The sequence below is a fragment of the Panicum virgatum genome, chromosome 4N, assembly GCF_016808335.1.
Source record: "Panicum virgatum strain AP13 chromosome 4N, P.virgatum_v5, whole genome shotgun sequence".
NCBI lineage: Eukaryota > Viridiplantae > Streptophyta > Magnoliopsida > Poales > Poaceae > Panicum > Panicum virgatum.
The window spans coordinates 16823926-16894846 of NC_053148.1; the positions used below are offsets into that span (position 1 = coordinate 16823926).

The window sequence follows — 70921 nt, forward strand, 5'->3', positions numbered from 1 at the left end:
CGAGAGCGCTGCCTGACTTCTTGTCTATCAAGAAACTTCTTATACCTCCTAAATAGTCAATAAGAGTTCTTCCCCCATTTGGACAACAAAGTCCGCATTAGCTGTGTGCTAATTGAAAATTTTCCTCCAAAAAGGAAATCTATTCTCAGCTACGGCTTCTTTCATCTTCTAGTGCTATTCCCACTTGGTTAATCCCGAGGGATTCAATCCTAACCGGTCAACACCATGGTTTCAGAACCATACAAACTCGATTCTAATCGAGAAAGGCCTTGCCTATTAAGGCACTTACGTATACAATTTCCTGTATCTGCTTTTATGACTGAGTGGGCCCGATGCTGCCTACACTCAGGATCCTCGAGTACAACTACTCGACACATCAAAGGATTTCATAATCCAAATATTAAACGAGTACTTAACATTACACCAAATATCCAGTATTTGTTTCACAGTACTACCGGCCCACACGCCATTTCAATTACAAGAAAAGATCAAGGAGACTCAGCCTTGCTCAAGGACTCTACTATCTGATCAGCCACCCTGGAAGTTTCCGCCAAATACTGATGGAACTGATTCTCCGTACAGTCAGCTTTGGGTCTATGTCCAAGGGCGTCCAGACGAGTGGTTGGCCAATAAGACTTCACCAACCCAAGTACGTGACCTACGTACTGGCGGGTAATGTGGGAGACAAACCTCTCGAAGGCTCCAAGCACCCTGTGAAGCCTTCCAGTCAGCATGAGCGGCTCATCTCCATCCTTTTGTGGGATTTCCATGGCCTCGGTCACCTCCAGGGCGGCATCCCTGACATCTCTAAGCTCCACGAGTTCTTGGTACATCGAGTCTCGTGACTCCGACAAGCACTTGAGCTGTTGGAGAGTCGACGCTGCCGCTCGATCAGAGTCCTCCTTGATCTTCTTGAGCTTCTCTATTTCATCTGCGTTGCGGTACATAAGAATCTTTAGATCCAGTACAAGGCTTTCTTGAATCTTTAAAGATTCTGCACAAGCTGTGTACTCGATAAAAAGAAAATCTTATAAACACTAAGCAGATCTACTAGTCAAGTGCATATCAAATGCTAAAGACTAACCTTTCTTAGATTGGGAAAGCTTCCTCAGCTTCCCCTCAAGAGCAGTCTTCTCAGACGAAAGCGTCTTAACCCTCTCCTTGAGTGCATTCAGCTCTGTCTCATCTGGAGACCGGACACCCTTTCGTCCCAGTGCCTCATGCAAAAAAAAAAGATCAGTATACTACTCGATCTATTCTAAAAGTACTTGAAGTATTCGACTACTTACCTCCAGCAGCTTGACAGCTAGCTCCACCTTCTCTCTTGGCAAGTCACTTCCCGATATGACTTGGGAAGTACTCGCCACAACAACAACCCTCTTGGGCACTTCTTCAATTTTTCCTATAGTATTCCCTGTGATTTGGGAATCTATAGGAAGAACATGCTACTTAATCACAGTAAGGGCAAATAAAATGATACCTTTCTACAAGGTACTACAAGCTTACCTGCAGGGGTCTCCGCAGGCTGTTTATCATCGCCTCCCTCAGAAAGCTTCTCGCCTTCTCCTTCTCCTAGAAGCTTGCTGCTTCCACCATCCTCCGGGATCTCCTCATTGGCCCTCTCAAGATCAAGCAATGGAGAGTCCAGAAGCATAGCATTGGCCATCACCTCTGCATCATGAGCACTCATTTCAGGAGTACTCGGGGGCTTCTCCAGCCCCAGCTGAGAAGCTGAGTGGCTCTCAGCCCCCACGTGCTCTCCCAGGACTGCATCTCTGCAAAGATAAAGTAGTTACAAACTACTATATTCAAAAATAGATCCTACACATACAAGTTCTAAAGAACTTACGCAGGAGCTCTTATTAGGGCAAACCCCTTGATGCCAAATTTGCGGGCAGGCTTTGCGATCACAACCAGCTTACCCGCATTGATGGTCTTATCCACATCGGAACTACTCGCGGAAGGAGTAGCTCCGATCCCACTTGACGGGTCCACTGTGGTGGAGGGGACAGTTTGTCCCACTGCAGTATCATCCCCAGATGATGAGGTCCGTGACATCTTAGCCGTCGGACTTGGAAAAGCAAAAACACAAATCAAAACTTGCAAATCGACAACTAGAAAGTACTCGATTGCAAAATAACTAGCTACTTACCTATCGCTAGTAGTGTGGGAGGAGCTGCTATGCTTCCTCGCCACTGACCAAGTACTCCTTGGGCGCTCGGTCTGGATATCAGCACTCGGAGTAGGGCGGTGCTCCCCATCACTCCTTTCCCCAGACGCTGCCTCATCTGCACAACCAAGTCTGGACATCAGTCCTGTTTATATGAAACCTCATATGAGCATACTAATATTTGATTAATAGATCGAGAAAATTGTAAGAACAAAAGGGCGAATAAATGCCTGGTAGCGAAGGACTACTCTTAAAACGATCCACGTCCTCCTACAGAAAGCAAATCCTATCAAATTTACACTATGGTAAAGTACTCAATTTCTACGTATCGACTACTCTTATCAAGTACCTGCTTCGGCGGATTCGCAGCAGAAAATGTACTAGGAACAACAACTGGGATTTTCTTTAAATTCTTTACAAGTCGTTGTACTCGACTAAAAACTACATCATCTGAGATCTCTTCCTTCGAGTATCTTGACGGATCAGTTGTTCCCTGATACTGGAATCCAAGCGATTCCCGAGCCCGCAATGGCTGGATTCTTCTCTTCATCCAGTCAAATACGACCGCCTCTCCAGTTAACAAGTTTTGTCTCAAGATGGCAATCCGCTCGAGTAGTTCAGAGATCTGACTCTCGTCGGCTGGTTTTTTATTCCACTCGGACCATTGGATTGGAGGGCTGGGAGTAATGGATGGAAAACTTCTCGACTGGTTCTCAACATAGAACCACTTGAGTTTCCATTCGATTACTTTATTACTAAGGTCATAAGGGATATACACTCTATCCTTTCTTTGCCTAAGTTGGAGACCCGCGCCCCCTACTACATCTAAGACGAATCTGTTGGGCTGCGGTTTCAAATGAAAAAGAAAGCGAAAGAGTTCGAAATGGGGCTCGATGCCCAGAAAAGCTTCACATAAATGCACGAAGATGGAAATATGAACAAAGAAATTTGGGGTCAGATGATGCAATTGGATCCTGTAATAGCGCAGGAGTCCAGAAGAGAAAGAAGAGCAAGGAAACCCCAATCCTCGTTCCAAGTATGAAGTAAAAGCAATGATTTCCCCAGTATTCTCATACGGATGATCTTTCCCCAAGGCAGGACGCCATTGGATAATAGATCTGGGAGCTAAAAGACCCTACGACACTAGAGATTCCAAGTCAAATTGGGAACACTTACTTGTGTTCCACTCCTCATCGCAGGTTGGCTCCGTAGCCGCACCCTTCCCCTTGGTTGCTTTCTTGGGTGCCATCCGGAAATCCATATAGCGCTTCACGCGCATAAACTGGTGGAAACCCTAAGAGGAGGATGGGGAACGACAAGGAGCAGGAATTTTTGGATCTGGGAGCTCAAGAGCAAAAAACAGATATGAGAATAATAAAAGTGAATGGCGGCCGGTGGGGTAAAAACCTAAGTTACCGTTTCATTTTATAATAGCGGTGGCAGTATGGTAAAACACTCGACAGGCCAACAGTTAGTTGCAAATCACAAAAAAAAATAGGATTTTTAAGAGACGTTCCTTTTTCTAAGAATACATTCTGGAAAAAAAAAACACTCACATCCCTAGTTGACTACTTGATTCTTCTTTCCTTAACTGGGATTATATTCTAGAACAAGGAAAAATACTTGACATAATACAACTACTCGATATTACAATTCGAGTACTTTTTCCTAACTAAACTTTACAATGACTCGGACCTGCATGCCCATCGCCTGGATCTCTTGGAGCTTCTAGTCGACGTCTGCTGCAGCTAGATCGGCCCGAGGCCATGACAAAGTACAAACTTGTTATTCCCACTAAGGGAATAATGATACTTGTACTCTGGGAGAAAAGTCTCAAGAGTATGGAGGCATATTACAGTAATCACCTCGCAAGTCCTCTTGTAGCATCTTTTGGAGAAACTTCTTTTTCTCCCAGAATATGTTGTGGCAAGATCAAGCTTCCCCGCCAGAGATGTCAGTTCTTGGGCACCCAGAAAGAGGCAACCCCAAGGATGGACACAACAAGACTCAGCCCAGTGACCCCAAAACTGTCTCATTGGAAGATACAAGGACATCATGTCCAGCATGGATCCGATGAGAACATTGGGGATGCAGGAGGAGGCAGCAGAGACTTCTCTTGTCACTCGCAAGTTCTCTTCTAGCATCTTTTGCTGGGAAGAACTACACAAATCTCAGGAGGGCGAGAGCAAGAACACCAAGGAAAAGTCATGGCTGCTACACTTTGGTGCTTCTGCTAAGGGCCTCTCCCTGCCTTTTATATCTATAAGGGGGCTTACTGAGGAGAACCCGTGAACCAATAGTGCACGTTTCACGGATGCATTCATGGCTGCATTCACGGACGCAGTCAAAGATGCAATAATGCAGATTCTCCAAACAGTAACATCCGACGTGAGCACTGAATAAAGAGTCATACATCCCGGGTTTTATTCCTGAAGTTATTTCGGGTGCAATCAGTGTGGCGGATCCAATTATATCATTTTTCTGGAAATTTAACCAAAAAAGAGGTCTTTTCAGATTCTGGATCTGATGAATCCTGCAAATAATCTGAAGGATAAAATCTGATGCCACGACTTAAATCCTTAATTCCAAATCTACGCTCGGGGACTACTCGCAGCAAAAGGGATTTTGATTTAAGACTCGGGGGCTGCTGGATATAGGCATCAAAGATTTATTTTTCAATTTTTTTAGAAAATAGACTGAAGTGACCCTCAGCCTGATTCTACTATTCAACCTAAGGCTCGAGGGCTACTCTATATGGAGCGCGAGTACTTCGCGCACCATATATGATCAAGATTTCGGGGCTTGAGCACCTCACAGCCTCGAAGCAAATGGAAGTACTTGAAGGACTACTCGACGTATCTGAAGGAAGGACCAGAAGCAACCAGAAGGATGTTCTGACTGCCTAAAGTACTCGAAGACGCCCAACCAAGTACTCGACGCCTGCAGGACTCGGCTACGAAGAGCTCGGGGCTTGTTAGACCCGGGGCAGCGGGACTGCTTATAGGCATAGAATGTTCTAGAGTAAGGGATAGCTCATGGATGTACCTTACCTCTTTTGTAACTACTCGGATAGGCGTAGAACTAGCTGAAGTACAAAGAAAACTACCCGATCGTGTTGTAGAAGGACTCCAACTATATTCGGCTAGGACTTTCCATGTAACCCTGTCCCCCCGGATATATAAGGACGGGCAGGGACCCCCCTCCAAACAATCATCAACACCTAAGGCAATACAAACCACACAGGACGTAGGGTATTACGCAAACTCACGGCCCCAACCTGTCTAAATCTATGTATTCCTTGTACCATCGAGTTCTAGAGAAGTCGATTCCTACCTACAAACCCTACTGCTAAGGGTATCCCTGAGTAGACTTGGCGGTAAACACCGACAATTACATTGATGCTTAGCATCCGAACCTGATGGTCTAGATAACTATTTACAATATTATGTTAATTCAGAATAGTCTGAAGACTAAAGACAGAACAATCTTGGACCTTAATAAAAATATGTAGCACTGAATATACTAAAGTATGTAAAAAGATAGAAATCAGGGGGGCTAATTGAAACATCACATGAGAGAGACGGGTCACGATATGGCTCGGCTAGGTCTATTGGCGGCCCTGACCTGCGGGTGGCGGCCCGTTTTGGGCCGGCCTGACCGAATGGCCTGTGTAAGGGCCTGAGCGGGCGATTAGGGTGCAGACCCGAACCGCCGCCGCCCCTCTACCCAAACACCACCACGCCCTTGGTCCTGACCGCCGCCACGCCCCAGCACCGCCGTTAGCGCGTGTGGCTGCATGCCATGCGCCATGCATGGTACTGCAGCGCCACCTCCCCTTCTCCCTTTTGCTTGTCATGTGCTGCATCCGTCCCCTTATGCGCTGATTATGTGTCGGCCGCCGACTCTCAAGTCTCAGAGTAGAAGTCCAGCGATGCTAGGCTCCACTTGCCGCGCCGCCGAAGGTCGAGACAGTGAGGTGTCGGCGAGGCCGCTGATGCGGTGTTGGTGGCCCCGCCGCCTTAGGTCTTTCTTCCTCCGTGCGAACTCCGCCCCCGCGCGCCACCGTCCCCAGTCCCCTCCATCCAGCTCTCACGGCATGGGTCCCCGCCCACGCCGGCCAATGGTGCCGCCACCACAACCGGGTTACCTGTGGTTGCCTCCTTGGTTCGTTCGTGATCACACTGAGAGAACCTACAAGTCGAGGCTCGTGCCACCGACCACATGGCCAATGACACTTGGGTGCTTGGCCTCGCAGCATGAGAGGAGGCCATGGCCTTCACAGGGGCCTGCGGCGAGCGTCTGTCGGTAGGGATGTAAATGGTACGGATATTTTCTGACTGTATTCGAATTCGATCCGGTCTGGAAGAGTTTTTATCCGTCCGTATCCGTTTCCGAGTATTCAATATCCGTAACCGATCCGTATTCGAATACTCAAAAGTTGCATTTTTATGATGTTGACATTCATTGCAATCTTATCCGACAAAAACTAGCACTATCCGTATTTGACTTCGTATTCGAATAAAAATATGAAAACAAATATGATATCAGTATTATCCGTCCGTATCCGATCTGTTTACATCCCTATCTGGCGGTTTCTCTGGCGGAGGGCAGGTGCTCGTGCTTGTGCGGTTGGCATGCGTCTTACATCGGTGGAGGTGGTGTGGTGAGCCGAACATCGGCGCCCGTAGCCGCGTTTTCCCCTCTGTCTTCGTCGGGCTTGGTGGTGGACTAGGAGGAGGCGACGGTTGCTTGAGCCCCGCGATGGACCTGTTGCTTGAGTACCATTAGCAGGAGGGAGCGCGAGGGGTGCAAAGCCACACAAATGGACTCCTCACGTTCTCCTCCCTCTCGTGCACCTCCCATCCTCGGCATAGTGCATGGATAAAAGATAAGGTCAGTTGCAAATAAGCTTCTAAGAAAAAAATTAAAATAGAATAATATGGTATGAGTTTTAGTAGATTTACAAAATCCCCTAAACATATAGAACCTGGCGATCCAGTCAATTCTAAATTTTTTGCATAACTAACTCAAGATTTTCTCAATTGATGACCACTATTCAATGTCTCTTGTGAAATCTTCTATTAACCTCCAAAGTATAGAGTCAATAACGTTTAAACTCCTATTTCTATATCCTTAAACCTCAACTGTTTAGCTATTTTAGCTCGGTTCCTATTGCAATAGGCTCATATCGACCTAAACTACGAGATATCAGTGATATATATCATGGTACATATTTTTTAGATTTAATTTGAATATTAATGAAGTTTATATATCATTCAGTGCATTTTCAAGTTAAAAGCTAATTAGGTATTTTAAATTAGGGAAAAGTCCTATTTTCAACCCTGAACTATCACGATCGTCCGATTTTCAACCCTGAACTCCAAAATCAGACATCCTGCGCCCTCCAACTATCGAAACTGTGCAAAATACCCCCCCTAAAACAAATCCACCACGATTTTCAGCCATGTCACCCGTCCACGTGGCGCTAATGGCCACGTCAGCTACGCTCTCCTTTCTCTTTCTCTCACAGACAGGTGGGCCACCACCACTCCTCTCTCTTCTGTCTTCCTCCTCGCACCCCCGGCTCTCCCGGCGCACGCCCTCGACGGCGCCACTCCTCGCACCCCTGTCGCCGGCGCCGCCCTCACTCTCCTCTCCTCCCTGGGGGCCATGGCGGGCCCTCACTCTCCTCTCCTCCCCGCGCGGGCGGCGGAGCTGGCTCGCCGGGCCGCGTGCTGGCGGCGGCCAGGCGCGGCGCCAGGCATGGCGGAAGTGGCTCGTTGGCCCCCACGCTGGAGACGGCCTGGCGCGGCGGCCAGATCCGGCCCACCGCCATGCGCCTCCTTGCCACGCGGAGGGGCGCGTAGAGCTCCGCCATGGTGAGGTGGAGACGCGCGACGGCGGCCATGGCGGGGGCGGAGGCGCGCGGCGGAGGACCATGGCGGGCCCGGCGGCGTCAATCCCATGGGGGCCTCGGCGGGGCGCAAGCTCGAGCGCCATGGCGAGGCGGAGACGCGCGGCGACGGCCATGGCGGGGGCGGAGGCGCACGGCGGAGGACCAAGGCGGGCCTAACGGCGGCAGTCCCATGGGGGCCTTGCGCGGGCCGCAAGCTCGAGCTCGGCTCCGGTACGGCGGCTCGCACCTCCATCCTCCCTCCCCTCCCACGGCTCGCGCGCGCGGGTGCGGTGGCGGGCTCGAGCTCTCGTGCTCACCGGCCGCGGCGGCGGAGCTCGAGCTCGCAGAGGCTGTGGCGCGCGCCGCCCCCTCCTCTTTCCCCCTCCCTCCCTCTCCCTCTCCCCCCCTCCTCGCCAACGGTGGTTGCGATGGCGAAGGAGGAAGACAGAGTAGGTGACGGTAGCGAGTAGTGAGAGGAGAGGTGGTGGCCAACCTATCCGTGAGAGAAAGAGATAGGAGAGGGTAGCTGACGTGGCCATTGGCTCCACGTGGACAAGTGACGTGCCTGAAAACTAGGGGTTATTTTGCACGGTTATTATAGTTGGAGGGTGCAGAATGTCTGATTTTGGAGTTTATGGTTGAAAATCGGATGATCGTGATGTGATAGTTCTGGTTCAAAATAAGACTTTTCCCTTTAAATTACGTGCGTGTCATAATACGTCTGGAAAATACAGAAAGTCGTCGTCTCGGCTCAATCAGTACTACCAGCCTTCCTTTAGCTTTGCTTCCTTCCGCCGTCCGCCCCCGCCCACCAATGGCTCAACTCCATCCCCTTCCCCTCCTTCTCCTCCTCTTCCTCTTCGCCGCCGCCGGGGTGTCCGCGGGCGGCACCAAAGGGGCGCACGTCTCCGCGGTTGTCGCGGAGAAGGGCCTGGCCTTCGCCAAGGATGTGCTGATCGGGGAGGCGGTGCGGTCGCTGACCCCGCTGCGCCTCCCCGGCGTGGAGAAGGCCGTGCGCGTGCCCTTCCTCGGCGGCGTCCGCGTCGCCGCCTCCAACATCACGCTCTTCCACCTCGACGTCGGGGACAACTCCACCGTCTACCCCGGAGACTCGGGCCTCGTCATCGTCGCCTCCGGCATCACTGCCAACATCAGTATGCACTGGAGCTATTGCTACGACTCGTGGTTGTTGCCGATAGAGATCTCCGACAGAGGCACCGCCTCGATCCTGGTAATTTAGGAGGTTATGGTACCTTGGTTATTGCTGATTGTGCTAGATGTAAGATGTTCGTGTGCATTGTTCTAGGTTTGGTCTTGTGTAGTCGTATACTCGTAGAGAGCTGAGTTCGCTGAGTAATTTTAGCGAAACATATCTCCTGATGAAGTTTCCTTTTCAACAAATTCTAGCCATGGTTTTTTGAACGGCTCAAGACTGCATACTGACAGAATTTTGGGCTTTAGTAGGAGGGCAGTTGTCTTCTTTCTATAGGTCAATGCCTGAATGGGGAAATATGCAAAACTTTTTGTCAGTTAAAGTTATGTACATTCGATAGGAATGGCGTCGCCTGGTTCCATGCTTCTATTAAATCAGGGTGCTTGCCTTTCTTCCATGGACCTTGTTTAGTATCTATATTTTAAGTTGATATAGTTCCCCGTATTTCTGACAAGAATAGTATTTCGATTAGGCAGTAACACAAATGGTGAATGATATGTCATATTCAAGTCCGAATGGTGGATCATGCTGCAAATCATCAAAGTTTTTATTTATTTAAGATATTGATCACCGACCTATTCCAGATATGCTTGTCTGCTCAAACATTTCTTGTATCGAATATCTAAAAAAGTATTTAACTAATCATGAACCCATGGGGTGAAACAATCTTCGAAGTCATTGTTTCTAGATCATTATTTGGCTGGTTACTAAGTTTGGCTGCTTTGATGGCGTGGTTGGTACTAACTGAAAACCCATAATTACTCATTTGGTTCTGGTCTATTTATGGTCATTCCAGTCTTTATTTTCCCTTTAAATGGCATTTCTTCTAGCTAAGTGCAGCTTAGTGCTTGGTCAGGTCATGTTCTCTCTGGCGTATCTGTTGTTTAGTTTGTAGGTTGGGTGTTGTTTTTATTACTCTTTCCTATTTAATGAGATGAGGCAGCTCTCCTCCATATTTGAGGGGGAAAATTGGCACTTGTTTGACAGTTTAATCCTCCATAGAGAAAAGAAATCTAATTCTTTAGTGTTCAAGCATTCATATGCTGTTAAAATAAACTCCTGATGGATAATCTTCTTAATTGAGGATTTTAGGATGCTTTGTTCTACCTTTGGGTTTGATGTTTTTTGTTCCACTTACTGAAAGGAAGAAATTATCCTTCTATACTTCTAAGGTTCAAGGAATGGAAGTTGGGATAACAATGGTAATAAAGAACAGCAATGGGAGCTTGGCTCTGTCTGTTTTGCATTGTGGTTGCTATGTGAAGGACCTAGTGATATCCCTGGATGGTGGTGCATCTTGGTTTTATCAAGGGTATGTTGCACTGCTAATTTTTATAATATGTTGAGATGAAATCATATTAGCATCACATTTGATATTTCAGAACTTTAGTGTTCTGAAGGTGATCTCTCGTTTGGTGGAGAATATTATACTTAAGTTTTGCTGCAATACTTAGCTGTTTTGGTGGTTTTACAAACATTCAATTCAGATCTTGATCACCCCATATTTGATGCACCTCTTGTCATGTCTACAAAGAAAATGGTATATATGTCATGTCTCGAGCTCCTGGGCAAAAAATTATGCTGTTTTTCTTGTGCATTTGCTTTGATTTCAATATACTGTAAATTAAGGAGCGGTATATTAATCAAACCAAGGATAATATATCAAGTAAAGATAATTTCTTCTACTGAGGGTTAGGTTTAGTTTCGAGCCCTTTCCTTTGATGCTGACAATTAAAAGTTATGTGCAAATAGATGATATAAGTATGTTACTTGTGCGAACGGGTGCCTAGCCGGATTGGTTAGGTGGCCTCAATAGCACTCCTTAGGTCTTGGGTTCGACTCCCGGTGGGAGCGAATTTCAGGCTGGGGTTAAAAAAAATCCCCTCGCCTGCAGCCACGCCAAAGCATGAAAGGAAGGTCCCGGCCGCACTCACACGGGTAACGGCACACCCCCGTGTAAGGGTGGGGCAGGGGTTCGGGGGTTTTCTCAGCCTGCGTGAGAGGTCTTCTCTTATCCAAAGCTTGGGGGTTTCTTCCCCCCGCAGGACGAGTTACTTGTATTGTGAACTATGATGTCTTCGCACGCTTGTATATATTCATGTAAAACATATATATTTTGCTAGAGTTCTTTGGATTTTAGATAATTGATGCATCAAGAAGCAAAAGTTCAGACTGACTAAGTTTCATTCTCTACTTGTCTGAAGGTTTATAAATGCTTTTGAAGATCATATTAAAGCTGCAGTTGAGAAGGCAATACCTGAAAATATTATTGAAGGGGCTGGGAAACTGGACTCATTTCTGCAAGGTCTTCCTAGAACTGTTAGTCTGGATGACGTTGCTGCCTTGAACATGACTTTCGTTAATGATCCGCACTATGGCAATTCTTCGATTGAGTTTGATATCAATGGGTTGATTACTTCAGCAGTTGCTAAGACAACCAATAATCTGCAGAAGCATCCACACCTTTCTTTATCTTGTGGTGGTGCATCCAAAATGCTTTTGCTTTCACTTGATGAAGATGTATTTAATTCGGCATTAGATGTTTATTTTAAGGTAAGAGCAACGTTGTATATATAGGATACCATGTTTCTTGTAGAATGTCTTTCTTTGCACTCTACAATTATTTGCTGCCTGGCTTTTACATGAACATGTTTTTGGCTTCAGGCAGGTTCAATGCATTGGGTTGTTGACAAAGTCCCTGACCAATCTCTGCTGAACACAGCTAGTTGGAAATTTATCATTCCTCGCTTATACTGGAATTACCCAAATGATGATATGCTGCTAAATATTTCGATGGCCTCATCCCCAGTGATAAAGATTACATCTGAAAAAATTGGTGCTACCATTAACGCAGACTTGATAATTGATGTTGTAGATGGCAAGGAGACAGTTCCAGCTGCATGCATCTCAGTGGTAAGAGCCATCAAATGCTAAAATCATTTTCCTTACTTCCTAATCATATAGTTTCGTACCTTCCAATGGAATTACATCATATAATTCCTTGCAGGTTGTAAGTGCTTCAGGCATCGTGGAGACATCAGGAAATAAAGTTTATGGTAGAGTTGGATTAGATGATTTCTCCCTTGCGTTGAAGTGGAGTAAAATTGGTAACATCTATATGTCTTTGATCCAGGTAGCCAATCTCAGCAACTTTGTGCACTTTGCTCTTGCTGATTTTGTTCTTTTTAGCGTTATGGTTATTCTAGGCATCTGCAAAACGTTGGTATCAAAGAATGATTTGTTCTAATTATTTTTAGTTGTGAATTGGATCATAATAAAGTGATACTTTTGCAGGGAGTGATTCGTGTTTTCTTGAATACGGTGTGCATGCCCTATTTGAACTCACGGCTGGGGAATGGATTTGTCCTGCCCGTGGTCCACGGTTTCACACTTCAAGACATCTATATTCTAACTTCTGCTGAGCAGTTGACGCTTTGTTCCAATGTCATCTTCACCAATGCAAGCGGCTTGGCGAGTTTAGCACTTTTGTGATACGGGGAAGTGCGTGCACCTTCTTCTGTCTGGGCTGCAAAGCAAGCCTCGGGCATTTCAGAGTTGGAAGTACAACACTTGCACATATGTGTACATTATTGTACATATGATCTCTTTATCCAAATTATTAACATTCATTTGTACTAATTCATGAATGGTGTACATATGAACTCAGAAACACTGCAGATTATCGTTCATAATCTGATCCTTCTCAGAATTACCCAAAACTCGAAGTCTTTATGGCTTTGAAATGGAGGAGAGTTTAGATGAGCAACTGTATATTAATTCTTTGAAACCATATTATCAGAAAAAAAAAACTTTGAAACCAGGAATAAAGAAACCTTGGAGGGGGGGGAGGAATTGCTGACTTGGATACACACTCACCTTTACGCATACACTCCCTACCTTAAATTTGAAGGAAAAAAAATGATTGCCTTAAAAATCCACCAGAAAGGAAAGTTTCTCCATATCTAAAAGGAAATGAAATATGAGGCTTGAACTCAAGTTATAAATAAATTTCTTTTGGAGTAAAATGCACTGGGAGTCCTTAAACTAGTGAGGATGTGTCAAGTAGGTCCACGAACTCCGAAAGTGCAGATTAAGCCCCCCCTAATCTATTTAAGTGTGTCACTAGAGGTCCAAAACGTCTCTGACCGCCTAAGTGGACCGCCACGTCAGGTCCTACGTGGACACAACAATTGACGGAGCGGGGCATATATGCAAATGAGCCCTCCCCCGATGTTTCAATTACCATTCGTCCACCCCACCCGTTCGTCTTCCGCCGTTGACGAGGTGGAAGGGCGGCGATTACGGCTCCGGCGATCATCGGGGGTTGGAGAGAGGCGACTGCTGAAGTTCACCTCGGAGATCGAAAGGGAGCAGAGCTGGCCCAGTCGCGGCGGCGGAAGGCTCGGGATGCCTCCTAGATTGCGCGGAAAAGTGGAGCCTGCGCCTGAGTACAGTGAGTCGATTCTAGCCCCAATGTTTGAGATTGCTTAGTTTCGCTGATGGATAGGTATGATTAGACCTTGTTTTGTATGGAAAGATGCAAAGACTTCGCGAGAACGGTCAGGGGCGCGATTCGCCAAGCAAATTTATCACCACAAAAGAAGCCCCATTATTTCGATCGATTATAGGGAAGTAATGAAGATGGCTAAGAAAAAAGGTATACGGTTCCTTTCATCCAAAGATAAAAAGGCCTTTAGTGATTTCAAAATTCGGCTACTACACCCCGATTCGGGCTTATCTAGGATAAATTAAATGGGGAAGCCGGGATCTTTTATGTCATTCTACCTTACAGTATTTTGTGGATTTTTTATGGATTGTTAGGGTTAAAGTATCAGTTTTGGATTTAGGGTGGAATGTGAGGGTTCTGATTTTTTATTCTTGCGGCATACCTTGTATTATAGGTGCTGGTTCTGACGAGTTCACGATAGAGGTTCACCATGGAGGGTTTTTTTTTTGTTGGAAGTGGGCAGCTAAGGAGTTATATGGATGGCAAGGTTTCTTGGTATGATTTCTGTGATGCCAACACATGGTCTCCATTGTGGTTTGATGATTTTGTCGAGGAACATGGGTATGACAAGACTGAAAGGCTGAGGATTTACTAGTTGTTACCTGGGAAGGAACTTGCAGATGGACTTAGGGTCATTAGCAGTGATTCAGACACGCTTGTGATGGTGTCAGTTGTTGATAGAGTGAAGAACTTGGTGGTGTACTTTGAACATGATGACAACACTGCAGGCCTAGACTTCGATGATATTACAGTGAACACAGTTTCAGAGTTGCCCAAGGTTCTAAGTCCACAGAAAATGCAATATGTGCCAAAGAAAGTTAATGAGACGCTGCCTGCGTTTTACAGAGATTTTCATAGCACCAGTAGAGTGAATGATCCAGACATGGAGAGTATGAATGATGTCACATTTGATGATTCAGAAGATTCAGACTTTGTGGATAGTGAGTATGACATGGAGGATGGGGATGACGACTTGCTGACAATGTGGATGAAGAAGTGGTACATGAAGGTACAGCTAAAAGGCAAAAGCTTGGTAGTCAAAAAATGAGAAGTGCAGAATGTGATGATTTGTCCCCAGATGAGGAGTGCTTGGATCTTCCAGATTCTGATGGTGAAGAAGAAGTGAGAATGAGGTTCAGGTCATTCATGCCAGAGGATTTAAGCAATCCAGTGTTTAAAGTTGGAATGGTTTTTCCTTCAGTTGAGGTCCTGAGAAAGGCAATTATTGAGTACAGTTTGAAGAACAGGGTTCAGATTAAGATGCCAAGGAATGACAAAACAAGAATTGGGGCCCACTGTGCTGAAGGATGCCCATGGAAATTGTATGCTTCACATGATAGTAGGGCTAAAGACTTCATGGTGAAAACATACCAGGGTGAGCACAACTGTCAGAAAGAGTGGGTTCTAAAGAGGTGCACTTCTAAGTGGCTAGCAGAGAAGTACATTGAGGTCTTCAGGAGTGATGACAAGTTGAGTTTGTCCAACTTTGCTAAGGTAGTGCAGAGGGAATGGAACCTGACCCCTTCTAGGAGCAAGTTGGCAAGAGCCAAGAGGATTGCATTGAAAAAGGTTCATGGAGATGAGGAAGAACAGTACAACCATTTGTGGGGTTATAGTCAGGAGTTGAGAAGAAGCAACCCTGGCACATCATTCTATTTGAAAGTAGTTGACAATGTGTTCAGCACTTGCTACTTTTCATTGGATGCTTGCAAGAGAGGCCTTCTTGAGTGCTTGTAGGCCATTCATTTGCTTAGATGGGTGCCACATTAAGACCAAGACTGGAGGCATTTTATTGACTGTTGTAAGGATAGATCCTAATGACTGCATATATCCTATTGCAATGGTAGTGGTTGAGGTAGAGTGCAAGGAATCATGCAAATGGTTTCTGAACACACTAAAGGATGATCCTGGAATTCAGAACACTTATCCATGGACCATAATGACTGATAAACAAAAAGTAAGTATGTCAATATTTGTGCTGGAATTTACTATGCCATGCTTAATTTCAAGCTGTACTAATTTGTATCATGTTTACAGGGTCTAATCCCAGCAATGGAATAAGTGTTTCCAGATGCAGAACACAGGTTCTATGTGAGACATTTGTACTCCAATTTTCAGCAGCATTTCAAATGTGAGATATTGAAGAATTGGTGAAGAATCAGCTCTGGATTTGTGCAAGATCTACTACTGTCATGGAATGCAACAACAGCATGGAGCACATGAAGACACTGAATAAAGATGCATATGATTGATTAGAGAAAATGCCTCCAAACACATGGGTAGAAGCTTTTTTCTCAGAGTACCCTAAGTGTGATCTCTTACTAAAGAACACTTGTGAGGTGTTCAACAAATATATCCTAGAAGCAAGGGAGCTACCAATAATGAGCAAGTTTGAGAAGATCAAGTGTCACCTCATGACCAGAATTGTGAACAAGCAGAATGAGATGAAGGACAAGTTCCAAGGCCCATTGTGCCCAAAGATTAGAAACAAGATTCTAAGGAGATCTGAATGGGCCAACTTGTGTTATGCTTTGCCTGCAGGCCATGGTGTTTTCCAAGTGAATGAGAGAGATAATCAGTACATTGTTGAGTTGGCCACCAAACATTGTGACTGTAGGTGGGACTTGACAGGGATCCCTTGTAATCATGCTATAGCTTTCTTAAGACATGAGATGATTCCTGCTGAATCAGTTGTGCCTGCATGCTATTCTGTAGACAGTTTCAACTAAGCATATGAGTTTAACATCTGGCCATGCAGAGATCAAAGGGAATGGGAGCATGTGAATGGGCCACAAGTAGGACCCCCCCTGTATATGAGAAGAAGGTAGGTAGGCCCAAAAAGATAGGAGGAAGCAACCCTATGAAGTTCAGGGCAAAAATGGGCCTAAAATGACAAAGAATGGTGTGGTCATGCATTGTAGGTATTGTCAGTCAGACCAGCACAACCAGGCTACATGTGAGTTAAAGAAGCTAGGTTTGAGGCCCAAGCAGCAACCCAAAAGAAAGCATTCACTCCAGCTCGATGATGCAGCCCAACCCAGTTTTGAGGCCCAAGCTTCAATGACTTCTACAATGATGCATCTGTACCACAAGAAGCTCTCAGTTTTTATCACAAATGAGTACAACAATGCTGAGCCAGATGACACAGGAGGTAATTTCAACCTAAATTCATAGCTCATGTTCCATTCCAGTATACACTATACTAACTTTGATTACTTGTTAGGGATCCATTCCTAGCCGACTTGTTCAGAACCTGGGACCTCTGCCAGATGCTGAGTTTGTTGTGTCAAACGGACCCACTGAGAGACCTGGAGTACCAATGACAACTGCCACTAAAGCTAGAAAGCAGGCTACAACAAAGAAGAAGAAGACCACAAAACAAGGAGCACGTGATGGAGACAAGCAGAATCAAGCCAAGAAAAATAAGATCTCTAAGAAGGCAGCTATCAAGTGAAATTAACAAGTGATAAAGCATGTTCTGCTTCTGTGGATGGATGGTTCTTTTGTAATTTCTTTTGTGGTAGTGTGGACGATTGATTCAGCCCAACAAAACTTGTTCTGTTTCTGTGGATGGATGGTTCTCTAGACTGTGTGTAATTATTTTGTGCTGGTTCTGTGGATGGTTCTCTAGACTGTATGAGAAACCTAATTATTTTGTGCTGGTTCTGTGGATGGTACTATCAAAGCACAATCATGAATGGTTCTCAAGTTATTTGTGCTCATTTTCTCTCCTCATTTGTTTGCTCATTTGTCCTCCTTTTATTGTATCTGTTATCTGACCATGTTCACCAAGTGAAAAGTGACAAACATAAACTGAACTCCATATCATATCTTCCCATTTCATACTTGGCAAAAACACTAAGCTGTTCAGTAGCATACATTTGATTCTCAGTTCACCTCTTTAGCAATTGAACAAACAACATGACAACTTGCACTACCAGAATGCAAAAACATAGCATACATATTGACCTCAATAGCCTAACTACTTCTACACTATTGTCTTCTTCCTTTCTTGATGTTCCACCATTTCCAAGTAGCATCTTCTCATCATCCTTGATATTGCCCTTCCGACTCCATTCTCCACCATTCAGAATCCCAATCTTCTTCAAGTGCTCCACATAATCTTCTTCCCAAAACCAAAATGGACAGCCGGTTCCATCCACGCTACAACAGAGCACAAAACAGGAAGAGAGGAGGTCATACCTTATCTGAAAACAACACCTCATCTCAAACCCTAACTCACCTTGTGCAGCGGGAAACAGTAGAACACTTGCCCAAAGCTCCATTCCTGCCTTGATTTCGGCCGCAGCACCTTCTTACGACCGCACTTTGTGCAAGTGATGAGTGGGAGCTCATCCGATAGCCGTGAATCGGGTGTCGACGCACTCGATTGTGAAGCCGTGGCGTGGATCTGGAGAGGGTTGAGGGCGGCAGCACCTAGCACGGGGAGGAGAGGATAGGGAAGAGGATAGGGAGGAGAGGGGAAACAGAGAAGGGGTTTTTTGTTTTTTTTTGCATTAGGGGTGAAGATGCATTTAATATTCGTCCAGGGGGTGCACACTAATACCGTACACTCGATTGGGCGCCAAAACTCCCGCCAAGTCCAAGTAGGACCTGACGTGGCGGTCCACGTAGGCGGTCAGACCCGGTCAGAGGCGTTTCGGATCTCTAGTGCCACACTTAAATAGATTAGGGGGCTTAATCTGCACTTTCGGAGTTTGTGGACCTATTTAACACACCCTCACTAGTTTAAAGACCCCCAGTGCATTTTACTCTTTCTTTTGAGACTTGCAGACAAGCTATGCACCTTTTTGGATCCATCTTACATTTTCTTAATTATCATCTACTTCATATAAGTTTCCTACGAAACATCAATACATCCTCATCCCTACAGGATCCACTCTATGCTTTGCACTATCTTATGCTTTGCACTATCTTAAGCCAGCCATTGTAGTACACCACATAGTCAAAAGGATCCACTCTATGCTTTGCACTATCTTATGCTTTGCACTGTCTTACAAGTGACAGTAGCAAACGAAGAATTCCAACGTAATTGGCATGAGCATGTGTACTGACAGGGCCATAACCACCTGACATACAAGGTAAATTCCTTGTGTGGCTCTAAAAGAAATAGGGGTCCCTTCTTTGGCTCTGAAAAGTTTGAACACCTTTCTTTGGTTTCTTTGGTTCCAGTTTTATCTTCTATCCCTTCTTTGGCCCTACCATTAAGTCAGTAAGTTAACTTATATGAACAGTAACATCTGCGTTTTCACCCCTCTTTTCTTAACTAAAACGTCCTCCAAATCATCTCCAAAATTTATATAACTTTTTACAGTGATACAACTGATGGAGATAAATTCATTTTGCAAAAAAAGACATATGCAGTATTTATGACCTTAAAATTAAAAATCAGCAAATTAGACTATTTTTTAAGATCATCTGATTTTTTATGGCACAAACTATTATCCAAAAATTAGTAGAATTACCTAATATTTCTAAGATAAGATGTACAAATTTATAAACTATTTTGTACTATATGTTACTTAGATAATTTTGAAGTTCTTTTACAAAAATAAATTTAAACTTTCTTTCAAAAAATAATTTTTAACAGAAATTCAAAATTCTCTAAGTAACATATGATACAAAGTAATTTTATAAATTAACACTTCTCAACTTAAAAATATTAGGCATTTTTATTAATTTTTGAGTAGTAGTTTTGTGCCATAAAAAATCATATGTTCTTAAAAAGTAGCCTAACTTGGTGGATTTTAATTTTGACATCGTAAATGCTACGTATGTTTTTTTTGTACAATGGATTCATTTCCATCAGTTGTATCACTGTAAAAAGTTATATAAATTTTGGAGGTGATCGATATGGTGGTCGTTTTAGTCAAGAAAAGTGGGGTGAAAAACCACAAGTTACGGTTCATACGAGTTAACTGGCAGACTTGACGATAGGGCCAAAGAAGGGATAGAAGATAAAAATAGGGTCAAAGAAGGGAGTTGGAACTTTTCAAGGTCAAAGAAGGAACTGCTACTTCTTTCATAGCTACACAAGAAATTTGCCGTAACATATATGGCCTCCACCTAATGCGCTCCAGAGTGCTCTTATTTTTTTCTATGTTTTGTAGGATCTTTTGTTGGAAATATTCCGTACAAGGTTCATAACAGATATATACCTTTTGCATTTAAATCACTAATCAAAAAACCAAAATTTTGTGCATAGATTTTAAAGGCTTTATAGCTATTATTAAAAAAGGGTTATCATTAATTTTTCCAAATGATCAAATCACAATATCCAAAACTTTCTTCATAACATTAAGAACTATTATAATCATCATTGCAAAACATGTGCATCAGGAATTTTGAATCACATATCCAAAACATGATACATGGATTTAGAAATATTTTCTAATAGTTGTTGAAAAAATTTCAACATCATCAGCTTTCAAGCTATGACAAACTTTAAAAACCATAAAGTTTCAAGATATTGATCTAAAACTTTCTACCACCACTCAAGAATTTTGAAAGCATGAGTCTAAAACTTTCAGTAACTGATCACATACATATAAGTCAATATTTACATTTAACTTTGTTGATCACATACATATAAATCAATATTTACTTTTAACTTTTTTTCCTCCACTGATGCACAAAAGATCCTAAAACTCACATTTACCTCCAATATGTCTCATGGCAGCAGAGGAGCTAGGGAAGGTCAAGCTATTGGTAGTTTGTGCTTTTGCCCATTTGTTAACTGGTGAAATTAAGGTTCACCTTCAAAATAATTTCTTCTTTTAAGGGGCGGGGGGTCGCACTGTCCCCTCTAATCTCAACAAGGGTTCTTGCACGTACAAACACTACTATTGTTATCATTCATAGGGTCGCATTCTCCATGCATGGTTAACTAAGGAATTGAGAAAAAGAGCATCACAAGACATGCATGGTAGCACTTGGAATGTATGACATTGATATTGATCAGTTGGTCAAAGGGATGATGAGAGAACACGTGTGCCTTGTTTGGAATTAGAAATGCAAAAGTTATATTTTTTCATGGGAAGGTTGATGGTGCTACAGTTAGCACAATTTACTATTTGCCCATTTCTACAACGTGCATTTCTTCTCCTTCGGATGCAACTTTCTTTATCCTTCCGCCAAATCCTAGCACATGTTCTTGCTTCCCCTTGTGTCGCATCCCTACCCTCCATTTCACAAAGAGATTGGCATGGGAAGATTCACCGTGAAACTTGGAAGTCAAAATCTGGAATAGCAACATGCCTTCTTCAAGTTGTTTTTCTTTGATTGCTGAGTGACCTATCCATACATGCCTATATATTCTACAAACTTGAGCACAAGTAATGCACCAATATTATGTAGTAAATAGTTCCTAGTAGAGGCATGTTCATAATCAGTAAGGAGCAAGTTCACCTCATGTTGCAATCGCCGCATTCTCATTCGAGTCATTGACCCCTTGTTGACATTGTTGTCTTGTTCAGCACATGATTGTGTAGTGCAGCGAGAGTCATGCTTTTCAACAATAGTTTGTGGACTACCATTGGGAATGTCCTCATTACACCTCATACGCACTTTGAAGGAGATTTTGATCATATCCATGCGAATGTACTGATAGACATTGTGCATTACCTAAAGAGGGATGCGATGCAAAAGAAGTCATGGAATTGTATTCGTGTGCATTGATATATTAATTTGATTATTGTACGTTGAAGTTGCATTTGTAGTTATCACGATAAGTGATGCCACTACTACAGAAAGGGGCTTTGATCCATTACATTTGTCTCAGTAAGTATTGAACCTGGGATTAATATGAATATTAGTCCCGGATCCAAAGGCTAGGGGGTGATAGCTCTTTAGTCCCGATTGGAGCCACCAACCGGGACTAAAAGTCTATGTTTAGTCCCGGTTGGTGGCTCCAACTGGAACAAAGGGTCCAAATCTTTAGTCCAGGTTGGTACCACCAATCCGGACTAAAGGATCCTCCATGGGTTAGTTCAAAAGAAAGGGATCTCATATAGAGTCACATGTGATGCGTAGGTGGGGTGGTAAACTATGTACGAGGAAATAGGTATTGGATTCAATTCTTGGGCAGTGCGATGTTTTTTTTACCATCACGGACCTTTTAGTCCCGAACTCGGTTGTAGAAACTGGGATAAAAGCCTGGGATCTTTAGTCCCGGCTTCGTAATCTCGGTTTCTACAAATGGGACTAAATAGGGTTGGGAACCGGGACAAAAAGGGATTTCTGTAGTAGTGTGGTTCTCTGCTGGTTTGTTGTATAATATGGCTTCTGAGATTATAACAGTATTGTAGATTTAAAATTCATTCATATGCACTCATGGAAGAGAAGACAACTCTATATGCTCTTGTAGATATGAAGTGGAAGAGAAATTATATATCCTATGGATACAGTAGTATAAATGTGTGTTGATTTTTGTGAGAAGCATAATTAATTCCATTGATGCATGGTTTAGGAGATGATTGTGCAACTCTATGTTAAATTTGAGGCTTTAATCAACTTGTGGTTTAAATAACTTATCAAAATAAATTACTTGCTAAGATTTTAAAATCTCACCCATACTTTTTCTCTTTAATCGTATCTGAGGCATGTCACGTTTCAGTAATCATGTTTTCACTTAAAATATTTGGGTTGTAACAAAATTATGTGTCTAGTTCTTATTAATCCATTTTTTTCTTCCATGTTACTTTTTATATAGAGTTGTTATTGATTCTCTTGTTAGATTGTAGGTTATACTCTTTAGTAGCATTCTAGGATTTTGTTGATTGGGTAGTTACAGTTAGGTACGGAGGATTACTACATGAACGGATGCACATATTTAATAATAATTTTGTGTTTGGTATCCTAAATCAAGTGTTTGCTTTTTTTTTAATGAATATCCTCAGATGACTTTGTTCGGCTGGCTTGTCAGCCAACCAGCCAGCAATGCTTTCTTTCACACCAAATCAACACCAACTAATAGTACTATTCTCTCACAACAAATCAGAGCTAGCCACCAAGCATAGCCAGACAAACAGATCCTATAGTATAGGAACAAATCTTAGGGGGTGCTCGGTAGAGCTCATTTTGGTGGAACCAGTCAGCCAGCAGCTGCTATAGCTTTTGTAGCCCTGCTACAGTAGCAGCAAGCTAGCAAGCAGGTTCAGCTGTTGCAGCCGAACGGCTCATCTTTGCAGCCACACTCGGAAGCAGCTGCAGCCACCAGTAGAAGCGAGCATGACCAACATGTGTTTTTGAGTTGTTTCTGTTGAGTTGTGATCCAAATTCAGTTGTACACGTATAAAGGCCGACTTCGGATGGAGCGAAGCGGAGGCCCGTCGTCGGAGAAAAGGAACGGTACGGTGAGATCGTGGGCATCGGCTCTGTTCAGATCAAGATGAATGATGGCATGACACGCACACTGAAAGATGTGAGACACATACTAGGGATGACTAGGAATCTCATCTCACTCAGCACACTTGATGCGAAAGGATACAAATACTCCGGTTCAGGTGGAGTTTTAAAGGTATCAAAAGGTTCCCTTACTTATATGGTGGGTGATCTGAACTCTGCAAAGTTATATGTTCTTAGAGGAAGTATTTTACTTGGTTCTGTTGCCACTGCCGCTGTTACTATGGTATATGCGTCTTGGACATATGAGTGAACTTGGTATGGCAGAATTGATAAAGAGAAACCTACTAGATGGTTGTACTCTGAGTAGCATGGAGTTCTGCGAGCACTGTATTTTTGATAAGCACAGAAGGGTAAAACTCAATACCTCTGTTTATACCACCAAAGGTACTCTTGATTATGTACACGCTGATTTATGGGGGTCTTCTCGTAAGCCTTCTTATGGTGATGCTCATTACATGCTTAACATTATTCATGATTCTCTAGAAAAGTGTGGCCTTATTTCCTGAAAAACAAAGATGGTACCTTTGCTACTTTTACAGAGTGGGAAGTTATGATAGAAAGGCAAACTGAAAAGAAGGTCAAAGTGCTTCGTATTGATAATGGTGGAGAATTTTGTTCGGATGCTTTTGATGAATACTGCAGGAAGGAAGGCATTGTCAGACATCACACCATCCCGTTCACCCCGAAGCAGAATGGTGTGGCGGAGCGCACGAACAGAAACATCATCTCGAAGGCTTGTTGCATGCTGTCCAACTCTCGTATGAACAATTTTTGGGCTGAAACTGCTAACACCGCATGCTACTTGATCAACAGGTCGCCTTCTATTCCACTCAACAAGAAAACTCCCATTGAGGTATGATCCGACATGCCTGTTGATTTTTTACAATTGAGAGTTTTTGGCTGCACTGCTTATGCTCATGTTGATAATAGAAAATTAGAGTCTAGAGCTATTAAGTGTTTGTTTGTTGGTTATGGTTCGAGAGTAAATATGAATTATGGAATCTTAAAACTGGAAAGACTTTCATGAGCAGGTGCATTGTTTTCAATGAATCTGTGATGTTTATTGACAACTCGTTCACAGATGTTATTTCAGATAATTATGATAAAGAGCAGCAACATATCAGCATCCAGGTGGAGCTCATGGATGATCAGGAAACTGAAATTGTCGATAATGATGTTCATGATACTGTTTAGCACTCATCTCCTATTTTGCAGCCTGAAGACCTACCTATTGCACTTCCCAGAACAAAAAGAAGTTGTGGACCTCCAGCCTGTTATATTGAGGAATGTAATATGGTTCATTATGCTTTGAATTGTGCTGAATAGGTGGAGAACACTCATGAGCCGGCTACATACTCTGACTATTGATTCAAGGGATTGTGAGAAGTGGATCTAAGTTATGCAGGAAGAGATGCAGTCTCTCGAGAAGAATGGTACATAGGAGGTTGTGCGCTTGCCAAAACAAAAGAAGACTGTCCGTTGCAAATGGATCTTCAAGAGAAATGAGGGTTTATCTTCAAGTGAGCCTCCAAGATTTAAGGCAAGGTTAGTAGCAAAAGGCTTCAGTCAAATTCCTGGTGTTGATTACAATAATGGGTTCTCTACAGTTGTGAAGCACAGTTCAATTCGTACATTCTTTAGTATTGTTGATATGCGTGATCTTGAGCATGAGCAGTTAGATGTGAAAGCTGCATTCTTACATGGAGAACTCGAGGAGGAGATATAAATGGACCCATCAGAAGGGTTCATAGTGCCTAGCGAAAATTATGTTTGCAAATTGAGAAGATTTTTATATGGTTTGAAACAATCTCCTCGTCAGTGGTATAATAGGTTTGATTATGGTAGCTGTGTATACATTAAGTTTGTTGATAGATCACATATAAACTTGTTGTTATATATTGATGATATGTTGATTGCTGCCAAGAGCAGGGAAGAAATCACTATATTGAAGAAACTGTTGAGTAGTGAGTTCGACATGAAGAATCTTGGTGCTGCTAAGAAAATTCTAGGTATGAAAATAACTAGAGACCGAAATTCTGGTTTATTATTTCTTAGTCAGCAAAATTACATTAAGAAGGTTCTTCAGCATTTCAACATGCATGATGCAAAACCGGCTAGTACTTCTATTGCATCTCATTTTAAATTATCAGCCATACAGTGTGCTAGTACTGATGAGGATACTGGATACATGTCAAGGATTTCATATTCTAGTGATGTTAGTTCTTTGATATATACATGGTTTTCTCTCGTCCGGATTTATCCTATGCTATGAGTTTGGTTAGTAGATACATGTCTAGCCCTAGTAAAGAACAGCCCTAGTAAAGAACACTGGAATGTTGTTTAGTGGATTTTCATGTACCTCCGAGACGCAGCATATGCTTGTTTGAAATTTGGCAGGACCGATAGGGGACTTATTGGCTATGTGAATTCAGATTTTGCTGCTGATTTGGATAGGTGAAGGGCACTCACAGGTTATGTATTCACTAATTATAGTTGTGCCGTGAGTTGGAAGGCAACATTGCAGCCTATTGTTGCTATGTCTACCACTGAAGCAGAATACATGGTTATTGCTGAAGCATGTAAGGAGTCAATTTGGCTGAAAGGATTGTTTGCAGAGCTTTGTGGAGAGGATTCTTGCATTAACATGTTCTGTAATAGTCAAAGTGTCATATGTCTCACTAAAGATTAGATGTTTCATGAAAGGACAAAGCACATTGGTATCAAGTATCATTATGTTTGTGATGTGGTCACACAAGATAAGCTAAAGGTATGTAAGATAAGCACTCATGATTATCCTGCTGATATGACGACAAAATCAGTTTCTGTTGCTAAGTTTGAGCTCTGCTCAAATTTAGTTGGTATAATAATTTAGCCCAAGAGGCTGTTTGGCGCCGAAAGTATTTTCTTTGGTGTGTTCAGAGTGAAGGTTTTGGTTTATGCTACAAGAAGGAATTTGTTTTAAGGTGGAGTTTATTGAGTTGTGATCTAAATTCAGTTGTACACGTATAAAGGCCAACTTTGGACGGAGCGAAGTGGAGGCCGAAGTGGCCCATTTGTGTTGGATGCCTGCACCTGGGGGCGCCTGGGGGTGCGGGGGGCTCGCCCCCCACGGTATGGATCGTATAGCCCATTAGAGTTTCACCATTATACATATCTCTTGTAACTCGCTATTCGAATAGGAAAATCCTTGTAAATCTCTGACATTTGTAACAACACTCGATATAGTGAAGATTTGCTGGATGGCGCCGTAGTTTTTCCTTTCCACCTTGGGATGGTTTTCCACGTTAAATCTCGTGTCCTGTAATTGGTTTGTTCTTCTTCATCGTTTCTTTATCGTCCGTTTGTAACAGTTTCACTTCACTAGTCTAACTTTTTATTATTTTTTTTACTTTTCTAGGGGAGGTGGTGAGATCAGTTTACGAATTACCTACTCAGCACCTCAACCCAATTGTTTCTTCCGTCCAAAAGAATACAACTCTCGCTTTTGAAAGAGTTAAATAATTCGAAATTTAATAATTTTTTTGCAAAATAATATTAATATTTTTTGTCACAAATAAATATTATAAATTAATCATGGAACATATTTTTATACTAAAAATATTTAAAGATATAAATATTAGTAACTTTTTACAAAATTAATTAATATGAAATTGTTTATCTAAGAAAACGAGAGTTATACTATATTTTTAGTACGGTGGGAGTAGGAGAAAGTAGACACACGTAAGACAGCAAGTGCCTCGTACCCTACTGTTCCCGTCTCCTCGCGCGTCGGCGTCGCTGCTGCCTGCTGCCTTCGATCCCCCCCCGCAAATTCCCGCCGCCACCTCCCTCGTCTCTTCCAAGCAGGCGTCACACGCTCCAGGCAAGCAATCGAAATTCCCCGCCTCAGCTCCGGAACCTTCCCAAACCTCTCCTCACTCCCCGCTTCCCGATTCCTTCACCTAGGGTTTCGCACCTCCGCCTTCACCCCGCCGCGGGCGCGCGATGGGGGTCGGGCAGAAGCGGCGGCGTGGGGGCGGGGAGCTGGGCCGGGTGGCGGAGATCGTGATGGTACTGGCGGGCGCCGGGAAGGCGCGGGGCGGGCGGGCCCCGACGGCGGCGGAGCGCGCGCTCGCCGCCGAGGCCCGGGGAGCGCTCGCCGCCGTGGTGGCGGGGGAGGTGGAGCTCCGGCCCAGGGAGCTCTTCACGACCGATTCGGTTCGCGCGCTCGTCGAGGACCTCGGGCTCACCCGGCCCAGGGACCCCGCCGGGGTGGGATTCCGCCCGCGCAAGGCCTCCATCGCCCACAGGGTCCTCCTCACCAAGCGCAAGGTTTGGCGCTGACGCCTCGTCTCTGATCATTCATTCAGCGCTCACTCTATTCCCCTGCAGCACCGTGTGTACCCTTGATTTGGATAGTTACCCTCAGATTATGCATAGCCTATATGCTGAGATGGATGAGTAAACCTGCTGCCACGCCACCAGGCCAAGACTTGTGTGCATGAGCGATACACGGGGCCTTGATTCAGTTATTTAGCTTCGCCTTGTGCTAGAGGTGCAAATTGGTGACCCTTAGGTGCACCTCCAACCCTATTTAGTTCAAAGTTTTGTACTAATTTTTCAAATTGAGATCTCATTTCGGAGAAGTAGTACAAAATTTTGAACTAAATAGGGTTGGAGGTGCATCTAAGGGTCACCAATTAACACCCCTACCTTGTGCCGTATCTGATATGATGCTACGAGTTGCAATAACAGCTAGTTTTTCTTATCGACATAATAACAATGTCATATAGTGATAAGTATAGTATACGGTGTCGACTTTATGCCCATGTGTGATACGCAGGGCCTTGAATCTGTGATATACTAAAACTGACATACGTTTTCTTTTTCATTTACTATGCATTGTATGCTAACCAAGAGATGAGCATGACATACGTTGCAATTCATGGGCTGAAGGCTCGATAGAGTATTCCGTATCAATATGTTATACTATGAATCTGCACCTTATGAGCATGTATACTACAAAAGGAACCTTCTACAAAAAGGGATACGCGCATCGCATGACAAAACGGGATAATGGGAAGAATGGATTTTTTTCTTGACTTGCTAGTATTTTTGAGTTTTTTTTTGTTCCATTTGATTCCCTTATTTTTTATGATAGAGCTCTAAGTAAGGAGGTGTATTCTCGCATTGCAGTAGTTCAAACATGCTAATGTGTCACATACACTGTAATCTAGTTGAATTGTACTGTTATCAGCTCAGATTATGCAAAATAAGTTTTATGCATCTTCATTGATCCTTTATTCCCTTTCCTTTCCTTTCCCATAAGTAGATGGAAGAAGGGAAGGAAGCTCTCGTCCCTTCAACTACTGTGCCTAAAATGACAGCCTCAAGTGCAAAAAATGGATTCCAGCATGCAGCTTCTAAGGTCACCACTGGATCACCCAGGAATCTGTCAACCCCAGTGACATCCCCAGTTATCTCGAAGCAGCCCTTGCTAAATGGAACAGTAACAGGAGCATCTTCTATAAAATCACCTAACATTCATTCAGCTGTTTCACTGCCACCTGTTGGCTCTGCAGATGTCAAAATGGAAATTGTTAAGGGTTCAAATTTCACATACAATGGAGGTACCGACAAGCTTTTATATCCCACTATTATGAATAGCACTTGTATTTATCATGAGGGCTCTAGGCCCAAATATATACATGTACAGGTGTTAGGAAATATGCACAAAACCCCTTATACAATAGGGAAAATACAAGAGATACATATACATCTAACACCCCCCCTCAAACTCAAGGTAGATCAACGACACTGAGTTTGGAGAGATAGAACCTGTGCTGAACTCGGGTCTGTGCCTTCGTAAAGAAATCTGCCAACTGAAGCTCTGAAGGCACATACTGAAGAATAATGACATCATCTTGTACCTGTGCTCGTGTATATGAAGCATCAACACCAATGTGTTTAGTAAGCTAATGCTTCACCGGATCACGAGCAATGCTGATGGCACCTGTACTGTCAGACAAAAGAGGAGTCGGCCCAGAAACAGAAACACCAAAATCCTCAAGCAACCACCGCAGCCAAGTAACCTCTGCTGTCACAAGAGCCAAAGCTCGCAACTCAGCCTCTGCACTCGAACGAGAAACTGCTACTTGCTTCTTAGTCTTCCAAGCAATGAGAGAACCACCAAGAAAAACACAGTAAGCAGAAAGAGATCGACGATTAGAGGAATCACTAGCCCAAGTAGCATCAGAATATGCCTGAAGCTGTAAAGAGCTGGAGCATGGAAAGAACAAGCGACGAGATATGGTCCCATGAAGATAACGTAGAACACGAAGGAGATGACTATAGTGAAGCTGAGTGGGAGCAGACACAAACTGACTCAGGATATGTATAGCATATGAGATATCAGGATGAGTAACACCAAGATAGGCAAGACTCCCAACAATATGACGATAACGAGTGGGATCTGCAAGAAGCTCCCCATCAGTGGCACGAAGATGAACATTAAGTTCCATGGGAGTCTCTACAGTACAATGGTCAGTGAGAGAAGCACGATCAAGAAGATCCTGAATGTACTTTTCTTGAAACAGATAAAAACCCTGAGGTGTGGAAGAAACCTCGATCCCAAGAAAGTAACGGAGAGGACCTAGATCAGACATAAGAAACTGCTCATTGAGACGTGCCTTCACAAAGGCAATAAACTGAGGATCATCTCCTGTGATGATCATGTCATCAACATAAAGAATGAGAAGAGTCCGACCACGAGAGGAAGTGTGAACAAAGAGCGCAGGATCATGAGTACTGGCAGAAAAGCCAGCAGCAGTGACCACAGAGGCAAAACGTTGAAACCAAGCACGAGGAGCTTGCTTGAGGCCATAAAGCGAGCGACGAAGACGACAAACCATACCCTCAGGGACCGAATACCCAGGTGGTGGCTGCATATACACTTCCTCACGGAGTTCACCGTTAAGAAAGGCATTCTTCACATCAAGTTGAGATATAGACCGCTCACGAACAGAAGCCACAGCAAGGAGAGTGCGAACCGTGGTCATATGAGCCACAGGTGCAAAAGTCTCATCATAGTCTCAACCATGCTCTTGCTGAAAACCACGCGCTATAAGACGAGCTTTGTAGCGCTCAAGAGAACCATCAGAGCGGGTCTTAACCTTGTAAACCCACTTACAAGTGATAGGACGGACATGTGCGGGAATAGGAACAAGATCCCATGTGCCAGTGCGCTCAAGAGCAGCAATCTTCTCTGCCATAGCATGCTGCCATTCCTGATGATGAATGGCATCACGGTAAGAAGTAGGCTCAGAAAGAACAGTACCCGCAAATCCAAGCCTATCTGGAGGCCGAATCGATTGCCGATCACGAAGAGCATACCGTGTAGAACCCACAGCAGAAGCTGTCTCATCATGAAGAGATGATACATCAGAAGAAGATGAATCATCAAGAGGAGAAGGTGCAACAGAGGTAGATGGCTCATCAAAAGGAGATGACGCATCAGAAGATGGTTTCGCAATCCGCCGAGTACGTGTGTAAACACGTGTGACAGGCGGTTTACTGTCATAAGCAGTGCCCACAGGAACCGGTGAAATATCCTCTGAAAAAGAAGGGACCACAGATGAAGGAGCCATAGAAGAAGGCTCCACAGGTGAAGGAACTACATGAGACTCAACAGAAACTTCAGAGGAAGGCACTAGGTGTGGAGGGGCAATAGGAGTATCAGGAAATAGTAGAAAAGAGAGTGGCTCAATGATAGATATATGAGAAGCATCAGGAGAAGGACGAGGATAAAAAGGACGAGACTCATCAAAAGTAACGTCCCGTGAAACCCTTATCCGATGGCCAACAGGATCCCAACAACGATACCCCTTATGCTCAGCACTATATCCCAAGAAAACACACTCAACAGATTGAGCGGTCAACTTAGTGCGCTCACGAGGTGCAAGAAGCACATAGCACACACATTCAAAAAGACGAAGACAAGAATAGTCAGGGAGCTTGCCACAAAGACGCTCATACGGAATCCCACCATGAAGAGAGGATGAAGGCTGAATATTAATCAGATAAGTGGCAGTGAAAATAGTTTCAGCCCAAAAATGGGGTGGAATAGAAGAAGCAATCATAAGAGCACGAGCAGTCTCAAGCAAATGACGATGCTTATGCTCAGCAACACCATTCTGAGCATGAGCACCAGGACAAGAGAATTGAGCAAGAGTGCCTTGCTCAGAAAGGAACTGACTAAGCGCTCCAGATAAATACTCCCCAGCAGAATCAGCACGAAAGACCCTAATAGGAGTATCAAACTGAGTACGGATCATGATCGCAAAATTTTTATAGATAGACAAAGCCTCACTACGATTTTTCATAAAGTAAATCCATGTGTGGCGAGAAAAATCATCTATAAAAATGATATAATATCTATGGCCTCCTTTCGAAACGAAGAGAGCCGGACCCCATACATCAGAATGAATAAGATCAAAAGGATGTTTCGACACCGAATCACTAGAATAGTAAGGAAGCTGGAGCTGTTTTCCTAGACGACAAACCTGACACTGTTCTAGAGATACATCACCAGAGACTGACCCTAAAAGACCACGACGAACGAGCGTAGACAGACGCGAACCACAGAGATGTCCCAAGCGATGATGCCACTGAGCAAAAGATGATGTGGATGATGTAGATGCAGCAGACCCAACAAGACTGGCAGAGGCAGCGGAAGGAAGACGAAGTCAGTCAAGCTCCCAAAGACGCTGAGAATCACGCCGACGAGGGCCAGTACCAACCAGGAGACCCGTGCGGTCCTGAACACAAGAGTCAGAATCAAGAATCACACGACAACCATGATCAGTGAGCTGGCCAGCAGAGATAAGCTGCATGGTTAGTTTGGGAATATAAGAAACAACAGGACATGAAAAGAGGGAGACAAAAGAGTTCCCTGCCCTGCAACAGAGAGAGACGATCCATCCGCAGTGTGAACAGTGATAGGAATAGATGGTGTGCTAATGGAAGAAAGACTGGTGCGATCAGGAGTCATATGAAAAGAAGCACTAGAATCTAGAATCCAAGGAAAATTACCTGAAGAAGACTGAGAAGCAGTAGCAGCATCTGACTGTGCAGAGGACTGAGTAACAGAACCAGCAGCTCCCGATGGCGCAGAGGCAGCAAGGCGACGAAGTAACATGAGCATCTCCTGTGCCTCAGAACCAGCAGAACTCCGCTGAGTGTCTCCAGTATCAGAACCACCAGCACTACTTGTACCCTGTGAAGCACGACCACTACCACGTCGGCGAGACTGATCTTTCTTCTTCTTGAAGCAAAATGCCTCCACATGAGTTTTCTTACCACAATAGCCACAGTGAAGACGACCACCCCCTCCTCCCTCAGAAGAAGACGCTGATGAAAGAGGCGCCTTAGGTGGAGGGGTGACAGCTGTAGACGAAGAAGACCGAGCAGCCAATACTGAAGAAGATGAAGACTGCAATAGACCAGCACTGCGAAGACAAAGCTCCTCATTACGAACAGCAGCAAGAGCCTCCATCAGAGAAACACAAGGCACACGAGAGACCAACTGAGCTCGAAGCTGCTCAAACTCATCACGAAGACGACTCAAAATGTCATAAGTGCGCCTAGTCTCCAGAGCAACCTTCTGAGCCTTACACGAGTCACAAGTGCTGGGTGATAGTGGAGGACCAATAGAATCAAGTTAACGCCACACTGCAGACATCTGAGCATAGAAATCATCAACTGTAGAATCACCCTGGCGCAAGAGCTGCTCCTGACGTAGAGCAGCAATATAGGTAGACTGACCAGTAGGCTCATAACGCTCACGAAGAAAAGCCCACATCTGATGTGCATGCTCAAAACCAACAATATCTGCAGAAATCTGCTCCTCCATACTAGCAGCAAGAACAGCACCAGCACGAGCATCCTCATCCAACCATGCCTTGTATGCAGCAAACTGAGACACATAGGACTCCATACTGGCATCATCATCATCAAGCATTTTTGTCTTCACATCATCAGTAGCCTTATCAGGAATAGTAGGCTTGACAGGAACAATAGGAGGAGATGGACAGGGTATATCACTAGTAATAAACTCCCAAAGACGAAGACCACGCATGTGCCATCGGAAGCGAGGAACCCAATCACGATAGTTAGTGCCATTGAAAAGCACCGGACATCGTGTAATCTGCACACCACCAGACGACGGAGCGGAAGAGGACGACATCCCAAACAGCAACTGGTGACGGCGAGAGCGCAAAGGAAAAGCGGCGGTCGACGGCGAGAGCGCAAATGAAAGCGGCGGCAGCAGCAGTTTTTTTTTTTACAAGTACCCTACTGACGAGTCCGGAGCAAAAGCAAACGACAAAAATGAGTCGACAGCAACCACCAGATCACAACAGTAGTCCTCTTTTTTTTTACACGGAAGGATTACCCCTGTAGCTCTCGATTGAAATCAACCGAGCAACCAAAACAGAGGAACCAGCACACGGAAGAAAAATCCTGGCGCAAGAGAAAGAAAGGAAAAAAAATCAAAGGAACAAACGCACGGAAGAAAACAGAGTCGCGCAGGAGCAGAGGTCCTGACGGTGACCCGTCCCTCCCGGCGAGAGCACCTCCAGGCAGATCCCAGCGGGCGTAGCAACCACGGGTGAGATGGCAACAGCGGCCGGTGGAGGAAGCAGTTGCGCGACCACGCGGGGGCGGGCGGAACTGCGGCGGCGGCCGGCGGAGGACGGCGACGGCGCGGCCACAGAAGATGACGGCGGCGGCGCGGCCACGGAAGATGACTGCGCGGCACGGCCCCGGAAGATCCCAGCGGCGGCGGCGCAGCAGATCCCGGTGAACAGGTGGGCAAGCGAAGGATTCGACAAAGAGGTTGCACAACAAAGCAACCGATCCCTTGCACGCAAGTGCAACGTGCAAAGGAGAGAGTAGGGAGACGCAGAAAACCCTAACCCTAAATTTTGGCTCTGTATACCATGTTAGGTTTTATGCACCAACCAAATGAACCCAAAAGCTTAAGCTATTGAGAAGAGGTGGGCAATCCACTAATACTTCACAACACTCCCACTCACATGCAACCGGAACTAGACGCAAATGTGGAAATAAAGAAGGGAGCAGAGGACTTAAAAGATGCCTCTACCAAGAATCGAACTCGAGACCTCTGGCTTTGAACCATGTTATGAATAACACTTGTATTTATCATGAGGGCTCTAGGCCCAAATATATACATGTACAGGTGTTAGGAAATATGCACAAAACCCCTTATACAATGGGGAAAATACAAAAGATACATATACATCTAACACCCACCACTATCCATGCTACAACAAATCTGTCCTTAAGACCATCCCTGTTTAATGTATAACTATGAGAAGGCTTTAGGTCCAGATCTACTTCCGATTTGGTAAAATGACTACTTGTGAATGAGTTTTATGTTTAAGGCGGAATTCATTCATAGAAACAAAATGTAAAATCCTGACAGACTACAAATTAATAAAATAAAGAAAAAGCAAGATGAGTTTCACAGTGAATTTATTTATTTCTCTTTGTTTTTTATTTTATAAACTTGAAGTAGAAGGTTGAGAGCCTCCAAAACAACAACAAAAAATGAATACGATCGCATATAGCTTGTGTTTGGCACTTGATATGTCCCCACAAAAATATGGCCATGCATAAAAAATATTTACACTTTTTTATTGTACACCATGACATCTTGCAAATTGGCATCTCATGTATGTTAAGTCTGTATGTTTTGTAATATATAAAAATAAATTAGAAAATGTGCATGTGATGTTAGAACAGGTGGCTTCTGTGCTGTATACAATTATCTGACACTTTTAGTCTTAAACATAGTGAGCACAGACAGTAGAAGTAACGTGCTCCTTGGACTGCAATATATTTACCCATATTTATTGGGCTAGTGAGATAGTATATCCTGCTTACATGATTAGCTATTCAGAATCCATGCAGTAACAGCTATGTTTTTGACAATGCATGCCTGCTAATCTCCGAATGGCGCACAGCATTCATATTTTTAAATTAACTAACACATTCCTTGTCACGGATGATAGTGTTTGAGGAAGGATTACGGCGTAGATTATACTTGAACGAAGTTACAGGACGCGGCCCTGGACCTCGCCGGCGCGACGGAGCTGTGGTGGCTCGACGGCGCACCAGGAAGGCAGGGCGGCGGCTTACAGATGGATATGATCTAAAGCCCGACTCTCCCTCCCTAATTCTTGGCTTATATAATGCCTTACACAAACCGACTCCTAAACAAACTCCAACTAACCTGAATTAACAAACTAGGACTCTAAACCCTGGCCGCTTGTTGCTTCCTGCTGCGCCGGCTATAGCCAAGCCCCCACATGACATCTCTCCCTCCCTGGAGAAGTAGCTCGTCCTCGAGCTGGAAGTGAGGGAACTGCTCACGAAAATCATCAAGCGCCACCCAAGAGGTCTTAGCAGCCGGAGCACCTTTCCACCGAACGAGAACCTCACGCCTTCCACGAGCTAGACGGCCGCGTATCACTGCTTCGGGCTCAACCACCACCCTGCCATGCTGAACCAAAGGTAATGGTGGCGTCTGAGAGGGTGGCTCACCATAGAACTTCTTGAGTAAACCCACATGGAACACATCATGTATGTGTGCTCCAGCCGGCAGCGCAAGCTTGTATGCCACATCCCCAATGTGCTCCACAATCTGGAAAGGACCAAAGAACTTCGGCCCCAACTTGCCCCGCCCTGTCACCTGCAGCGACGCCACCGGCCTATGGAGAAGCCGTAGCCATACCCAGTCGCCTGGAGAAAACTGCAATTCCCGGTGATAGCGATCACATGCTGCCTTGTGTTGCTGTTGAGCTTGTTCCAGACGGTCACGAACCTCAGACAAGAACTCATCTCTGTCCTTCATGGCTTTCTCCACTACAGGCAGCCGCGCATCGCCAGGAACATAAGAGCGAATGGACGGTGGAGGTCTCCCATACACCAGCTCAAAGGGCGAGGTCTTGATGGACTGCTGGTACGAGGAATTATAGCAGAACTCCGCCCACGGCAGCCACTCTAACCACTGACGTGGACGATCACCAGTCAAGCACTTCAAGTACATCGCTATTATCTTGTGTGTCGCCTCCAACTGACCATCTGACTGGGGATGGAAAGCAGACGTCATCTGCAGCTTTACACCCGCCAAGCGAAAGAGTTCGCGCCAGAACTCACTTGTAAACACCGGATCGCGATCACTGACAATGGACGCGGGAATCCCATGCAAGCGAACAACCTCTGAGAAGAGCGCACGAGCCACCGACGTTGCTGTGTAAGGATGGCCCAGTGGAATGAAATGAGCCGCCTTAGAGAACCGATCCACCACTGTCAAGATCACCGTCTTGCCGTTCACCTTGGGAATAGCCTCAACGAAGTCCATGGCCACATCAGACCAGACCGCCGTAGGGACCCCCAGCGGCTAAAGAAGGCCTCCCGGGTGGAGATGCTCACCCTTGTTACGCTGGCAAACGGAGCACGCCCGAACGAAATCCTGAACCACCACACGATCATTGGGAAGATGAAAATCAGCCCGCAGCCGGTGTAGCGTCTTGTGCACGCCCTCATGTCCCGTGCCATGGACGAGCTCCAGGATAGCTTGGCGCGCTGCCGACGTCGCCGCCACATAAACGCGCCCCTTGAACATAATCAGGCCGTCCACCATAGACCAAGGCACCGGTTTGGCACCCCCCCCCCCGAATGGCATCACATAGCTGGGACAAGGCACTGTCCCCATTGATTTCTTGCCGGATGTCATCGAAGAGGGAGAACTGGGGGGCTGAAAGTGCTAGCAGCTCCCCCTGCCCTTCGTCGCGGCGAGACAACGCGTCTGCCACCACATTCATGGCGCCCGGCTTGTACTCCATGACGAAGTCGAACCCCAGCAGCTTGCTTGCCACTGGTGCTGCGGGATCGTTGTGAGGCGCTGGTCGAGGAGGAAGCGAAGACTCCGGTGATCCGTGCGAACCACGAAACGGCGCCCCCACAGGTACGGGCGCCAATGTCGAACTGCTTGGACGAGCCCAATCAACTCTCGCTCGTAGGCAGCGAGCTTGGCGTGGCGCGGCGCGATGGGCTTGCTAAAGAACGCGATCGGCCCGGCGCCTTGGTGAAGCACCGCGCCAAAACCGGACCCCGACGCATCGCATTCGACGATGAAATCCCGGTCGAACGCCGGCAGCTGGAGCACGGGCGCCGTCGTGAGTGCGCGCTGGAGCGTCTGGAACGCGCACGCGGCCTCCTCGTTCCACCTAAAGCCCTCCTTCTTGAGCAGCGCGGTGAGCGGCGCTGCTATAGTGCCGAAGTCGCTGATGAAGCGGCGGTAGTACCCCGCCAGCCCAAGGAAGCCGCGCACAGCACGCGGGGACTTGGGAGGCGACCAATCCAGCACCGCCTGCACCTTCTGCTTATCCATGGCCACACCTTCTGCGGAGATGACATGGCCAAGGTACGCCACCGATGACCGCCCAAACTCGCACTTAGACTTCTTGAGGAAGAGCTAGTGATCCTGCAGGGTGCGCAAAACCGTGCGAACGTGGCGGAGATGCTCCGTCCACGATGAGCTGTAGATTAATATGTCGTCAAAAAACACAAGGACAAATCTGTGTATGAAAGGCAGGAGCACGTCATTCATCAGTGCTTGGAACGTCGTCGGGGCGTTGGTGAGCCCGAATGGCATCACCAAGAACTCAAAGATCCCTTGGTGAGTATGGAACGCCGTCTTCTCCACATCCTCCGGGAACATCAACACTTGGTGGTAGCCAGATCTCATGTCAAGCTTGGTGAAGAACACGGCGCCGCGCAGCTCGTCCAGAAGTTCCTCCACCACCGGGATGGGAAACTTGTCTTTAATCGTGGCGTCGTTGAGGGCGCGGTAGTCAACGCAGAATCTCCACGTGCCGTCCAGCTTGCGAATGAGGAGCGCCGGCGAGGAGAAGGCCAACGAGCTGGGACGGATGACCCCCTGGCGTAACATCTCGTCGCACTGTCGCTCCAACTGGTCTTTCTGCGTGTGCGCGTAGCGGTAGGGCCGGACAGCCACGGCACCGACGCCCCGCTTGAGACGTATGCGGTGGCTGAGGTGACGGCGCAGTGGGAGTCCCTGGGGCTCCGCGAACAGTCCCGCAAACTCCTCCAGGAGGGCGTCCATGAGGTTGTTGAAGGAATAAGTCTATGTCATCTTGGTCTTTGTGGGTCTCCACCTAGGACAGCATCTAGGACAGGTTTTAGTTTTCTTTTGACTAGCATCTGTGCATGCTGCAGCCCAACTCCTTGCATGGTACCTGTGCAGCACGTTGAGCACCTTAGGAGCATCTTAGACTAGTGTGTTGGCTGCCCTGCAGCCCTTGTATAAAAGAGTGGCCACCCCTCCCGTTGGAAGGCATGGCATCGTGTTTGAGTGAATGAAAAAAACCCAGAAAATTGCCCCAACACTGAGTTTCATCCTCTCAACTCAATGAGTGAAAATTGAGCTTCTAACAATTGGTATCAGGGCCGTACTATCCTGTAGGTTGGACATCTCCTGCTCTTCTCTCTCCCTAGCGCAGCAGCAGCCACAAACTGTAGCAACAGCTAGCGCAGCAGCAGCTGTAGCAGCACCTGCTGCAGCCTCTACTCCTCCCTCCTCCCCTGTGCAGACGAGCAGCAGCTCGTCTGAAGCAGGCTCGTCCCCACGCAGCAGCCCCCCTGTGGCCCGCCATGTCCGCAGGACCGTCTCGGCGCTCGGTCGCCTCGAGCGCGCGGCTCCAGGAGGATGCCGAGCTCGCTGCGGCAAAGGAACGCGAGCGAGCGGCAGCGAAGACCGCTGCAGCGGCGGCAAGGGCAGCAAGGCTGGCGGCGGCGGAGCTAGTAGCAGCGAGGGCGGAGGTGGAGGCAGAGGCGGCCGCGGATGCCGCACACGCAGCAGCCGCGGATGCTGCGGCCCTGCGCGGTAGCAGCGCCAGCAGCTCCGTCTCCGTCGGTGACAGCACCGACGCGGAGCTTCGGCTGGCGAGGGAAGCGGCGCGACAGAGGACGGCGCTGTGGGCGGCCGCGCACTCCCGCGGGCGCGGCGGCGGCAGCCTATGGCGCGAGCGCAGGGGGGCAGCCTGGACGGGCGCGCGCGGCGCCCCTGGCGGCGGCGCGCACGACGACGGCCGCGCCCCTGGCGGCGGCGCGCAGGGAGGTGGCGGCGCTCCTGGCTGGGGCGCGCGCGGCGGCGCCCCCGGCTACCACGGCCTCCAGGCGGTGGTCCGGGACGTTGGTCCCGGTGGCGGGTGGCCAACCCTCACCAAGTCCAACTACGTCGAGTGGGTTGCGGTGATGAGGGTGAGGCTCCAGGTGCGGCACATGTGGGATGCCGTCCAGTACGACGACGTCGACTACGACGAGGACCGTCGGGCGCTGGATGCGCTCATCGCCGCAGTCCCTCTCGAGATGCAGTTCTCGCTTTCGCAGAAGGAGACTGCCAAGGAGGCTTGGGACGCCATTGCTGCGGCTCGCATCGGCAGCGACCGCGCCCGCAAGTCCACATTGCAGGCGCTTCGCAAGGAGTGGAAGAACCTGGCCTTCAAGCCAGGTAAAGACGTCGACGACTTTGCTCTCCGTCTTAACACACTGTTGCAGAAGATGGTGACGTTCGGCGACGACACCTACGACGAGGAGAGAGCTGTCGAGAAGCTCTTCCGGTGCGTCCCCGAGAGGTACAGGCAGACCGCTCGCTCGATCGAGTCTCTGCTGGACCTCTCCACCATGACGATCGAGGAGGCGATTGGTCACCTCAAGGTCGTCGACAGCGACGAGCCACAACCTCCCTCGGGAGGTATCTCCATCGGCGGGAAGCTCCAACTCACTCAGGAGCAGTGGGAGGCCTGGCGCGGTGACAGGAAGAAGGGGGGCCCTCTTCCTCGACTGGTGGCCGCAAGCGCGGCAAGCCGCGCAGGGGGCGCGGAGGTGCCCAGGCCGGGGCACGAGGGCGCGCCGAGGGCGCCGCCCGCGGAGGCGCTCAGGGCGGCGCCGCCGACAGGCCCAAGGCGGCACGAGACGACGCCTGCCACAACTGTGGCAGGCCCGGCCACTGGGCCAAGGACTGCCCGCAGCGGAGCCGTGGGGGCCAAGCCCATATCGCGGAGGCCCAGCCGGATGACGAGGCACCGTCCGCCACCCTACTCCACCTCGACGAGCCGCGTGCCCGAGTCCTCGGCAATGGCTCCGACGACGACACGATCGACGGCTGGTACCTCGACTCTGGCGCCACGCACCACATGACCGGACGGCGGGAGTTCTTCTCCGACCTGGACACCGACGTAGGTGGCTCTGTCAGGTTTGGGGACTCCTCCGCCGTGGAGATCAAGGGCGTGGGCTCCGTGATTTTCACCGCCAAGTTCGGCGAGCATCGGATGCTCACCGCAGTCTACTACATCCCGGCGCTGTGGAACTCCATCATCAGCCTTGGGCAGCTCGATGAGAGCGGCTCACGCGTGGTGATCGACTGCGGGGTCTTCCACATCTGGGACCATCGTCGCCAGCTTCTCGCCAGGGTGGTTCAAGAGAAGAACCGCCTCTACATCCTCCACGTCGGGGTGGCCCAACCTCTTTGTCTTGCAGCTCGCAGGGACGACGAGGCATGGCAGTGGCACGAGCGCTTTGGGCACCTCCACTTTGAGGCCCTGAAGCGGCTCGGTGCCAAGGAGATGGTGAGAGGCCTCCCGTGCCTCGACCACGTGGAGCAGCTCTGCGACGTCTGCGTGCTGACGAAGCAGAGGCGGCACCCCTTCCCCCAGCAGGCGAGCTTCCGAGCCAAGGAGCGGCTCGAGCTCGTGCACGAGGACTTGTGTGGCCCGGTGACACCGGCCACACCAGGAGGACGGCGCTACTTTCTGTTGCTCGTCAACGATCTCTCCCGCTACATGTCGGTGATGATCCTCGGCAGCAAGGGAGAGGCTGCGGACGCCATCAAGCGTGCTCAGGCTGCTGCGGAGGCGGAGAGCGGCCGCAAGTTGCGCGTGCTGCGCACCGACAACGGCGGGCGAGTTCGCGGCGTACTGCGCGGATGAGGGCATCCAGCGCCACTACTCCGCGCCGTACAGCCCGCAGCAAAATGGCATCGTCGAGCGGCGCAACCAGACGGTTGTGGGGATGGCCCGGGCCCTCAAGCAGAGGGGGATGCCGGCTGTCTTCTAGGGAGAGGTGGTGGTGACGGCCGTGTACATCCTCAACCGCTCACCCAACAAGGCACTCGACGGCATGACGCCGTATGAGGCTTGGCATGGGCGTAAGCCAGCGGTCTCCCACCTGCGGGTCTTCGGCTGCCTCGCGTTTGCCAAGGAGCTTGGCCACATCGGCAAGCTCGACGACAGGAGTACTCCGGGAGTGTTCATCGGCTACGCGGAGGGCTCGAAGGCCTACCGCATTCTCGACCCGGAGACACAGCGTGTGCGCACGGCGCGCGATGTTGTGTTCGACGAAGGGTGAGGATGAGCGTGGGACAAGACAGTGGACGACGGCTCGGCTCCGACGTACGACGACTTCACCGTCGAGTACGTCCACTTCGAGGGAGCTGGGGGAGTAGGCAGCTCTTCTTCGCCGAGCATGCCTACCTCGGTCCCCGAGCCTCCACCGACTCCGGCGCCTGCTACACCGGCGGTACCACGCTCTCCAGCCACGACTCTGGCTGCGCCGAGTTCCTCGGCTACACCACCACAGCCGGCGACGCCACGCACTCCAGCTCCTGCTCATGCTGAGCACAGCCCGGTGGAGTTCGCTACTCCGCTCTCTCACGACGAGGAGCGCATCGACGCGTACCACGACGGGGAGCCGTTGTGGTACCGCACGATGGAGGACCTTCTCGGCGATCAGCCGACGCCAGGTCTGGTGCCTCACGACCTGGAGGCGCAGTTGCACCTCGCGTGCGACGACGGCGAGCCTCGGTCTTTCGAAGAGGCCGAGGGACACGTGGCATGGCGTGCCGCGATGCAGTCGGAGATGGATGCGGTTGTGAAGAACCACACCTGGGAGCTTGCCGATCTCCCTCGCGGTCACCGTGCGATCACCTTTAAGTGGGTGTTCAAGCTGAAGAGGGATGAAGCCAGTGCCATCATCAAGCACAAGGCTCGTCTGGTGGCACGAGGTTTTGTGAAGCAGGAGGAGGTTGACGATGCCTTTGCTCCCGTGGCACGGATGGAGTCCGTGCGACTTCTTGCGCTGGCTGCCCAGGAGGGCTGGCGCGTCCATCACATGGACGTCAAGTCGGTGTTCCTCAACGGCGACTTGAAGGAGGAGGTCTACGTGCACCAGCCGCCGGGATTCGCTATCCCCGGCAAGGAGGGTAAGGTGCTACGTCTGCGCAAGGCCCTCTATGGCTTGCGGTAGGCCGTAAGGGTGTGGAACGTCAAGCTGGACTCCACGCTCAAGGGGGATGGGCTTCGAGCAAAGCTCGCACGAGGCGGCCATCTATCGGCGGGGCAATGGCGACAATGCCCTACTGGTGGGTGTCTACGTCGACGACTTGTGATCACCGGCACCAAGGATGCGGAGGTGGTGGCGTTCAAGGAGGAGATGAAGGCCACCTTTCAGATGAGCGACCTGGGGCCTCTCTCCTTCTACTTGGGGATCGAGGTGCACCAGGACGACTCCGGGATCACACTTCGACAGACCGCCTACGCCAAGCGCGTCGTTGAGCTAGCTGGACTCACCGGCTGCAACCCAGCCCTCACTCCGATGGAGGAGCGGCTGAAGCTGAGCTGTGACAGCACGACGGAGGAGGTGGACGCTACGCAGTACCGGCGCCTTGTGGGGAGCCTCCGCTACCTCGCCCACACACGGCCGGACTTGGCGTTCTCCGTCGGCTACGTTAGTCAGTTCATGCAGCGACCGACGACGGAGCACCAGCAGGCCGTGAAGAGGATCATCCGCTATGTTGCGGGGACTTTCGACCACGGTCTCCACTATCCGAGGTGCCCTGGGGCGGCACACTTTGTCGGGTACAGCGACAGCGACCACGCCGGCGACATCGACACCAGCAAGAGCACGAGCGAGATCCTCTTCTTCATCGGCGAGTGCCTCGTTAGCTGGCAGTCGATCAAGCAGCAGGTGGTGGCCTTGTCCAGCTGCGAGGCCGAGTACATAGCGGCCTCCACTGCTTCGACTCAGGCGCTCTGGCTTGCTCGACTGCTTGGTGATCTCCTTGGCAGAGACACTGAAGCGGTGGAGCTGAGAGGGGACAGCAAGTCCGCTCTGGCCCTAACGAAGAACCTCGTTTTCCACGAACGGAGCAAGCACATCCGGGTGAGGTATCACTTCATCCGAGGCTGCTTGGACGAAGGAAGCATCAAGGCGGGCTACATCAACACCAAGGACCAGCTTGCGGATCTGCTCACCAAGCCCCTTGGGAGGATAAGTTCCTTGTTGCTTTGCTCCAGGACCGGAATGGTCCAACCCTCCCACAAAACGACGGACAAGACTTAGGGGGAGAATGAAGGAATAAGTCTATGTCATCTTGGTCTTTGTGGGTCTCCACCTAGGACATCATCTAGGACAGGTTTCAGTTTTCTTTTGACTAGCATCTTTGCATGCTGCAACCCAGGTCCTTGCATGGTACCTGTGCAGCACGTTGAATGGTCCAGGACCGGAATGGTCCAACCCTCCCACAAAACGACGGACAAGACTTAGGGGGAGAATGAAGGAATAAGTCTATGTCATCTTGGTCTTTGTGGGTCTCCACCTAGGACAGCATCTAGGACAGGTTTCAGTTTTCTTTTGACTAGCATCTTTGCATGCTGCAGCCCAGGTCCTTGCATGGTACCTGTGCAGCACGTTGAATGGTCCAGGACCGGAATGGTCCAACCCTCCCACAAAACGACGGACAAGACTTAGGGGGAGAATGAAGGAATAAGTCTATGTCATCTTGGTCTTTGTGGGTCTCCACCTAGGACAGCATCTAGGACAGGTTTCAGTTTTCTTTTGACTAGCATCTTTGCATGCTGCAGCCCAGGTCCTTGCATGGTACCTGTGCAGCACGTTGAGCACCTTAGGAGCATCTTAGACTAGTGTGCTGGCTGCCCTACAGCCCGTTGGAAGGCATGGCATCGTGTTTGAGTGAATGAAAAAAACCCAGAAAATTTCCCCAACACTGAGTGTCACCCTCTCAGCTCAATGAGAGTGAAAATTGAGCTTCTAACAGTTGTCGCCCGGCCCAGAGAGCGCCGCTGCGGAGAACCCCGGCGTGGTGTCGATGCCACGCCACAGCACGCGCTCGCCGCTTCGCTTGAACGCCATGGTGTGCTTCGCGAAGTCCCACAAGATGGGACCAAGGGTGCCCAGCCATTGAACCCCGAGCACCATGTCGTACTCGCCGAGGGGGAGGGCGTAGAGGTCGATGTCGAACGCCTCCCCGCCGATGCGCACGCTCTGGGCCAGGGCACGCCCCGGGGACGCGATGCGGTCGCCGTTTGCCACCGCCACCGATAGGCCAGTGTGCGCCGTCAGGTGGACGCCCGCCCGCTGCTCCATCTGGACGTCGATGTAGTTGTGCGACGAGCCGGAGTCCAGAAGGGCAACTGCCACGGCATCGCCGACGCGTACGTGGACCTTCATGGTTTGACACCCCTGCGCGCGAACGCCGGTGGCGGCGTGCAGTGAGATGCCCGGCTGGTATTGGGCGCCCGTGAGAGCCAGGCACTCTATCTCCTCGTCCACCTCTTCGTCGTCGTCGAACCCGATCACCTCGATGACGAACAGCTTCTTGCAGCGGTGGCCCAAGCCCCCACATGACATTCCTTGTATCCTAAATATTAGTTTGATTACAGTACCATTGTTATTTACTTAGAAAAAAGAAGAAAGTAATTGTGTGATCTCTGACCCATTCTCCTAATAGGAGAGACGTTAAAACAGATAAGTGGAGGAAGATTTCTTTTGTTTGCGAAAAAATATTCTTTTGAATGCGACACATAGGCATTCCTGTACATTTAATTTTGAATGCGACATATTCTTTTGAATCTTCTATACAGTGATACAAAGTTTTTGGTAGTTTGGGTAGGCTAGATACCCAACAAGAGCCACAAACTAAGAGAATGGAAAAGATAGTAATAAAATAAATTTATTACTAGTAGTCAAAGTTTGAACTGCTGTATCTGAAAATATTTTTCTCTAAGTCACCTGTAGGTGCAGAAACTATTGAACAGTCAAATAAATCAGGTCATCACACTGCTAATAATTCCAAAAGAAGTTCCTTACAGAGTTCCAGTCAAGCAGAGAAATCTGTGGATGAAAAGAGACCTGATATTTACCCTGTGACAGGAAGTGTTGGTATAGGATCTCAAGCTCCAAAGGGGGAGCTCTCTGTTCAGAAGCAAACAATCTTCTCCAATCACAAGGCAATAGCAAAAAACGTTGAACAGATTCTGCACCAACCTGCTAATCACTCTAGCTGCTGTGTGCCTTCAACTAAGTATATGAATACTAGACTGGACTGCCAGGTATGTAAAGTTCCTATCACCAATATGGGAAGTTTGCTTGTTTGCGATGCCTGTGAGAGGGGCACTCACGTAAAATGCCTTCAGTATTATGGGAAACAAAGTGTGCCAAAACCTGAGTGGTATTGTCCAACATGTGTGTTACATAGTAAGGGCCAATCCCTCCCTCCAAAATATGGCAAGGTTACAAGAGCTATTGCTTTTCCAAAGACTTGTATGATCAGTGGTGCACAGCCTTCGCAGATAGCAGCAGAAAACCCAACTGAAAAGGATGGCAGTAGTAATAAAAATGTAGGAGCAAATGGAACTGTTATCAATCAAAACACCAGCAAAGTTGGCAGCAATGTGTGCAAGAGTGGTACATTGGCTTTAGATGCTACTGGTTCTAAATCACCATCTGGTGCTGAACCTCAAAAAGACATTAAACATGATGAAACCTCATCTGTAGAAAAGGAAGGAAATGGCCTACCTTGTGATGATATACATACAGAAACTGCAACATTCTGCAACAAAGTATGGAGTAATGGAGCATTGACTTATGGTTCTGGCAGTCTTTCTGGGAGGCCTCATATGCATATCAAGAGCAGTTCTTCGAGTCCAGTGAATTATTCCACCCTGCAGGCTACAGAAATTTCAGGCATAAAGCAGGCGTACCATTCTTCCATTGTTTCTTCTGTAGAGAATTCTGAGAGCAAAGCACCAACTGATGAATTATGCCAAGAAGAAGTCACTAACAATAATCGGGTGACTTTAAATGGACATCATTGTTCTGAGCCTGAAATTATAGGGGATCGTAATGGATATGTTGGTTCCAGCACAGCTAGTATTGTTGATTGGGTTGGTGATGTCCTCAAATCTATTGACAACAAGACTTACTATAACTCTTGTAATATTGATGGCATAATATACAATCTTCATGATCATATTTTGATTGCCTCTGAAGGTGGCAAGTCTGGTCCGTGCAAGCTGCAGGTATATTTCCTTTCTTAGTGCTCTTTAATTACATTGCATATTGCATGCCATGATGTTGAAAGGCCTCAGTCCCCTCGTGGTAATGCATTCTAGGTTAATTGTTTTACCTTTTCTTACAGTTACTGTGGGAAGAGCATGACTCTGGTTCTAAACTGGCAATGGTTAATCCCTATGTCTTTGGCTCAGACATTCCAGGATCTATTAGCAAAGCATGCATTGATGAAGAGGATGAGGTGAGCCAACAAACTATTGTGATGAAATTGCAAACCATGATTGGAATGTTACTTTGGATAAGATAAGTATTATGGAACCTTACATGTGCCAATACTTCTTTTAGATGACATAAGCAACTATATAATAGTGTATGAATATGCAATTATTAAATCAACAAGAAACCAACCAAAGTATAGAGATTTTATTCTTAATACTATGAAAATCTTCTGCGAGTTATTGAGATGGGATGTTTCTCATACTTGTCTTGTGGTAGTATATACTTATAAGCTTCGCATGCAGGAGGATAGTTCCTATTGTGATAGTTTGATAAATGTTAATAACCTTCTTGATTTGCTTATTGCTGGTGTCTTCTTGCAGGTATATGGTTCAAACAATGATAGAATTTTATTATTGTCTGCTATCTGTGGCCCTTGTGAAGTACTACATGTTGACAAGTTTAGAGAAGAGACCAAGAGAAGATGTCAGTTAGATAGTTCGGTGTGTAGGTTGCATCCGATTTTCTTCTGCAGGTCTGTTTCATATCTTTTGGTATTTTCTATTACCTTTATTTAGTCAACAAATGTATTTATTTGCAAAACTCGTTGCCCAACCCCTAACCCCTAGTGTCGCTTAAGAGTCCAAGGCTACCATGCAATGCAGTCAACCTGCGCATCAACAGAACTAAGGATTCATTAAGCTTTTATTGCATTTTGATGTCAGAGATTGTGCATTGTTGCTCTTGGGGCTACTATCGGCCAATGCCATCACCAATATCATTACCATCTTGTTGCTAACTTTTGATGGCTCCTTGCCAAGGACATTGCCAGTACCATTGCTAGCATTGCCATTTGGCTTTGATACACTAGTATATTCCGTCAGTTCCATAAAACAAGTCATTCTAGGATTAAAAATTGTCACAAAAAAGCAAGTCACTTTACCCCATTTATGTGCATGTGCATGCAACAATCAATAAGTGCTAAATATGGCTAATAGATGGGGGCAAATAAGGTCATTTCACCTCCTTATTAATCTATCATAAAATTGTTAGAATGACTTACTTTTTAGGATGGAGGAGTCATCACATTTGCTTCAGTAGCTTCTGCTATCAGAAAAAGAAACTAATCACTATGCTGCAATGCTCCTAGGGATTTCATTGCTTCTGAATTATTTGTTTTATTAAAAGAAACTAATCTCTATGCTACAACAATCCAAGGATTGTTGCTGTGGTTATTATTTTTGGTTTGGCCTTAATTTTGCTTAGTCTGTTGACTCCGTTAGCTGTTCCTTGGCTATGAGTGGGAGGCCAGTGGCATTTATTCATCAGTTTAAGTACAGAAGATGTTTACCTCGGAAGCTCTTAATCCTGCACCGTTGTTTTCGCCTGTCTTAAACTAGTCTTTTTCCCCACACAAAAGTTTTGGTCCATATTAATTTAAAAGTACAAGTTACTTCAATAGTTCGTTTCTACATGTACATTTGCAAACTTTTATTTTTGATGTTGAATATGTTTAGTTTGAATATTTGCCATGAGAAAGCAATGCAAATTTTGTTTGGCTCACATGGAATTTTTATGCTTTTACTGCAATGGTTCTTCACCCCCCTTCTCCCCAACTTGTAATGATATTCATTACAAAAGTTCACACCAGTATAATTAATTACCATGGTTGATTGACGTTATTTTTCAGGTGGAACTATGATGATTCCACAAGCAGTTTCTATCAAGATTATAATGTTGACAATTAGATGGGTTCCTGGCAGTCTTTTATGTGAAAGAGTTGTCCCAATGTCAAATGCTGGGAGAAGCTTAAATCGGATTTTTGATCCATCGCCTTGATCTGAAACTTGAGCTCCGGGGATAATCAGACATCAGATTTTGTTCATGCAACCCTAACTCTTTGACCCCAGCTCCATGCTACGATGCATGCAACAATTGATAAGAGGTTTTCCCACTTCTCTTTGGCAGGTCTTGTAAAGTTTGGGAGAAGTGTGGAAAGAAGAGGCTGCTGAGCCCTATTATGCTGTATTTAATATCAATCCGTAGATGTTCCTTATGTACCATAATATGCTATATCCCTCCTCCCTGTAATTAGGTTGCGTTATGTAAGTCTGTAAGCTGTCAGGTTGCTTAGACGGAGTTTTGGTGTTTTAGGCCCCGTTCGGGTCCAAATGCTAATAGGTGAAAGTACTAAACTTTAGCACTAGTGTATCCAAATAGAAATGCTAACAGAGCGGACTAAAGTTTAGCTAAGACTTAAAAACTTTTGATAAAGATATGAGTGTTAATAGGTGCTAAAGTTTAGCATTTAATTTTAGCAGCTTCAAACGTACCCTTACCTGTGGCCGCCTGCATTCACCTGTTGTCATGTATAGCACCGAATCAAATTGGATGTACAAGATGTTGGGCTGATGAAATTTGGCCGGCCACTTCCTATTTCTAACCCCGAGGGCTAAACGAATCGGATCCTCTTCACGTCATGCTTCTTAACTGTATTCTGCGGTCATTGCATCTCCGTCGTCCGTTGAGATCCTACAGCTCATTGAAGTGGCTGCCAACGTTTCCAATCTTCTCCATAACTCCACTTCGATTGAAAGGGACCAAACCAACAAACTTTACACGGAAACAGAAGTTATCTGACCTAAAGCTTTTTTTTTTTTGAAAAAAATCTGACGTGCTGGGGCTCGGCCCAACAAGAACGTCGTCTGTCATGACATTATGACATCAACCATGGAGCTGAGATACTTAGTTGATTAGCTTCTTGTCGTGCAAGGAAGCCGTCTAGTCGGTTCAAAATTTGAACCCGACCATAAACCAAATCGTGCGTACTCATACATATACTAACTCTATGAGTCACATCGAATCATTGCAAATGCACATGAATAGCTAAACCCACAAGGTTTTTCTTTGAAACTAGGAACAGAGCAATCCAATTAAGACCTCCAGTAACGTTTTCAAATAGATACAGCATGGTGACGACCGCATGGCAAACCAAACCATAGAGGGATACACGTAAACCTGACAATGGTTTGGGTGGAACCAGCACTACGGAAACAGCACGTTTGCCGTGTGCCCTGCCCTTTGCCGTGAGTCAGAAATCGGGCACACGAAAAAAAGAGCCTTTGCCGTGTGCCACCAATAGAACACACGGCAAAGTAAACAACACACAGCAAAAAAAACCTTTGCCGTGTGCCTAAGAAGCAGACACACGGCAAACACTTTACACACGGCAAACGTGCCTATTTGCCGTGCGCACGCTAACAAAACACACGGCAAAATTCTTCATTTGCCGTGTGTCAAATTTCTAACACACGGCAAAGAGCCTCACCAGGATGTCCGTGCCCCTGCCCTAAAATTTTGCCGTGTGTTATTTAGCTTTGCCGTGTGTCTTGTCTCAAGCACACGGCAAAAGTGTTCAAAAAAAGTTCATTCTACCCTTGCAACTTTCGTGGATATCTTCATATTGTACATGGGACTCTAAATTAGATTTTGGTTTTTTTTTTCCGGTCCTTTTGCTATATTTAACTTTTTTATTTCATGAAAACGAATTTTAGAGAATAAGTCAAATTTGACTGCAATAATTTTACATAGAGTAATAATGAAGCAAAAAAATGATATTCACATCATGAAGTCCCATGTGAGACCATATCCGAAAAATGGAGGGAAAATTTGAAGTTCTTGCTCATGAACCATGCCCTCGAACATGTGGCCCAATAGTTTTAAAATTCTATAAAAAGCAAACATAGTCTGAAAAATATAAGATTTGTCATGATATCATGATTTCATATGAGGAGGCTATGGTAAAAATTTGAAAAGGTTTTGCACAAGTTTTCACCTGTACTCCTTATAAATCGAAGCATCTCCAGAGAATATCTATAGAGTTGAGAAGGAGTCGTTGAGATTTGAAATCAAAGCGATAGTCGAATTGGGTGTTGACTTCAAGACTTTTTGTACATGCAATAAACATCTTATAATCTTTCATGTCAAAGTTTGGTTACTTTTTGGTTATGTTTGATAATTTTAATTTTTTTGCAATTAAATAATAAATTTAGTTAAACACGATATGCAAACAATTTAGTTGATATAAATTGGATTTAAGACACAAGAAATAATACATTATTCTGCATGTGATCATGAAGCAAGAATTCTTTATTCACTTTGCCAAGGTTAAGAAGTTCACGAAGTCAAGGATACATGAAATAGTGGTCAATATTCAAAAAAAAACTCTTTGCCGTGTGCCACCTCCTAGGGCACATGGCAAACGGCTGCCTTTGCCGTGGGCTAGATCGCAGGGCACACGGCAAAGCTGGTGTCTTTGCCGTGGGCCGGATCGGGGCACACGGCAAAGTTCCAGCCCCTTATCCCCTTCTGCCTCACACACGCCACACACGCAGCCATCTCCTACCTCGCACCTGCGCTCGCCCACGCATCTGTTGGCCACACGCCGCCGGCCACGCTCGCACCTACGTTCGCCCATGCCCCCGCCCACACCGCCGGCCACGCCCGCACTCGCCACGCCGCCAGCCCCGCCCTGACGGCCTCGCCGGCGCTCACGACGCCGCCGCCCTCGCCCGTGGGGTCGCCACACCGCCGCGTTCGCGACGCCGACAGCCTCACCGGCGCTCACGCCGCCGCCGCCGCCGGTGAGGCCCCATCGTCTGCGCTCGCACTCTGTCCTTCTCTCTCGCGCGCGGATAAGGCCAAACAGCTATCCTTCTTCTCCCCTCTCTCTCACGCACCTCTCTTCTCTCTTCAAGGCGGCGCGTGGTCTGGAGTCGTCGGCGGGCGGCGTCGGGTGCAATTGGCCGGCGGGAAGCGGTGACCGAGGCGCAGGGTGGCGGGCTTGGCTACGAACGGCGAGGGCCCTCCCTACAGCGGTGGCCGGCGCGCCCCCGGCATGAGTGCACGAGCTCAGCTGGCATCGGCGGTGGCGGGCCGGATGGGGAAACGACGACGGGGCGCAAGCTCGGCTCCGGCGACGGCCGGCGCTCCCCAAGCATGCGCGCGCGTGGTAGTCGGCGTGTGCCGCCCCTCTCCACGCCGCCGGCCACCTCGGGCCCGCTCCCCAGCGGCGGCGTTGGCCACACCTCCGGCCGTACGCAAAGGCCGGCGCTAGGTCTGTGGCCCGCGCATGGTGGGCCCAGGCATGTGTGGTGGGGCCCGACATGGTGAGCCTCGGCGGCAGGGCACGATTTTTTTTTATATTTTTCAAATTTTTTTGCCGTGGGTCAGATGTGCACACGGCGAACTCTTTGCCGTGTGCCCGACAAAAAACACACGGCAAAGATTGACTTTGCCGATGGCTGTTTGCCGTGTGGCCTTTGCCGTGTGTTGCAATAGGCTTTGCCATGTACAACAGACACACGGCAAAGTTCCTGTCTCCTGTAGTGCAGTTTGTATGGTTTAGTTTTCTTATTGGGCCAATTCAATTTGGGTGAAAACAGGCTGAGCAAGCTGGTGGGCTAGTTCGGTTCGATCTATTACTTGAAGTAGTTCAGTTTGATTTGGTTTCGGCCGGCTTGTTTCGGTTTGCTAATGGGCTGAACCTACGGTTCCAACTAGAGTCCCAAAGCCACGATTCAGGCTGCTTCCTCGCAAATTCATCGACCAAATCCCACCCGCGCCGCCGCTGCTCCAAGGCGCCGAGCCGCCGTCGGCGCCACCACCGCAGGGACGTGCCGGGCCGCCGCCGCCGTCGCAGGGGGCCGGGTCGCCGGTGCTGCAGGAGCCCGGGCCGCCGCCACAGGGGGGCCGCGCCGCCGCAGCAGCAGCAGCAGAGGATCTCCATCGCCAGGTCGGGGTCGCCGGCGCCGTCGGCATCGACCTCGCCCCGGCCCCGCCGCTCGTCGTCCGGGGGGACTTCCACGCCCAGCCCTTCCCCGACGCCACCTTCGACTTCGAGTTCTCCAACATCTTCGACCACGCGCTCTACCAGGACCGCTTCGCCGCCGAGATCGAGCGGACCCTGCGCCCCGGCGGCGTCGCCGTCCTCCACGAGCTGAAGGAGTCCTGCAGGAAGATGCCGAAGCGCAGGCCAGATCTTGATCCAGCCGTCCAGGCTTGTCACAAGCGGAAGCTGAAGCGCAGGAAGAAGAAGCAGAGCTTGGCGAGGACGATGACGGACTCGATCACCCACAGCAGGTAGCAGATGACGTTCTCGTACAGGATCTGGAGGAAGTCGACGCGCGGGAGGCCGCCAGCCCCGAGCCTCCGCCGGCGCAGCGCGGCAGACAGCGCCTGGACGTGCAGCGTCCACCGCGGCGACGGCGACGGCGACTGCTGCTGCCCGCCCGCCCACCCCCCCGGTAGGGGCCGCCACCCTCATCTTCTTCCGCAGCCACTCCCGCTTCCTCCCGCTGGCCATGGGGGCGGTGTGGTTGAGACCAGGCGGCAAAAGGCTTGAAGATTAGCTAGCCATCCCAACTCTAACTGTTCAGGTCAAACCGGATGGGCTGGTGGGTTGGGAAATGGATTTTAATGAGTTGAGCCTGCAGATCTTTTGTTTGGTTTGGTTCGGGGCGACGAAAGTTACTGGTTTGGCTTCTATAAATGAACGAGGGGACCGGAGTGGGTTAATTAATGAGCACATTCACGTTTGGTTTGGTGCGGATGCCTGCCCATTGTCAGATTTAGATACACGCACAGCATCAACCATCCATACCCAAAAATACCATAGAAAACCTCAAGAATATGTAACTGGGCAGTGGACACAATGGGTTACAAAACCTTATCACAAAACTCCGATAATAAATAATTCAATTTTACAAGATTTCCTGACAACAGCGTCATTGCTTCAAAAGCCCACACCGAACGGCTCTGTTATTATCCCCTAGATTTGTGTGGCAACTTGTGTATCCTGTATGTATGCAGCCTTGCAAACATCTCCATGTGGTGGTATACCAATCTTGTATATGTACAGAAGATGCTTCTGAGAAGTGCACAGCAACGCCAAAAGAGCTAATGAGTTTCAGCAGAAGGGTTTGTCAGAAGATCCAGCGCACGTTTAAGGTGATCCACGGCAACAGACACGTCATCAAATGCAAGAGCGCCGACTGCAAATCTTGCAGACTTGTGCGCCTCAGCAATCTTCTCAACTGCTGGCTGGTAACTGCTATCATACTTATATTGACTAGCTAGCGGCGCAGCTGGAGGAGTAACTTGGGGTGCAGAGTCAGCGGTAGAGTGGTAATGTGTGGGAGCGGAGGGATTTGATGCGGGAGTCTGTGATGTAGCTGCAGGACCGTCACTTGCAGGATAGAATGAAGATTGATGTGTCGGGACAGAAGGCGACGTGCTGTCATGGAAACTTGGATATGACTGAAAATTAGGGTAGTTGTATGGGGCAGCTGGAGCTTCAGTGGAGTAGTAGTTTTGCGAGGTGTGCTGAGGTTCAATTGTGTAGGGTGGGGGTTGGTATGTCTGAGCATAAGCCGAAACATCTGGTTTATCATTGCTATGAGGATTGTAGCCATCACTGGAAGGATAGTCTGTCCTGGTGTAAGGGGGTGGGGAAAAATTTGATGGTTTGTGGACCTCATTGGTAGGGTAGTCTGGGCTCGTGTAGTGGGGAGATGAATGATTGGGGGGTGGCTTGTGGAAATCAGAAGGGTACTCTGTTGCTTGGTATGAGGGAGAGGAGTAAGATTGAGACGGAGAAGGATGCTGGGATTGTGAGGGTGGTGGGGGTGAGTAGGGTGACTGGGTAGAGGGATGATCACTGAACTCTGTACTTTGTCGATGCGCAATATTTCCTGGCTGCACAGTGGAAAAGCTATCCCGCCTACTAAATTCCTGTACACAAAAAAGATAAATCAAGATAATTGGAGCTATACTTTGTTTAAACCATCTAGCCATGTAAAAGATAATGTGAGTTGCAATTACTAAAGAAAAGGTTGGAAATAACCTTGTCTACAGGTGGAGATGGTGCTTCAGTCTCATGCTGCATAATGTTGAAGGACTGGTTTCGCCCCATAACCTGATAATGGGAACAAACAATGCAAATGGCTGAGAACATGAGTTCCAAACCTGCACAAAATACAGAAGCATAACTGGTGTCTACTGTCAAGTTCAAGGTATTTTTAAGCATAACTAAAGAACATGTTAAAGTGTTAAAGAAAGGTTAGAGAAATCCTGACTGACTGTAAGTCATAACTTAAGTTTTATAAACAAAGAAAAAGATTCTTCCTGCCGTGATTTAATTTGAAACTGGAAACATAGAAGTAAAAGAACTCTCCAGAATCTACAGTTGCAACAATTCAGAATTTTGGCTAAATATATTTTTGGAAATGAGTGCGTCAGATGGATAATTAACATCGGAATGGTTCTTAAGACGGTAAGGCATCCTTTGGCACCTTGGGTACACCTTGTCGCCTAGGCAACACCTTAAGAACACTGGTGAGGGACTGATTAATAGACGTAATCTAACATGCTAAATTTAGAAACTTTCAACAAGGAGACTAGTATTGGTGTTAGCACCATGGAAGAAAATTGAACTCCTATGATAGAAAAAAAAAAGGCAATTTCACACTAATAAGATTGAGAAACATGGAAAGGTCATTATGAAACTACTGCTTGGGAGTTGTGAGTCAGGATAATTACCTCTGAAATTGTGGTGGTACTGACAGGTGCTTCATCTTTATCCCCACCAGGAGGACCAGGTTCAGGCTTCCGTCCTTCTTTGATAGCTTTCCTTATTTCAGCAGCCTTCCAGATAGCATATTTCTGCTTCTGCTCAATCTACTCAAGGCACAATATAAAATGTAAAATAAAACATGGATGCATACAGATATATTTGTTGAACCTTCGGCATAGGTAAAAAAGTTTATATACTAATTTATAGAACATAAACTAACAGCCACTAAATAGCTACACCAAAATTATATAGTGATCAAGTGGTAAATGTTATAGGCAGTAACATAATAAGCTTACATCAGGTTGAAGCTCGCCAAACTGGTTAAGAATCTCGAAGAAGATGCTCGCGGCATAGAAGGTTTTAGCAGTGTTTCTGCAAAATTAATTTGGCATGCATTAGTGAGATTTTGCAAACATAATACCATAACGACAGAAGCAGAATGAGAATTTTGGGAAGTTTGATACATGTCAGCTCGTCCAGCACGGTCCTGTTTATCTGCTTTAGCGAAGACATTTAATGCAAATCCCTCCACATGAAGGTGGTCGTCTGGTCCCAAAGTCAAGGTTTTCTTGTCCTGGAGGATAAGAACATATTTTGGAGTGGAAAATAATTCAGAGAACTTACCTACGGTGTAAATGAAATAGTTCTGCAGTTATATAAACTCAGAAAGATGTGTTTTATGGAGAGGATACAGAAGACAGACAATTAAATCAATATAAGTGATTTTAGTCTAAAAGCTCAGCATATGTAATTAAGGCCATCACTTATAGAACAGAAACCTTATCAGAGACAAAGGGCCATTTATGTTATTTGGTGCATGGGTAGGTAAAATTTTATAGTTAAAATATTTTTCCATGCATACATATTGTCAATATAGTATTAATCCTACATTATATAATATATATGCAAGAAAAGTTATTCTTTTCACAGATACCTTTGTTTCACAACAAGACCTACTAAAGGTTGGGGCAACTGCTGAATTCACTGTTTATAACAAAGAACGCAAATTCCAAGGTCAACTATCGTCTAGGCATAAACATTTTGTGGACACAAAAACATAATTACAAACAACCAAAACCTACTTTAGAATTACAAATATACTGGCCGTATGCACGCCAATGCGACATTGAAGTTAGTGTTTCCCTCATCACAACAGAAAAAGCTATCTAAATTGGTCGACAATATTTCCTCAAGGTATTATCGGGAACATGAAAGAAACATGGGATATGATAATCTGTCCAACTTCACACCATCTGTTTGCTAGAACTCAGATGTTATTACGAGACTACATAGATTTCTCTATTCATCAAATGCTAAGTGAAGCCATATAGTCAAATTGGTTTGTATCCATATCCTTCTTGCAAGCAGTTGTCAAAACGGGACATAGCAGTTTCTTCTCACAAACTAAACAAACTTAAAAAGAAAAACAATAAAACAAGATACGTACAAATCTCCAAACCATAAGAGATCATTTGGATCTAGTGTTGGCGTAAAATATGATCCCATAAAATATATATTGAAGGGCATTTGTGGTTTAAAATTTTTGTCTAGCATCACGAGTGTTTGTAACAAAAAATACTACTTCCGGCTTTCTAAACGAATTTGCACCACATGTGTGCTAGTTAGTCCATGCTTGCACTATGTCATGTTAACACAATGGTGAGTAGTGGCTTCTCCACAAATTGTTACACAGCATGCTACCAAGTGAAGCTCAGCAATTCTGCGATAGGCCCTATCACCTGAACACTAGAAGTCATCGAGAATAAACTCCCACTCAAGTAGCACCCTTGATACATATATTGTTTTGGTTCAGCAATTCAAACAGAATCTAGAAAGTTAAGAGACATTTTACAGCACAAATCATCCAAATAATACTTTTCTGGCTGCTGCCACAAGCGTATTAATTAATAGATCTAAAACGAAAAATTAACCACTACAACTCCTTAGTCCAACTGAACAACAGAAAAGGAGAGCCAGATTTACGCACATACCTTCTCGAGCTGGTTCATGAGGGAGATAAGGATGGAGTTGGTGGTCTTGGTGCGCTCCTTCTGCGGGATCCTCAGCCCCTTCTCCATCGCGTAGAGCCGACCTGCCCAAACCCGCAACGAATCCGAATCGAGTCAAAACCCTACCCAATCGGCTGCGATTCCGAAGGAACCCCGGAGGGGAGGGAGGAGCGAGCTCTCACAGTAGTAGGAGACGAGGGGCTCGTGCTTCTGCAGCTCGTCGGCGCGCTGCAGGTAGGGCAGCAGCCCCTTGGCGGGCTCCGCGTCGCTCCCCATCGAGGCGGGAGGTGCCGAAGCGCGGCTGCCGGACCGGATGCCGAGGCGCCGATCGCCGGGGATGGAGGCCGCGGCGGTGGCGCCGGGCGGCGGGAGCTGGGGATTGGGAGGCGGCGGATTGGTTTCGGTTTGATTTGGGTGAGGAGTCGTTGCAGGGCAGCTGCTGCTGCTTCGTCGGGAAGGAAACGGAGGGGAGCGGAGAAGTTTCCGTTCGGGGGGGGGGGGGGGGGGGGGGGGGGGCAATTTTCCTCGGAGGTTACCCAAGGCTGTTGTGCTTTTGCAACAGCTCTCGGCCGTCCGATCCCACGATGAACGGTCCGCGCAAGACGGCGCTAAAATAGAACCGCCCCCACTGTTTGTTTATTTGTTCCGCAGCGTTTGAACCGCGGTGCCCCAATTGCATGTACACGTCATTGCCACTTGGCGTCCGGATCTTATCACTGCGTTCGGCTGGTCATCTCACCTCCGGCGCTACAGTATTTTTCTCTTGTACCACTCCAGCCACCAACTCCAGCTCCAGCCAGCGCTACAGTATTTTTCTCTCACACCATTCCAGCTCCAGCCTCCAACTCCAGCTTGCCGAACGCAGTGAATATTTGAGGAATTCTTTACGCCAATCCCATGATCATTTTAACATTTTTGTAGCGGCGGATGTATTGCTACATATATGATTGCGGTTCCGTATGTTGTCTTATGTAATTTCTCGTAAAATTTCTGATGATGTAGAAAAAAGAGGAAATAGTAGTTACTTTGTGAAACAACTATCATAGGCAGCTCCAGAGTGCCGGTTCGACTTGTACTATTCATGGAATCCGAACATAAGTTCAATTTGATGGTTGTAGTTCTAAGTTCGATGCGCGAACTCGAGTGCTGGACAAATAATAAAATAGGCAAAAGGATAAAATTCTCTCTCCATTTGTGGCTGTGTGAACTGATCTAGATGTGCAACTCAATTTTTTAATCGGCACGGTTCAAACTGAAAACATAGTTTGATTTTGGTGAATGACATCATGGTTCGGGTTGGATGCTTACAATGGGCTATGTTCGTTTTGTTTGTGCCACGATTTGTGTATTTGCAACACTGGAGCTCCCCTTAACAACTAAATTTAAGAACTATAAAACTACCTATCATCATGTATGAGTTGTTATTATAATACTATTCATAATATTTATTTTTTCAGCACACTACTGTAGTTGTTGTCTATTAAGTTGTCTAAAGTTAGCGTGTCACTATATAAGACTGTCATTAGACAGCTCCAATGTAAGTTTGAATTAATATTTGCTCTGTTCAGCTGGTTTGTCAGTCAGCCAGCTAGCATTGTTTTCCTATCACACCAAATCAACATCACCCACCAGCTAGCAGCCGACCAGCAGTACTTTTATCTTACAATAAATAAACACCAGCTACCAGCCACAGCCAGCCGAACAGAGAAAGAAATTTGTGTACCTATAGCTGTGACTGCAGTTGCGAGTTTTGCGCTAGAGTTCAGAAGTAAAGAGGCCCGTAGTAAACTATGGCATCTACAATTACTTTGTTGTGTTTATACAAACCATGTTGTAGAAGGAAAAAAAACATATGCATTGTGCATAAGTCAATTGTTCTATTTCTAACATGAAATTTTACTTTCTCCGTTGTATGTTCCTTTTCCTTAATTATAGTGTGAAGTATGTATTTAAAAAACCAAACCGGCTTTAACTTTGAACGGAAAGAATAAAATATAAGATGAAGATTTGACTTGGCTCGGTCTTTTAAGATCACACTTTGAGATTTAAATTTTCAAATACATCCAGAGCATCACATTTGAAGCGCAAAGTATTTGGGGGACTTTTAAAAATCAATCGATGTCTTACAGTTGATTTTTCCAGGGGGGGGGGGGATCGATGGCTAGTAGGAGTAGGTTTGTAAAACTAAAAATGGGAAAATAAGGATATTAGATTATGGCTGGGCGCCCCCGATTTGGTGGGCCGCTTCAGTTTAGGCCGGCCCGTCAAGCTCTGTTTGGTGGGGCGTCACAATCGTTGTGTTTGGCGTCGGCGGCCTGCGAGCGAGGGTGGGCACGGACTCACTGCTGACTCCTGGGAATGGACCATCATCCAAAATCCAACTAATGATATCCATTAATATCCAATCGAAGTTGGGTTTAACATCCAATCCAATCCTTGTAGATAGTTCTCACCATCTAATCCTGTCCAATCCAACTACACATACATAATTATCCATCCAATTAATCCAATTCACAAAGGAGGAGAATGACTCGACCGGCCTCCGGTTGATGATGCCGTCGAGAATCCAGAAAATATTTCCCAGGTGATCGGTCAACCAGCAATGCCATTCTGACAGGTTAGACACTTAGGCCTTGCGATAAAAGCAATAAACTCCTCCACGAACAAATCTTAGACCCTGCGTGACTTGTATTGCAGCGCCGCCGTCGTTCGAGAAGAGCACGCTTGAGACGAGCCGCCATTTCATGGCCTCCTTGATGTCCACTCCATGCCGGCGTGGCCGCGGAGCACTCGCACCTTCCGCTCTATGTCGGGTACCATAATTAGGGACATCATAATTGGGGAACTCAGACCGCTTCAAAACGCAAACACATGTTAAGGCAACTGGGCCCACGAAGACCCACGGCCTCCTTCCAAATCTGGAATAAAGGAAATGACTCAAAAAAGCCCAGCATGTGGACCATTCGCACCCCTCTCAGGCCCGCCAGACAATCTCCACCTCGCTCGAGGGTAGCAGATCTACCCTCGATCGGGTCACTCATCTCCGCCTCGCTCGAGGGCTTCCCTCGGGACCCTCGACCACGCAACGCATCTCCGCCTCGCTCGAGGGTAGCGAATCTACCCTCGAGCGGGTAAGTCATCTCCGCCTCGCTCGAGGCCACCCCTCGGCACAGGGGACGAACGGCCCCGCCGCCCAACCGCTCGTCGTACGGAGGCATTGAATGCCCATCACTCTTCCACAATGCTCAGGACAGGCGGCGTCAGGCCGCCATTCCCACAGTAGCTGTAACAGGAGTCCCATCCATCACCTCCGGTCACTGCTCCGCCATCCCGGACGCTGTGGCGGCAGTGTGGAACCTGCGACGCGGGACAAGATAGGCTCGGCACTATTCCCGTCACTATTCTGCCAACTCCGGCCGTCCGGATCCTACCTCATCATACGTATGGCCCCGGGCCCACCTTCCGCTGGGGAGGAGGTCCGGTGTCGCCACGGACCCCCTCGAAGAGGGATGCCCATCAACCACAGCCGGAGCCCCGGACCCCCCCTCGAGGGGTCCGGGACTTCCACGTGCATCCCGGACCTCCTAATGTGCACGCCAGTACTCCGACCGGGGGGTCCGGGACTGCCGCGTGCCCCGCCACCGCTGGTGCACGCAAGACTTTGACCTGCGAGGCCCGCGAAACGCCGTCACGCCACTTGCAGGGGCTGGCAGAACGCCGGCGCGATCTCCGCAAGACCAAGGACGATATCCAGGACGACTGTCGCGCCTGACGCCATGCTCCACAGTGTACTTCATACAGTATTCGGCCACTGTACACCGCGATTCGGGGGAAAACGATGACTTCCACGCCCCCACTCATGTGCGCCGCCCCTCCTTGTGACTATAAAAGGAGAAGGCGGGCTTCCTCTCTCTCGTCCTCTCTCTCTCTCGTTCTCTCGCTCTGAGGACGCTCAGACGCTTCTGGGCCTCAGACACTGCGGTCACCTACATTCACGATCATCGCCATACCCGACTCCTCTTCTAGCAGAGACCTGGGAGCTTCCCTCCCTCTCTCGCCTCGCTTGTACCCCCTACTACAAGCACTCCGGGTGCAAGATAATACAGTGCCCTCGCACACCCCCTTTGCTGGACGTACGGTCCCGCGGCCGGAACCAGGATAAACCGTGCGTTACTGTGTTGTCTCTTTGCATCATCATCTGGGACGATGAAACACGCGGCATTTACTAGTTGGGATCCGGACCCCCGGGTCGGGACACCGACAGTTGGCGCGCCAGGTAGGGGGTCGCTGCGTGACATTTTCTCTCTCGTTCCCATTTGATTTCCAGGGATGGCGGGCAGATCCAACCCATACCCTATGGGTGTTTCGGATCCGCTCCCAGCGGGACACATGATCCGGTTCGGGAGTCTCGAGTTCAGAGCAACCGGCAACAGTTACCTCATGCAGCTCCTCTCGCCCGGACGCAACCCCGTCACTTCTACTTCACCAGCCCGGCGCAACAGGTGCTCGGGTCAGCGTTCGCAACAAGCATGCGCGGAGCGGCGTCGTGCGGCACGCCACAGCACCCCCACGTGGGTTGAGGCTGGCATGTCGCTACTCAGCATCACGGCCAACGGGGCCACCGCTTCGTCATCACGTGCCTCGGCATCATCTGCGCCGGCACCGTCACCTGCTGCAGCACCAGTGTCTCCCAGGGGGGGCTCGACCTCGCCGTCGCCCTTCCCCTTCGGGATGCGCAACGCTGCCACCCACGTGTCATCAGCCAGCTTTAACTTCACCAAGTATGAGGACCTGCCGGGTCATCATCTCCTGTCGATCCGCGGCCTCATCGCGTCGTCTCCTGACGAATCCTACCCCGAGACGGCAAGCTCAATCGCCGACGACATCAACTTCTTCATGGACAACTTCACGGCCGAGGAGGCCGAGGACTACTCCGGGGTCCGCGACCCCGACGCTCTCTGCTCGTTCCAGCTGGCGACGGCTTACTGCCTCACCTGCTCCGAAGACTCCAGCGAGGGGGATTACGATCCTGCCCGGGAGTGCTTCATGGTCCAGCTCGGGGACGGGAAAGACGACAATGCCCCGGGTGACGACGGGAATGGCGGGGCAGACGCGCAGGCGAACCAACCGGTGGTGCAGCCTGCAGCCCCTTCTTCTTCGTTAAGCTCGGCGGCGCGGCAACCTCAGCTGGCGCAGCTCAAGGAGCTTCAGGCCAAGCTTGACGAGCAGCGTCAGCAAACTCAGGAGCTGCGCACCGCACTCGAGCAGCAACATACCGTGCGTGGTGCACATGCCCAGGCAGCAGGACGCGTCGCTCGGGAGCGGATCCTAGCCGACGACAACGTCGATAAACCTCCGGAACTGAAAACGGCCGGCGAAAAACTCGTCGCTGCGGCCTATCTACTCCAAGCTATGCCCAAGCCATCGACGCCTTCGGGCCGCAACCTGCGCCGCGAGGCACAGGAGCTCATCGAGCAAGCTGCCGTGCAGCAGGCCGAGAGTTCTGCGTCTCGTATGCGCTTGAAAGCCCCGGAGCAGCCTGGTGGGATTGCGCACCAGGACCGCGAGGTTTCTGTGCACACACCACCAGCAGGGAAGGGCAAGGCAGTCGTAGTGCCCGGTGCAAAGGCACCCTCGGTGCACGAGCGCATCGGGAGAGTTCCCGTAAGGGAGCGAATCCGTGACATGCGCGGGCATGCCGGCGACGGCGACGCTCGCTACATCATCGACGGCAGGAGGTACACCCCTCGACGGGGTGGACGCTTCGATCCCGATCACGACAGGGGTGAGTCACCGGAGCCTCCGGGCACCCGGGTGTTCAGCCGGGAGATCCGAACTGCACCTTTTCCCCCGCGCTTTCGACAACCCAACACCCTCATCAAGTACTCGGGCGAGACTGCTCCTGCAGTCTGGCTCAACGACTACCGCCTAGCGTGCCAGCTAGGAGGCGCGACGGAGGACGCGGTCATCATCCGCAACCTTCCTCTTCACCTTGCTGACGCCACACGAACGTGGCTCGAGCATCTGCCTGCGGATCAGATCCACAACTGGGCCGACTTGGTCCAGATCTTCGTGGGCAATTTCCAGGGCACGTACGTACACCCTGGGAACTCCTGGGACCTCAAAGGGTGTCGCCAGAAGCCCCGCGAGTCCCTGTGTGACTACGTGCGACGCTTCTCCAAGCAATGCACCGAGCTCCCCAGCATCACCCACGTCGAGGTCATCAACGCTTTCCTCGAGGGTATGACGTGCAGGAACCTGGTGCACGAGCTTGCGAGAAGCCGACCCGTCAACACCAATGAGTTGTTCAACGCCGCAACCAACTACGCCGCTGGCGAGGAGGCTGTTGGTGCCATCTTCGACGACAAGTCCAAGGAGAGAAGCTGCGACGGATATAGCCCTTGGCTAGCAACTCATCAATAGTCTTCTTAACTTCTTCATGCTCTATTGGTGCCATGCAGTAGGGCCGCTTTGCAATAGGAGTAGTGCCAGGCAAGAGATCAATAGAAAACTCGATGTCGCGTTCAGGCGGCATACCTGGCAAATCATCCGGAAAGACATCCGGGAATTCAGACACCACACGAATACCGTCCGTGGGTCTAGCCTCCATCTGATGAAGAAATCCAGAAGGTTCCACTGCACTGATAGTAACCTCTTGACCACTGGAAGCCGACAATAAACTGTCCTCTGAGCACAATCTATCCGGACTCCCCACTTAGCAAGAGTCTCCATCCCTAGAATGACATCGATGCTCTTGGTGTCTAGCACCATCAGATATGTACTGAACTCTACTCCCCTCAAGGATACACTAACTCTGGGGCAGAAGGTATGAGATCTCAACTGTCCTCCCGGTGAAGATACTAACAGGTACCTCTTTAATGTGCTAGTACGAATACCATGATGCTCGACAAAAGATTGTGTAATGATGGAATGCGTAGCACCAGTATCGAAAAGCACTGTAGCTGGATATAAATTAACCATGAATGTACCAATAACTACGTTGGGAGCCTCGGCCGCTGACTCGGCCGTCACGTGGTTCACTCTGCCCTGAAGTGGCGCCCTGGGCTGAGCTGGGCGCCCCTGCTGTCCCTCCTGCGCCTTCCGGGGGCAAGTGTTGGCGTAGTGCCCCAGCTGGCCGCAGTGATAGCAGTTGCGAGGGGGTCCCTGAGCCTGCGGTCCGGCAGGAGGAGCTGCCTGCCGTGGAGCCTGAGGTGCTGGCGGAGCTGGTGGAGCAGTACGAGCCGGAGGTGCCGGTAACCTCGGGCCCTGACCTGCCTGCTGCTGCTGTCGAGGTAGGTACTGCTGCGGCCTCTGCTGGTACTACTGGGGAGGCCGGTACTGCTGCTGCTGGTTCTGCTGAGGCGGCTGGAGGCGAGGACGGGTGTTGCTGCCGGAAGCAACGGGGACAATCTTCCTCTTCTTGTCCTCCATCTCCAAGTGCTTGCGCTCAGTGTTGAGCGCGCTGTCAACCAGATGGTTGAAGTCGTCGAAGCGGAGGTTGAGCAGCGCGTACTAGAGGTAGTCCTCAAGACCCTCCATGAAGTGCTCCTGCTTCTTGCGGTCATTCGCAACATCGGCAGGGGCGTAGCGAGCAAGCTGCAGAAAACGATCACGATACTCCGTGACCGTCATAGTCCCCTGAAGTGAAAAAGACAGATATATATATAGCGAAGGATTAATTCATGATTCAGAAAGATAGAACAAGGGGGTATTAGCTCAAAAGGAAACGCTGAATGATTATATCTGAGATTACCTGCTTCAGTGCAAGGAACTCCTTCTGCTTCATCTTCATAACGCCCGCGGGGACGTTGTGACTGCGGAACCGCTCCCGGAACTGGAGCCAGGTGAGAGCCTCGTGGTCCTGAACTGGGTGGGACTCCCACCAGTCCAAAGCTGCACCTCCCAGCTATCCTACTGCGTACAAGACAAGCTCCCGATCATCGCACTGGGCGATGTCCAGCTGGCGCTCCACTGCACGGAGCCAGTCGTCAGCCTGAAGAGGGTCGGATGTGTGAGAAAACGTCGGCGGGTGACCCCTCAGGAACTCGGCATGCCTGTCGCGAGGCTGCGGCGGTGGAGGAGGCGGAGGCTGAGTGTGAGCCTGCTGAAGTGCCTGAACAGTGTTGTTCAGGGTAGCCATCAACTGCATTTGGAGCTGGAAGTACTGCTCCGGGGTCAGAGGCGGAGGCATCGGGATCCCAGTACCATGGTTGTTCTGCCCCAGGTTGTTCTGCCCTTGCTGGTCAGAACCACGCCTGGTGTTCACCATCTGATTTTGGACAAAATATTTCATGAGTAAGGATATTGCAGAAATAAATTCAGATGGATACGATATTTTTCTGCAAGAAAGACGAAGACATGATAAAGTAGACAGGATAGAGTGGACGGTTTTACCCCCAACGATGTAGTTCATTTTATTAATTAGTTAACTTTAACATAAGAGTGATTTTCTTTAAACAAATTTAAACTACTAAGTTATGCAATCATTCAAAAATCCAAATCAAACATATAGCATAATAACAAGCAGACAATTTTCACGACTTAGCCCAGTTTAACATACGACTTGACTAACACAACGTGTCGCAGAACGTGCTATCGTATTATTATAAAAGGGTCACCTAGCTGATACTTATGGTGGTCAGATGACTGATTCAGGCCAAAATCTACGAAAACTATTCTTTAGAGAGAGAGACCAAGGCAAGACAGGTAAAAGTCATAGAATTCAAGGGGTATAATAGTAAACTAGTTTCAGCAGGCAAGGATTGGAGAGAAGAAGTCCTAAAACTCGACCAGTTCTATCTAGGCTTTCGTCCTACAGTCGATACGGCTCTGATACCACTCTGTAACACCCGGTTTACAAAAGGACATAAACCGAGCAATCATATACGTGCCAGGATCAAGTCACACGTATATACAACAAAATGAACAGTATATCACAGCACATATCACGTAAAAAGATATAATAAAGCGAATACGAATGTTATTTATTACAATAATGACAAAATGTCTGATACAGCAGAAGCGAAGTACAAATACGATAAAACTCTGCGAAGCTGAGCAGGGCGCCACAGGGACATCGACTGGGAGACGAACACCTAGAAGTCCTCGTAGTCCTGGTAGCGCTGAGCGAACTCTCTCGCGTTGTCAGGAACTGAGCAGCAGAAGAGTGCCCAAGAGGAAAAAGTAGAGAAGAGGCAAGAGTGAGTACACAACTTGTACTCAACAAGTGTAACACAAACTATGAGGCTCTAGGTTGGCTGACTAACTGCATTAGCTTTTAAGTCTTGGCAAATTTTATTAAAGCTATTTACTACAAGTTGATAAATTACCATAAACCCAGTTACATAATAATTATTCAAAATTAATCATGTTACTACTGAGAACAAAACCAAACCAAGCCACCCGGGGAAACCTGCCTCGTCAAAGGAAGATAACCCCACTAATCAAAAGGAGGATCTGGACCGCTCATAACCGTGAGCACGGCTAGTATACCAGTTTTACACTCTGCAGAGGTTGCACATCTTTACCCACAAGTCGTGAGCTACGCTAGTTGTTCATCACACTTCCTTAGGTGAGATGACTAGCAAACTCACTACGAGGCCGTTACAAAGAATCTCGTTGGTAAGGCGTAACCGCGAAGAGTTAGATCGGCGACGATGGGGCCCACCTCACGGGGGTACAAGCACAGGTGCGCAAACCAAGCACAGACCAGCCGGAGGAGCAGTGACCATTGAAGCTTACCACCCTTTGCCCCGCAGGTAAGCTACTCCAAATCAAAAAGACCTAATTAGTAAGCCAAGACCGTCCCATTCCAGTCTTGTGGTAGCGCTGTTGTCCCAGGTTGTCGCTCTATGAACCGGTCCTTATGGAGAGTGGCCAACCAAGCACTAAGCACCGTGCTGGCCCCCTAAACCATGTTTCTAACAAAACCAATTTTAACGAGACGTGAGCCACTCAAGCCACACAGAGGGCCACTCTCAGAATTAAGTTCCATATACCATTAATCAAATTAATTAAAAAGGACCAAGTGCGTTATAGCGCGGCACCTAGCACAACTAACCAGAATGCAACCCAAAGGATATATATATAAAGGATATAAAGTGGCTAGGAAAGTCCTTATAGGCATACAGTATTAAAATGCAGTATGCAAATATATTTAAAAGTGATATGTTGTTCATGTTATACTTGCCTTCCTCGTACTGCTCCTGCTGCTGCTCAAACTGGTCGGAAGACGGCTGCTCCAGGTACTGGTACTGGGGCTCCTCGGATGGATCAACGTCTACTCACGAACACATGGCCAAAAACAAGGCACAACATAAACATACATGCAAACAATAGCAAAAACTAAGAAACAGTACACCAATACATAAAAACAGCACACTAAACTAGTCTAAAACTATTCTATGCGTTACAACGATCGCGTGGACATAAAGAACGCCTAAAACGGAGCTAAAACGCAAAATCTAGGCTAAAAACAAGTTCCAGGGACCTATTTGTAAGAAAACTGGAGTTCCAGGGGGTTTCTGGGCAAAACCGAGGACTAAAACGAAATTAACCATTAAATCTAAGGTCTAGCGTGCAAAATCAGTGGGCCTGGACGGCGGGTTTGATTTCTATAGAGCTCAGGGGCCAAAACGCTAAAAACTGGGCCTGGTTAGAATTTCTTTTGAACTGGATGGAGCGCGGGTTAATTAGTGAAAAGCCGAGGGTCTCTTTAGAAAAAGAGCCAGGCCGAAGGGGTACGCGCGGATCTGATCTGTTGGATCACGATCCCGCGGCTCAGATCTAACCACAACGACGATCTAATCCTGGGCGTTGGTTTTGGATCGAATGGATCTGGACGGCTCTCGCGCGGGGGCGGGGGCGCTCCACGCCGGCGACCACTTCCCGCGGCGGCGCGGTTTAGGAGCTCGCCGGAGTTCGCCCATCTGGCGCTCCAGGGCTCGGTTTGGCAAGCGGTTTGGCCTGGGAGGTAGTACGCCTCACGCGTAATCCACTGGGGCACTCAACGGGGCGCTGCGGGGCTGGCAGAGGGAGTCTCGCCGACATGGGCGGCTCGGCGGTGGTGGAAAAGCGCCGGCGGGCGTGGCTGGGGCACCTAGGGTGCGTCACACGCGAAGACGTCTAGCGCAACAGAAAGAAGAGGCCGAGGGGATGCTCACCAGGCTTGGAAACGGGCTGTGGCGTGACGCAGCGGCGCCGGCGGCAGAATTCGGCGGCAGGTCGCGGCGGCGCTTGAGGGAGAGGTTGTTGCAGTGGAGCTCCGGCGTCCGGGCTCCACGGGCGGGCTCTGCGTCGCGCTGCGAGGCCAGGTAGGTGGTCAGTGCGGCTGGGGAAACATCGGCGGTAAAGTAATTTCACGGCGGAGCGGCTCACCTGAGTTGAGCTCCGGGCGAAATCCCCGGCGAAGCGCGGCCGAGCTTGGGGTCGACAGGTTCGGGGATGCTCCTGGAGTCGAGGTGGATCCGTGCGGGGGTCTACAGGGCTCGGGGCTCGGTGGTTCGGCGTGGCCGCGGCGGCGCAGAGGTCCTGCTCCGGCGGCAAGATGCGGCGAGGAACTGTGGTTGTGGCGGCTAGGGTTTGAGGCAGCACTGCGGATGGGAGGAGGGCGCAGGGGTCGCGGGGGCGTTTAAAGAAGGGATGCCGGGGATCTCGGCGTGCGGGCCTGACGGAGTCACGGCGAGAATCACGGGTGGTCATTGCTACGCGGCCGGAGAAGCGGGGAAGAAGGGCCTGGCGGGCGGGACCGGCCGGTCAGTGTCGCGGGGGTCGGCTGACGTGCGGGCCCATGCTGCAGGAAGAAGACGCGCGCGCATGTGAAGAGCGCCGACATGTGGGCCATCCCTGTCAGCGGGGGCGCGGGCGAGCGGCGGCGCGTGCTGGGGAAGGTGGTGGAGTGGCTGACAGGCGGGCCAGCCGTGTCAGTGAAAGGAGGGCGCGGGTCGGACTGGAGGCACTGGCTTGCTGGGTTTGCACTGAAGCTGGGCCGAGCACGGGGGAGCGCGGGAGGCGGGCCGGGAAAAGAAAGGAGGCGAGGTCACGGGCCAGGTGCAGGGTGGAACTGGGCCGTGCGGGGAAGGGGGAGAGGAGGAAAAGGCTAGGCCGGTTGTTGGGTTTTGGGCTGGGTTCTCTTTTCCTCTTCAATTCTATTTCTAAAACAAACACTCAAATTCTAATTGAATTCAAATTCCAATTTGAATTCAAACCTAGCACTCAAACAAAAAGAACAATGCACCAGCATGAATGCAACAACAAATTTTTAAATTTAGACAAGTTTTAATTACTTGTGAAACAAAATTAAATTAAATGCAAGGCTAAACATAATAAACCTTAGAAAATTAAGTAAAGCCAATTAAATTTATTAATAAATGCTGAAATTTAAATTAGGGTGTTACATACCCTACCCCCTTAAAGAAATCTCGTCCCCGAGATTTAGATGGGCTGGCTAGCAAAGAGATCTGGATATGTCTTACTCAGCTCATCTTCTCGCTCCCAAGTAGCCTCAGCTTCACTGTGGTGACTCCACTGAACTCTGCACATCTTGATGCGCTTGTTCCGAGTAACCCTTTCTGATATCTCCAGAATCTTCACCGGATGCTCAGTATAAGTCAGATCTTCCTGCACATCTACTCCATCCAGTGGAACCTGCTCCTCGGGTACTCGCAGACACTTCTTCAGCTGAGATATATGGAAGACATCGTGAACTCCTGAGAGGCTGGTGGGCAACTCCAGGCGATAAGCAACTTCGCCTTTCCTCTCTAGCACCTTGAATGGACCAACATACCGAGGTGCTAACTTCCCCTTGACATTAAACCTGCGGATTCCTCTCATCGGAGACACCTTCAGGTATACATGATCACCAACACTGAAAGTCAGGTCTCTCCGTTTGCCATCTGCATAGCTCTTTTGCCTGCTCTGTGCAATCTTCAGATTTTCTCGCACAGCCTGAACCATCTGCTCTGCATCTTCTATGATATCAGGGCCAAAGAGCTGCTTCTCACCAATCTGATCCCAATAGAGAGGAGTCCTGCACTTTCTGCCATACAATGCCTCGAAGGGGGACTTCTTCAGACTGGCCTGATAGCTGTTGTTATATGAGAACTCAGCATACAACAGGCACTTATCCCAACTAGTACCATATTGAATAGCACAAGCTCTCAGCATATCTTCCAACACCTGGTTGGTTCTCTCTGTCTGCCCATCTGTTTGAGGATGATAGGCGGTGCTGAATCGTAGCTTCGTATCCAAAGAATCATGAAGCTGCTCCCAGAACCATGAAGTGAACTGAGATCCTCTGTCAGATATAATCTTCTTGGGCACACCATGCAAGCAGACAATCTGAGAGATGTACAACTCAGCAAGTCTAGCACCGGAGTAAGTAGTGTTCACTGGAATGAA

The 70921-nt window shown here is 48.1% G+C and overlaps 4 protein-coding genes across 8 annotated transcripts; 2 read left to right on the forward strand and 2 right to left on the reverse strand.

Annotated features, from left to right (window-relative positions):
* Nucleotides 1-8794: 8794 nt before the first annotated feature.
* Nucleotides 8795-12998, forward strand: LOC120669943 (putative BPI/LBP family protein At1g04970). The gene is made up of 6 exons (XM_039949863.1): nt 8795-9297; nt 10452-10591; nt 11484-11832; nt 11944-12192; nt 12287-12412; nt 12574-12998. Exons 1-6 carry the CDS (start codon nt 8881-8883, stop codon nt 12769-12771), a joined length of 1479 nt encoding a protein of 492 aa, XP_039805797.1. The 5' UTR covers nt 8795-8880; the 3' UTR covers nt 12772-12998.
* Nucleotides 12999-26940: 13942 nt separating this feature from the next.
* Nucleotides 26941-49214, forward strand: LOC120670162. 5 transcript variants are annotated; one of them, XM_039950226.1, is made up of 7 exons: nt 26941-27074; nt 27158-27523; nt 28524-28821; nt 45392-46674; nt 46794-46907; nt 47266-47417; nt 48573-49214. In XM_039950226.1, the coding sequence occupies exons 2-7, from the start codon at nt 27197-27199 to the stop codon at nt 48628-48630; spliced, it is 2232 nt and encodes a 743-aa protein (XP_039806160.1). In that variant the 5' UTR covers nt 26941-27074; nt 27158-27196; the 3' UTR covers nt 48631-49214. The 5 variants fall into 5 exon arrangements, with proteins under 5 accessions (XP_039806160.1, XP_039806162.1, XP_039806161.1 ...); XM_039950227.1 differs by having other exon boundaries at nt 26962-27523; nt 45527-46674; XM_039950225.1 differs by having other exon boundaries at nt 26963-27523.
* Nucleotides 28505-31568, reverse strand: LOC120670164 (uncharacterized mitochondrial protein AtMg00810-like). Its single transcript, XM_039950231.1, has one exon. The coding sequence runs from the start codon at nt 30247-30249 to the stop codon at nt 29167-29169; it is 1083 nt and encodes a 360-aa protein (XP_039806165.1). The 5' UTR covers nt 30250-31568; the 3' UTR covers nt 28505-29166.
* A 4317-nt stretch (nt 49215-53531) lies between the features above and the next one.
* LOC120670163 (protein HOMOLOG OF MAMMALIAN LYST-INTERACTING PROTEIN 5-like) lies at nt 53532-58007 on the reverse strand. Its single transcript, XM_039950230.1, has 7 exons — nt 57706-58007; nt 57506-57606; nt 55979-56088; nt 55811-55886; nt 55481-55618; nt 54786-54857; nt 53532-54673 (listed from the first exon to the last, which is right to left on the reverse strand). The coding sequence occupies exons 1-7, from the start codon at nt 57797-57799 to the stop codon at nt 53840-53842; spliced, it is 1425 nt and encodes a 474-aa protein (XP_039806164.1). The 5' UTR covers nt 57800-58007; the 3' UTR covers nt 53532-53839.
* Between the last annotated feature and the right edge of the window lie 12914 nt (nt 58008-70921).

Coding starts and splice junctions, on each gene's coding strand:
- LOC120669943 (XM_039949863.1), top strand. CDS start 8,881: ATGGCTCAACTCCATCCCCTTCCCCTCCTTCTCCTCCTCTTCCTCTTC. Junction 11,833..11,943: donor CATTAGATGTTTATTTTAAG/GTAAGAGCAACG, acceptor TTTTGGCTTCAG/GCAGGTTCAATGCATTGGGT. Junction 12,413..12,573: donor TCTATATGTCTTTGATCCAG/GTAGCCAATCTC, acceptor ATACTTTTGCAG/GGAGTGATTCGTGTTTTCTT.
- LOC120670162 (XM_039950226.1), top strand. CDS start 27,197: ATGGGGGTCGGGCAGAAGCGGCGGCGTGGGGGCGGGGAGCTGGGCCGG. Junction 27,524..28,523: donor TCCTCCTCACCAAGCGCAAG/GTTTGGCGCTGA, acceptor TCCCATAAGTAG/ATGGAAGAAGGGAAGGAAGC. Junction 46,675..46,793: donor CTGGTCCGTGCAAGCTGCAG/GTATATTTCCTT, acceptor CTTTTCTTACAG/TTACTGTGGGAAGAGCATGA.
- LOC120670164 (XM_039950231.1), bottom strand. CDS start 30,249: ATGACCACGGTTCGCACTCTCCTTGCTGTGGCTTCTGTTCGTGAGCGG.
- LOC120670163 (XM_039950230.1), bottom strand. CDS start 57,799: ATGGGGAGCGACGCGGAGCCCGCCAAGGGGCTGCTGCCCTACCTGCAG. Junction 55,887..55,978: donor CGTGCTGGACGAGCTGACAT/GTATCAAACTTC, acceptor TTAATTTTGCAG/AAACACTGCTAAAACCTTCT. Junction 54,674..54,785: donor CATCTCCACCTGTAGACAAG/GTTATTTCCAAC, acceptor TTTTGTGTACAG/GAATTTAGTAGGCGGGATAG.